The sequence below is a fragment of the Medicago sativa genome, chromosome 8 (assembly GCF_051527215.1).
Source record: "Medicago sativa cultivar Bolivia chromosome 8, Bolivia_mono, whole genome shotgun sequence".
Classification (NCBI taxonomy): Eukaryota; Viridiplantae; Streptophyta; class Magnoliopsida; order Fabales; family Fabaceae; genus Medicago; species Medicago sativa.
In genome coordinates this window covers 54107476-54179564 of record NC_140756.1, presented here as the reverse complement: position 1 = coordinate 54179564, position 72089 = coordinate 54107476, and the positions used below count along the sequence as shown (strand labels likewise).

The 72089-nt window shown below is 36.7% G+C and overlaps 1 protein-coding gene, 1 non-coding gene and 1 pseudogene across 2 annotated transcripts; all 3 read left to right on the top strand.

Moving 5' to 3' along the window:
* Window positions 1-32341: 32341 nt before the first annotated feature.
* Window positions 32342-32448, top strand: LOC146899561 (small nucleolar RNA R71). The gene has a single exon (XR_015024318.1). It is a non-coding gene; the product is annotated as a small nucleolar RNA R71 (small nucleolar RNA).
* A 22968-nt stretch (window positions 32449-55416) lies between these two features.
* LOC146899560 (homeobox-leucine zipper protein ATHB-13-like) lies at window positions 55417-57763 on the top strand. Its single transcript, XM_085731743.1, has 3 exons — window positions 55417-55814; window positions 56041-56420; window positions 57064-57763. The coding sequence occupies exons 1-3, from the start codon at window positions 55700-55702 to the stop codon at window positions 57415-57417; spliced, it is 849 nt and encodes a 282-aa protein (XP_085587869.1). The 5' UTR covers window positions 55417-55699; the 3' UTR covers window positions 57418-57763.
* An 11341-nt stretch (window positions 57764-69104) lies between these two features.
* LOC146899559 (small nucleolar RNA R71) lies at window positions 69105-69205 on the top strand (annotated as a pseudogene).
* The last annotated feature ends 2884 nt before the right edge of the window (window positions 69206-72089 follow it).

Here is a 72089-nt window from a genome sequence, read left to right as displayed (position 1 = left end):
AAGACTGAAAGAAATTTTGACATAGGAAATGACTAAAATGCCCCTAGGGGCTAAACTGACTAAAAAATGACTCAACTGATATTTTTGAAATGAATTTTGACATGAGATTGAAACAAGGACCTATACAAACCAATTTAAAAGACTCAAACAATTTTCAAGGATTAAAATGAGTTGAATGCAGGAAATGACTAAAATACCCTTCTATATGAATTTTGCAAATAACATTGAAATAAAATGCAGAGAAAGATGCAATTGATCAGAGACATACCAAATGGCATAAAATGCAAGATAAGATGAATTGAGTTAGTATTTTTAGGTCCAAAATTAGGGTATAACAGCTGCCCCTATTTAAGTTTCTTTGTCCGGAGAGTCAAGAGACAAAGTCTTAGAGTTGACGGGACGAAGATACTTAAATATTAACATTTGCACTGTTTTTGGACATAAAAATATGCTTTCAGATTTTCAAAAAAATGTGAATGCCATGCAATACTTTGATTATGAATGCAAGACAAACAACTGGAGTCTATGGAACCTATCATGTCACTGGGGATTCAGGTGGACATTGACAGGGTAGACAAACCAGGGAGTAGAAAATAGGGTACAAGTTGTTCTTTAGGTCGAACTAGCCACTTGACCAAGGAATACAAAACAAAAGACAGGTGCAAGCTGTTCTTGGGATTGAACTTGGCACTTGACCGGAAACATAGACACATAGGCAGATACGAGCTGTTCTTTGGATCGAACTTGACACTTAGCTGAAGATACAAACAGATAGGCAGACACAAACTGTTCTTTTGGATCGAACTGGCCGTTTGGCTGGAGACATAGACAAAAGGGTTGATACAAGCTGTTCTTTGGATCGAACCTGCTTGTTGGATTATCACCACGTCATGTAGAAGGGTACAAACTGTTCTCCAAATCGAACTTGCCGTTTGACCGATAACAAAGCATAAGCTGGGTACAAACTGTTCTCCAAATCGAACTTGCTGTTTGACCGAAAGCATAGGCATATAGGCAGGTACAAGTGGTTCTTTTTTGGATCGAACCTGGCACTTGACCAGTAACAAGATACAAATTGAAAGTCTGGCTTAACAAGATACCCATTGAGGGTAAATTGTTATCGACTTGATTTGAAAATAGGCATGACCATTTTTGTTGGTCCAAGAGTAAGTTGAGAGTGGATTGACATTGATTTGAATTGAAAGTTGACATTGAAATAGAGATTGAAAGTTGAGATTGAGCAGAGATATAGTCATAGACATTGGATTGAGAGTTGAAATTGGAAGAGACATTGGAAATTGGAATTGAATTTAGACATAGACATTGACATTGAATTGGAGAGTTGCAATTGACATTGACATTGACATTGGATATTGATATTGACATTTGACATTGAAAGTTGACATTGACATTGAAATTGACATTGACATTGACATTGGATATTGACATTGACATTGAAATTGGAGATTGGAAATTGCTTTGAATTTGACAGTTTGAAATTGAAATTGAGATTGGAAATTGCTTCGAATTTGACAGTTTGACATGATTTGAAATTGAGATTGGAGAGTTGAGATTGCATCGAATTTGACAGTTGAAATGATTTGAAATTGAGATTGGAAAGTTGAGATTGCATCGAATTTGACAGTTGAAATTGAATTGAATTTGACAGTTGGAATTGAAATTGACAGTTGACATTGAATTTGACAGTTGAAAGTTGGATATGCACCATGTATGTATGGTGTAGCAAGATTATTGGATGTATGAGCACATAAAATGCATGATTATGCATGTATGAATGCTTGAAATGCATGATTGGTTTGTAATTTGACAAGGAAGTTTCACAAAGGCAGACGAAACATTGGAAGTTTGGGCACGTAGTGGCTCGTGCTGCAACGTATTCACAGGGGGAGAACCTCTTTGGAGAGACCGTCGTTGAGAGACGTATCAAAACCATGGCTGAGGGCAATAAAACTTGTAAAGGGAATAGCCTTGGAAAGTTCTTGGATACAGGTCGCCGTTGCTAGGCGTGTCAGTGCTGGATAAACGTTGGATGTTCGCATCTGTGGTCAATGCTTTTCAATATTTCATTCTTTCATTTTTCATTTTCAAAACCCCATTTTTGCCTGAACCGCCCTTTCGGGTTTTCGATTCACCGGGGAATAAGATTCTTTTCATTGCCCCATTTTTGCCTGAATTGCCTTCATAGGTTGTCAATCAGCGGGGTGCTCATTTTTGCCTAAGTTGCCCTTTCGGGTTTTCAACTTAGCGAGCTTTTCATTTTCATTTCTTTCAATTTTTCATTTCCATTCTGTTTTTTTCCATTCTTGCCATTGACCACAGATCATCCTAGGGAGTAACCTGATTGTAACATGTATTGAAATAGACATTGACACTCATTTATTCATGCATGTTTCATTGAAATGTACCCCATTGCTCAGGTTTGCTTTCAAAATAGACAGGAAAAGAGGTTTCAATTTTCAAAAATATTTGTTTCAGGCATTTGACATTATCAAATAGAAAGAAAGTATTTTGTATATATCATTGAAAGTAGAAAGAAAAATAGAGTTTCAAACAGTAGAAAGGCTCAAATTGATGTAGAAGAGTGAAAGTCAGCCAAGGGCATGACTTCACGGATTTACAAAGCTTGGAAAATGGTAATTTTATTGGTTGGTGATACATTGAACACGATGACCGCTACATTTCATAGAAATTTTGAATTCACAAGTACAGAAGCCTCTGATGAAGACGATCATTGACAGTTGCAGATGCCCCAAGGGGTGATGGTGGTTTGCCGGATATAGTTACTTGTCTTTTATTGTCAACCTCATTTTTGCATGAACCGTCCTTTAGGGTTTTCGGCTCATCGAGGCGCTCATTCTTGCCTGAGTTGCGTACAATCTCAGTGAGCTCTTTCATATTCATTTTCTTGTCCCTAACTTTTGCCTGGATCACCCTTTCGGGTTTTCGATCCACCGGGAAGCGCATTTTTGCATAGGCCGCCCTTTCGGGTTTTCGACCTACCACGCTGTTCTTTTCTTTCTAGACAAAGTATTTCTTGACTATATCGGCATTAACAGGATTTGGAAGCTCAACACCATCCATGTGTGTAAGAATCAAAGCACCACCAGAGAAAGCCTTCTTGACAACATAAGGACCTTCATAGTTAGGTGTCCACTTGCCCCTTGGGTCGGGTTGCTGGCTTATTCTTCTTTTCAATACAAGTTCGCCTTCCTTGAATTCTCGAGGTCGGACTTTCTTGTCAAAAACATTCTTCATTCGCACTTGATACAACTGTCCATGAGTCATAGCATCCATACGTTTCTCTTCAATCAGATTCAATTGATCGTACCGACTTTGACACCATTCAGCCTCAGTTAATTTTGCTTCCATGATCACTCGAAGAGATGGAATCTCCACTTCCAGAGGGAGAACTGCTTCCATGCCATATACCAGAGAGAAAGGAGTTGCCCCGGTTGAACTGCGCACTGTAGTACGGTAACCATGCAGGGCAAAAGGTAGCATTTCATGCCAGTCTTTGTAGGTCGTGACCATCTTCTGAACAATCTTCTTGATGTTCTTGTTAGCGGCCTCAACTGCACCATTCATCTGAGGTCTATAAGGAGAAGAGTTGTGATGTTCGATCTTGAATTCTTCACATAAAGCTTGCATCATGCTATTGTTCAGATTGGAACCATTGTCAGTGATGATCTTGTTAGGAACACCATATCGACAGATGATGTTATTCTTGATAAACTTGACAACCACTTGCTTGGTCACATTTGCATAGGAGGCAGCCTCAACCCACTTGGTGAAATAATCAATTGCCACTAGAATGAAACGATGTCCATTGGAAGCTTTTGGTTCAATTCTTCCGATCATGTCAATGCCCCACATAGAGAAAGGCCATGGGGAAGATATAACATTGAGGGCATGTGGAGGCACATGAATCTTGTCAGCATAAATTTGACACTTGTGGCATCTTTTAGCATGTTTGTGGCAATCACGCTCCATAGTTATCCAGTAATAGCCGGCTCTTAACAGTTTTCTTGACATGGTGTGACCCGAAGCATGGGTCCCAAAGGTACCGTCATGTACATCATGCATCAATTTCTCCGCTTCTTGTTTGTCAACACACCTCAATAAGACCATGTCATAGTTCCTTTTGTATAGGATTTCTCCGTCCAGAAGGAATCTACTAGCCCATCTTCTCAGAGTCTTTTTATCCCTGTTGGAAGCACCAGGTGGATATTCATGATTCTGCAAGAATTGTTTGATGTTGTAATACCAAGGCTTTTTATCATTCACATCTTCATCAGTTTGATCTGGCATATTTTCAATAGTAAACACATGAGCGGGTCTATCAAGACGTTGTACTTTGATTACGGGCACGTCATTCCAGTGATTGACACGAAACATGGAAGACAGAGTAGCAAGAGCGTCAGCCATCTGATTTTCATCCCGAGGGATGTGGTGCAGCTCAACCTTGGTGAAGTACGTCAACAGACGTCTTGCATAGTCACGGTAAGGGATCAGCTTCTCATGATGAGTCTCCCATTCACCCTTTATCTGATTAATAACAAGTGCAGAATCTCCATAGATATCAAGGTGCTTAATTCTCAGGTCAAGGGCTTCTTCGATGCCCAAGATGCATGCTTAATGTTCAACTATGTTGTTTGTGCATTCAAAAGTTATTCGAGCGGTGAAAGGAATGTGGTGCCCCTGTGGAGTTACAATGATGGCCCCAATTCCTTTACCATAAGCATTAACAGCACCATCGAACACCAATCCCCATTTGCTATTGGGATCCGGCCCTTCATTGATCAGTGGCTCTTCACAGTCTTTTGCTTTCAGATACATAATCTCTTCATCGGGGAAATCAAACTTAATTGGCTGGTAATCATCAAGAGGTTGACAAGCAAGATGCTCAGCAAGGACGCTTCCTTTGATTGCTTTCTGAGCTTTGTACACAATATCATATTCAGACAACAACATTTGCCAACGTGCAATCTTTCCCGTAACAGCAGGCTTCTCAAAGATGTACTTGATTGGATCCATTCGAGATATCAACCAAGTTGTATGATTCACCATATAATGACGCAGGCGTTTGGCAGCCCAAGCTAAAGCACAACATGTCTTTTCAAGCATTGTATACCGAGTCTCACAGTCGGTGAACTTCTTGCTCAGATAGTAGATAGCATGCTCTTTCTTACCAGTCTCGTCTTGTTGACCGAGGACACAACCCACTGAATCATCTAGCACTGACAAATACATAATCAAAGGCCTTCCTTCCACTGGCGGGACAAGGATGGGTGGCTCTAACAGGTATTCTTTAATGCTATCAAAAGCTTCCTGACATTCATCATTCCATACAACAGGCTGATTCTTTCTGAGCAATTTGAAAATTGGACCACAGGTAGTAGTCATGTGAGATATGAATCTTGAGATATAATTCAAGCGTCCGAGGAAACCTCTGACTTGCTTTTCAGTTTGAGGGGCCGGCATCTCTCTGATGGCTCGGACTTTGTCAGGATCAACTTCAATGCCTCTCTGACTGACAATGAAGCCTAGCAACTTTCCAGATCGTACACCAAATGTGCACTTGTTAGGATTCAACCGCAGCTTGTACTTTCTTAATCTTTCAAACATCTTTTTCAAATACACAACATGCTGCTCTTCATCACTTGACTTCACAATCATATCATCAACATATACTTCAATCTCTTTGTGAATCATATCATGAAATAGAGTTGTCATACCCCTTTGATAGGTAGCACCAGCATTTATCAAGCCAAACGGCATCACTTTATAACAGAACGTTCCCCACGGAGTGATGAAGGACGTCTTTCCTCTATCTTCAGGAGACATTCGTATCTGATTATAGCCAGAGAAACCATCCATGAAGGAGAAGACTTTGGATTGAGCAGTACTGTCAACAAGCACATCAATATGAGGCAACGGGAAGTTATCTTTTGGACTGACTTTATTCAAATCTCTGTAATCAACACACATTCGCACTTTCCCATCTTTCTTTGGTACTGGTACGATGTTGGCAATGCACTCAGGATATTCAGCTGTCATGAGGAAACCCGCATCAATCTGCTTTTGCACCTCAGCCTTGATCTTAAGAGCCATGTCTGGACGAGACCTTCTCAATTTCTGTTTGACAGGAGGACATTCAGGTCTTGTCGGTATCCGATGTTCCACAATCTTGGGATCTAGACCCGGCATATCTTCATAGGACCATGCAAAAACATCTGGATAATCATGGAGGAGCTGAATGATCTTCTTTTTCACCTCTGGCTCAAGTGCTGCACCGATCTTGATCTCTCGCTTGTTCTCTTCAGTACCCAGGTTGATAAGCTCAATCTCTTCCTGGTGAGGCTGAATGGCTCTTCTTTCTTGCTCGAGCAGTCGAGTGATCTCATACGGTATCTCTTCATCATCATCATCCTCATCTTCAGCTTCATATACAGGGAATTCAAAATTTGGAGGAACCATAGGGTCACTGTGTTCAACGGGTTTATTATGGTTCAATCTGCATAATATGATTGGGATGATTTTAGAAAAATGTTTTCTATGCAGATTTTTGAAATTAATAAGAAAATAACAAATGTTTTGGTTTTTTTTTCTGGCATTACCATTATTTCCAAGAAAAAGGCACTAAAAAGTAAAAAAACAAAGAGTCGTGAGAAAAACGACAACTTTTATTGATAACGGCAATGCCGAAACAAACACGCCCTTACAATGATATCACTTTCGCCTTGGGCAGAGCGAAAGGATTGTTATTTTGAAAACAAAGAAAACATGAGCAACACGACACATTACATGGAAGCATGCATGACTAAAGGAACATCAATGGCCTCCCAATTTCTCACAGTGCCTCCTGGTACAACAAATGTAGGCACATAACTACTCTCAGCAGTATCTTCAGCAATAGCATTGATGAACCCAGCACTGTAGAAAGTTCCTGTTGAAACACCCGAGGTTGGGGAGAATCCAAGGCCCTCTTTGCGCTTGTTTTCCAAGATTTGAATCACTTTGCCCCAGCCAGCAGCTTGCCCTGCTTGAACAGCCTTCTGGGCGTCCTTTAACGAAGCCATAGCAGTACCAGCCCTCCGGGGTTCTGCACCCTCAACGGTCAAGCCTTGAAATGACGTCCCTTCAGCAGACTCTGCTTCAACACAAGAGAAAGATGATACTTGGCTAACCAGGAATGCTTCTTCACCATGCACAGTGACGATCTTACCGTTCCTCATGAACTTGAGCTTCTGATGCAACGTAGAAGTTACCGCTCCAGCGTCGTGGATCCACGGTCTTCCGAGGAGACAACTGTAAGAAGCATTGATGTCCATGACTTGGAAAGTAATTTGGAATGTCTCAGGACCAATGGTAATTGGCAAGTCTACTTCCCCAAGAACATCTTTGCGGGATCCATCGAAAGCCTTAACCAGATAGCTGCTACCCCTCAGGGAAATTCCATGATGACTTAATTGCCTTAGTGTGAACTCAGGCATTACATTCAACGATGATCCAGTGTCCACCAAAACGTTGGATATCATATCAGACCCACAGTGCACCGAGATATGTAGAGCCAAGTTGTGATGTTTCCCTGCTTCGGGGAGTTCATCGTCACCAAATCCCAAGTTGTTGCAGGCAGTAATATTACTCACTATCCCATCAAACTGATCCACAGAGACTTCGTGGTCAACATAAGCTTGCTCCAGTATCTTCATTAACACCTTCCTGTGAGCTTCTGAGCTCATGAGCAGAGACAAGATGGATATCTTTGATGGGGTTTGTAGCAGCTGGTCAACAATCTTATAGTCACTTTTCTTGATAAGCCTCAGGATTTCGTCCAGATTGGACTCTTCAATAGATTGGCCTGCTGGGCCGGTGTTCTTGTCAACAGGAGGAACAACTGGTGGAGTTATTGCGGCAATAGGTGTAACCACCTTCTTTTGAAACAAGGGTGGACGGACTTTTCCGCTTCTCAGAGTTGTAATTTCACTGGCAACATTGTCAACTGTAGCTGGGGATACCAGAGGCACCTCCACTCCGTTCTCAATCATGGTTGCATTGTATTTGTAAGGAATTGCTCTTGTAGAGGTATAAGATACCGGACCAGGTAGCCTGATCACCAAAGGCTCAACATTCTTTGCCTGAGATACACTTTCAACAGGAGAGTCATGGAACACTGGTACAATCACACATACATCACTGGTAATCAAGTGCTTGTTATCCATCAGACTCTGGATATCATTCTGCACCACATAACAGCCCATAGGATTCTGAAGGCATTCTGAACAAGAAGCATGATTGTGTTTGAACAAAGCAGCCTGGCAGAGCTTGACATGTAACGGTACCAAGGGAGTAACAACATCGCGGACATCCAACATGGGATCCTCTTGAGGAACGAGGACTCTTTCAAAAGCCTCAATCATGTTAACTGCAGCATGGTTTGGAAGCGGATTGTCTAGAACATGAGGAACACTATTCTCAAAAGTCAACCGTCCCTTTTCTATCAGGTCTTTCACAATATATTTCAGAGCAAAGCAACCTTCAACATCATGGCCTTGAGCACCCTGATGGAATTCACATGTTAGGTCCTGACGGAACCTGGGAGGCAATGGATTAGGCGGAGGCTTGCCTGGTCTGGTGACACAGTGTCCCTTAGCCAGTAGAGTTGGGAGCAGCTCGCCATACCGCATTGGTATTGGTGGAAAAGAAGGTTTGGGTCGGGGACCCTGTTGTTGCTGCCGTTGCTGTTGAGCAGGAGGCTGTTGTTGTACTTGCTGTGCAATAGCATTGACGGGCAGTGGTGGTTGACCCAGTGGCAGAGGATACTGTTGATAGAATGGCGGGAAGAAGGGATGTTGAGAGTATTGCATGTAGTGATAGGGCAGAGGTAATTGTGTAGCAGCTGCAGATGGGTTACCAGACACCATTCCTACGTCAGATTCTTTCCTCTTGTGATGACCGTTACCGTACTTCTTTGGCGCACTGGTTGAAGGTTCACCTTTCTCAAGGACAATAATACCATCTCGGACAGCCTCCTCTAGACGAGTTCCCATTGTAACCATATCAGAGAAGTTGTTTGGAGCAGAGACTATCATTCTCTCCTTATATTCCTTCTTCAGAGTCTTCAGGAATGTCTGTGTTAACTCTTCCTCATCAAGTCGAGGGGACACACGGGCAGCTGCTCCTCTCCATCTCTGAGCGTACTCACGGAAGGTTTCATCTGATTTCTGAGATAGGGCTTTAAGAGAGTCCCTATTTGGCTTCAGATGGGTATTGAATTCGTATTGACCTTCAAAAGCAGCAGCGAGTTCCTCAAAAGTATGGATGTTATCTTTGCTCAAACTAGTGTACCAATCTGCTGCATCATCTGTCAAGCTACTCTGAAAGCAGTGGATCATCAGTGCATCATTATCTGCGTAGTTTGCCATCTTTCGGACATACCGGATAACATGGTTATGTGGGCAAGAAGTCCCATTGTACTTGTCAAATTCTGGCTCTTTGAATTTCTTAGGAACCTCAAATCGGGATACCAAGCATAGATCACGAGCTTTAGCGGGAGCACCATTGTTTCCCCGGCTAGCCTTGACCTCACGGAGTTCTCCAGCCAACTCCCTTAACTGTCTCTTCATAGCTTCCATTGCAGGATCTTGTCCACGCGGAGCGTCAACATCAATCACCTGTTGCACAGTGTGTACAATAGGGTCGGTAACAACAGTAGTCACCTGAGGCATAGCAGTAGACACAGGAATCTGTCCTTGACCAGCAAAACCAGAGACACCAGCAGCAGTATTAGGAGAATAGAAAGGTGGGAGTCCATAAGGACGGCCGTTGGGCATAACAAACCGAGCATCAGTAGCCACAGTAGACAGTGGGATAGAGGGAATCACCTCAGCAGTAACTGGAACAGAAGTGGCTGGTTGTTCCTGTGCCGCCATCATAGTGGACATAGCGTCATGAGCCTTGGCCAAGTCTTCTTTCATAGCAGCCAATTCGGCACGGAGCTGAGCATTTTCTTCTTCAAAATTAGCCATCATCCTTCTCTTGTGAAATCTTGTCTGATGAATTCTATCTGGTTGGTAGACTTTGCGAACACGAGCCACTTTTCAGACTGCGGCGGACAAAACCAGGAGGCAATGAGCACGAGAGAAGCTTTTTGTGACCAATGAATGCATATGATGCATGAAATGTGTTAATGCATATGCAAAAAAAGACTCATTTTATGTTATCGAAGGGTTTTAGACAAACTAGAAACTTGTAAACATTACTAAACAACCATTAACATGAACGGGAAATAAACAAACAACATATAGTTTTACAAGACAATTTCAACATAAACAAATGGAAATAGCAACAGGAAAATGAAATCCTCAATCATAGGAAGTGGAAGCATCATCCTCAGACTCAGACTCATAGCTGCAGTATCGTGCATAGAAGTCACGGGCCCCTCTAGCCCTCTTTGAGTCTTTCATAAGCAATCTATCTTTCTCCTCAATCTCTCTCTTAGCCTTAGCTAGCTCTTTCTTCAGTGTCAAGACCTCATGAGTCTGCTGCTCATCCTTTCCGTCCAAAGTCATGATCAAGTTCTCAGCCTCATAGTATCTAGCCCTCCACTGATGCTTCTCCCGACTCTCCATAGCTAGATGCTCCTGATACATCTCCTGGGTAGGTGGGAGTAGAGGCAAAGGCATGGTAGGGACAGATGCAGACACATATCTCATAGAAGGGTAAGGCATACCAATCTCCTCAGCTTGGTTTATCACCCACTGTGTATAGGCCTCATGAGCAATACCGGACCTTACACCCATATGTTTCACCTCTTTCTTCCGAAGCTTAGACCAAGCTTCCATGAAATCCTCTTTTATACCGGTGGGAGCATTGGAATAGTGAAAGAAGTAAGGAGCTGTAGCAAGATTGATGGGTTTATCTTTCATCGGGAAACCAAATTGTCGCAAAGCAAGCTCCGGGTTATAGTTGATTCCACCCCGGGTACCAAGAAGAGGTACATTAAGAAACTTTCCACCACCAAAGATAATTTCCTTAACTCTAGAAGCGGGAGTGAGCCAAACTACTTCATTAGGAGTGAGAGCCATAATCCTTTGTGAAATGGACCAATTCTCCGGATTGTTGTGGAAAGACTCCGGAAGGTGCGAAATAAACCACCTATAGAGGAGAGGCACACAACAAAGAATATATCCACGACCTTTGTCGGAACGATCGTGAATAGCATGGTATGTGTCAGCTAGCAAAGTAGGGACCGGATTCTTGGAGTGGAAGATCATAATAGCATTCATGTCCACGAAGCCATCAAGATTCGGAAAAAGAATAAGCCCATAGATGAGAAGTGCAAGAATAGCCTCAAGAGTGTCCTGACAAGTGGTATTGAGGTTGGCTTTCCCAAGAAGATACTCTGAAGTGAACCCTCGGATGCGTGCCTTAGTGATAAGATTCTTGGAGACATCGGTGGTCTTGAGATAGAGATCCTTAGCAATAACCAATGGAGTAGGAGGATTTTCAGGTCCTGAGAAAGGTATCCCCTTAGCAATAGATAAACCCATCAAGGAAGAATAAACCTCTAGAGTAGGCACCAACTGAAAGTCTGGGAAAGTGAAGCACCGATACCCCCGATCATAGAATTGCACTAGAGTGTGCACAAGCTTCTCATCCACATTAGTATGGAGAATAGGAAGTAAGGCCCCGTAACGACGTCGGAAACCAGTCGGATCCTCAATCTTGAGTGCCAAATCTCTCAAACTAGCCAAATCCACTTCCTTGAACTTGTAGGACTTAGTCATCTTCATCCCTGTAATGTTTACAAATTCAACTTGTCTAAGCCCTTCGATAACAATGCATGGAAAAAGTTTATGCATGTATGCATGTATGCATGAATGCATGATTATGTTCAAGTTCGGAGAAAACATGGTGGGTTGAAGTTCAAAGTCGAGGAGTCATGGGTGGACACGGCGTCCGGTGAAACTAGGGCTTTAGGATATAGTAACCGGGTTCTAAAAAGGTTCCCAAGTTGCAACCTCTCCGACGTATATCACGGTGTCACGAGACAACACTCGCTCCATGATTATACGTGGAAGGTCTAACTTGAGTGTAGTATCGCGTGACAACTAAAACTCGAGACAACACTCGGTTTAGCCTCCGCACTACATCCTAGAAAATGGCCATGGATGGGTTTGGTTATCTACGGTTCATAGCGTCATAGAACAATTAGAAGTAAAGTGCCTAAACGCGACAACACGCGCCGACAACATCACCCCCAAAATGCCTCAGCTATGTGGGATTGATCGCATAATCCAAAACACGAGGCAACCCCCGGAATGAATTGTCGATTATATCCCTCCTAAATCCTAAGTTCACTCAGCCCGGGTGCAGGACTTTTGATATTCTCACCCCACACGTTCGCAAGAAATTAAACATTTATTCACATAGGAAAGCAAGTAAAAGAAACAAGTAAAAATACAAGCGCAAGCGTGGAAATAAAGACTAGGCGTAACTCTCGAAACTCCCCAGTGAAGTCGCCAGCTGTTTTATCTTGGTTTTCGGGTGTCATACATTGATTACGTTTGAACCTTTTAAACCGGTGGTATCTTATTTTTTCTTGGGAAGGGAAAAAGTAAGCAAAACCCTTGAGAATCGAGGTCCGGGAGTTGTTTTCGCTACGGGAAGGTGTTAGGCACCCATAACGACTATAGTAACCTATAGGAACCGTCTTTAATTTCTACGCGCGCGCTTTATTTTTAAATGCTATTCGAAAGTGTTTATTAAACCTAAAATTTGCTAAGTGAAGAATTTGGAGGGAGAAGAATGTGTTTGAATTTTTATTTTAGTTGAATTGAAGGAATTTTGTTCCTTGCCTACGTACCCGTTTAGGGGATCAAATCCACCGTAGTTCTCTTCCAAAAATGTTTTTGTTTTTGTTGGTTGATTTTAAGTTTGAAAATGGAATTTGAAGAATAAGAGAGAGGCCTTAAAGGCATGAGAATTTATGAAAAGAGTGAGGTTTGATTAGTCATTTTGCAAAAGAAGTCAAAGTTTGATTATTTTTCATTGAAGTTTGATTAAGAAAATAAAAGGAAAATTCAATGGGGTTTTGACCCCAAGGTTTATTGTGAAAAACGTTTGAGTGAAGTTTGTTCAAGTTTTTTGGGAAAATGATTTTTCTAAGTATAAGGCCTAAACATACATCTAAACATACAATCCTAAACATACATCTAAACATGCATATTCTAGCTATATAGTGATGCGTGTGCATGTGTCGGTGCTTGTGTCGGTGTACATCATTAGAGTCCATTGTCCTTTACATCATGCCCTAGTTTACATTCTATGGTCTTTCAAGAATTTAAAATTGCATGAAAGTAAAGTACAAGAATCCCTAGGTATTACATCCTAGTTCTTGGCAAAAATTAAATTGCAAGAAATAAAAGTGCAAGAAATAAAAGATGAGAATATGATATGAAATGCTATGGAACAAAACATGAAAGGTTAGTAGCACAATATAGGGAAATACCATGAAGATATCATGAAGATTATAAGCAATTAAAAGGTTCTAAGCAAGCAACTAGAATTGACAAAGAGAAGATACTAAATATACCCAAAAATTTACTACAAAATGATGGCAAATGTAGAGCCTATAATTTCTATATTATAGCCAATTTTATAGAGTATTTTCCCTTCAGCCATAACATGGAAATCAAATGGAAACAATAAGCCAAGAAATCATAGCAAGACTTTAGGTGTATTCACCACTTTATTTCTAACAAAAAAATCAAGTTACTTAAAGCACAAGATACCAAGAACTCACCACACAAATCAAGGTAATTGCATACATTTCAGAGGTAAAAGATTCAACATACTTGATATCAAGAGACATTATCAAAACGAAGAACACATGAGCAATTTTTGGAGGTTTTTCACACAATTTGACCAAAAGAAAAAATATTAAACTAACAAGAATATCAAGACACATCTCCATGTATTTTTCAGTTCAAATTTAACATGTAAAATTCCTCAAGAACAACTAAAACTAACAAGAAAAACATTGATAAATTTTTTAGAGATTTTATCATGAATTTTGAGGCAAACAAGGGGGTGCGGTAAGCATACTGGGGAGTTAATATAGCAAAACTGTAGTGAGGAAAAAAAAACAAGAAAAACATGGGCCTGGAGCGGGTTAGGACCCATGGATCATGGGTTGGCATAAGTGAACAAACAGATCCCTCATTCCCCCCACTTTTCCCACAAACGTATTATTCCCTTCTTCATGCTTCTTTCACGCTACATACAAACCAAAAGAACAACGCCTATACCTTCTTCTTCTCAGGCGAGATGGATGTTTTCCGGCACGGTGGCCGGAGGTGGCACCACCGTGCCGGAGTTTCAAAACTCCGCCAAATCAAAAAGTTTTCACAGTTTTAAGCATCCTTTTCCTTCCTTAATCCGAATCCAACTTCAGATTTTCGAAAACAAATTCGGTTTGTTCGAGATCTAACTTGCAAGTTTCGAAGCATTTAGCAAGAAAAGATGAACAATTATGAAATAAAAACGTCACCTCAGGTTTAAATCGGAGAAAAACGCTTCAAGAAGCTTCAGGACTCGATGCTCCTTACCTATGATTCACGAACTTGCAGCTGTGGCCGGTCCTCTTTCCTGCTCCGATCTGATTCTGTTCGTGATGAATTGTTGCTGGAATTCGTCGGATTTGGTGTTTGTTGTTTGCAGTCCCGAGGTTCCTTTTCTTTTGCTGCAACTCCGCTTCAATTCTTCGCGAAATTCGATTCGAATCCGTTTTGGTGCGTGAGTGCTGCTAATTCCGGTGCTGTTCTTGTGATGGAGAAAATTGAGATGGAAGGTTATACTTGCTGATCCTTTACCAGCACCATTCGAAATTGCTTTCAATCGTTTTCAATTACCTTGTTCCGATCGCTTTCAATTGCTTTGAATCGCTTTCGATCTTTTTGTTTCAAAACACGTTCAAGAATGTACCGTTAGGATCCGAAATCAGCACCGATGCAAGGTAAAAGGGAGTGATTTGAGTTTGTTCTTGAGGTTGAATTTGGATTGGTGAGGAATGTATGAATTCGGCTTTGCAAGATTTGAGTGGCTTGGTGTTGAAGGTGGTGGTTATGGAGGTGGTTATGGAGGTTTGTGGTGGTTGTTAGAGGTTGAAGATGAAGTTAGTTAGAGGAGAGAGAAAGTGGAGAAAAATAATTATGAATATTGTGTAAAAAAAATGATTGGAAAAAATAAAATTGGTGTAAAAAATGATTAGTTGTTAATTTTGACCAAGGCTTTGACTTATTTATAGGTGATGTGGGAATGCTTGGACCAATGAAACAATGCCATGTGGCACTTGGACTCTAACAAACTTTTGTGGACTAATAGCATTTGGACACGTGGCACTTGGACTCTAACAAACTAAAAAAGGGATTAAAATGCAAATAACAAAAGTATAAGGACCAAAATGAAAATTAAAACTAAAATTGATTTGAAAAATTAAATTGAAAATTAACGTAAAGCGAGACGATTAAAACAACGAAGCAGATTAAAATGAATCAGCAATTTTATGTGAAATGACCAAAATGCCCCTAGGGACTAAACTGACCGAAAACGACGCAAATGCAATTTTAAAATGATTTTTTAACAAGGGAATTGAAGCAAGAGCTTATTCAGACAAATTAAAAGACCCAGAGACAATTTCTAGAATTAAACAGAGCTTTAACACATGAAAAGACCAAAATGCCCCTAGGGGCAAAACTGACTCAAAATGACTTCAAATGCAATTTTAAAGTGGACTTTGACATAGAATTGAAATGAGGACTTATTCAAACTATTTGAAAGGACTCAAACAAATTTTTAAAAGACTGAAAGAAATTTTGACATAGGAAATGACTAAAATGCCCCTAGGGGCTAAACTGACTAAAAAATGACTCAACTGATATTTTTGAAATGAATTTTGACATGAGATTGAAACAAGGACCTATACAAACCAATTTAAAAGACTCAAACAATTTTCAAGGATTAAAATGAGTTGAATGCAGGAAATGACTAAAATACCCTTCTATATGAATTTTGCAAATAACATTGAAATAAAATGCAGAGAAAGATGCAATTGATCAGAGACATACCAAATGGCATAAAATGCAAGATAAGATGAATTGAGTTAGTATTTTTAGGTCCAAAATTAGGGTATAACAAAGATGAAGGATGATGAAACTATTAAGGAGATGTACTCAAGGTTTCAAACCCTAGTCTCTGGATTGCAAATACTGAAAAAGAGTTATGTTGCTTCTGATCATGTCAGCAAGATACTGAGAAGCTTGCCTGCTAGATGGAGACCAAAGGTTACTGCTATTAAGGAAGCTAAAGATTTAAACACTTTAAGTGTTGAAGATCTTGTCAGCTCTCTCAAAGTTCATGAGATTAGACTTAATGAACATGAACCTTCCAAGAAGAGTAAATCTATTGCTCTACCATCTAAAGGGAAGTCATCAAAAGCTTTTAAAGTTATTGGATCTGAAGATGAGTCACCAGATAGAGATTCTGATGAAGATCCTACTGAAGAGATGGCTATGCTTTCCAACAAGCTTGAGTATCCAGAAAGGAAGAACAGGAAGTTTCTAACGAAGAAAGATGGTTACAAGAGCTTCAAGAAAGAAGATCAGAAGGGTTGCTTCAACTGTAAGAAGCGTGGACACTTCATTGCCGATTGCCCTGATCTTCAGAAGGAGAAATCAAATGACAGGTCAAAGAAATCAAGCTTCAACACAAGGAAATTTAGAAAGCAGATTAAGAAGAGTTTAATGGCAACCTGGGAAGATTGGATAGTGAATCTGGGTCTGAAAAGGAAGAAGCTGATGAAGGTGCTAAGGTAACTGTTGGGTTAGTAACTACTGAGACTTCAGAAGCAGATCCTGACTCAGACTCTGAAGATGAAAACGAGGTATATTCTAAAATTCCCAGAGAAGAACTTGTTGAGTCACTTAAAGAACTCCTTACACACTTTGAAATGAGAACCAATGAGTTGAAAGATTTAAAAGAAAAATATGTTGATTTAATGAAACAACAAGAATCAACTCTATTGGATCTGAAAGCTTCTGAAGAAGGACTTAGAGGCTTTGACTTCATTTGTAAAACTTATGAAGAGAAGCTCAAGTATCTTTGTCAGAAGCTACAAGAAAAGTGTAATGGAAGGTCTTTTAGCAAACATGAGATTGCTCTTGAAGATTTCATTATATCTAGTATTGACAGAAGCAAAGTGCTTCAATGATTTACAACATTTACGGAAACAATCGTAAAGGGATTGGATTTTCAGGAGGGAAACCTAATGAAATCAGTCTCAAAGCATGTTGTGAAGGCATCAAGGAAGGATTGAAAACCTTCTTTGTATCTGAAGGTGCTAAGTTGGAAACTGTTGTTCAATCAGAACCAGAAGCTTCTAACTCTAAGCCTAAGATTGCTTCAAAGGCAAAGAACTCTAAGCCAAAAGATATGATTTACTCTGACTCTAAGACTTCAAAGATCAGGATTCTAAAGAGATCAAAACCTGTTCCTCAGAGTTTGGTGAAACCTGAATCTGAGGTTATGAAGTCTAAGTTTCAGAAGAAGACAATTATTGCTTCTGAAGTACCAAAACCAAAGGTTGTTAAACCTAAGGTAATGGTTAACCAGAAGCAACCAAACTTACAGCACAAGGTACAAGAAGTGAAGAGTAAATCTTTTAGTACTAACCTGAAAGGACCCATAAAACAATGGGTACCTAAATCTGAAATTGTCAATACTGCAGATATGTCTAAGAGCAAAGGAAAAGCCAAAATCATGGTACCTAGACAGCGGTTGCTCAAGGCATATGACTGGAGAGAAGTGTATGTTCCTCACCCTCACTATGAAAGAAGGAGGAAGTGTGAAGTTTCGAGGCAACTAGTCTGGCAAGATCATTGGTACGAGAACTATTGGTAACTCCTCTATCTCAATTAATAATGTGTGGTTGGTAGAAGGTCTTGAACATAACCTATTGAGCATTAGTCAATTTTGTGACAATGGTTATGATGTTATGTTTGAAAAGACCAAATGCACTGTAATCAACAAAGAAAACAAATCCATAGTATTCAAGGGAAAGAGGATGGAGAATGTCTATAAAATCAATTTCTCTGAACTGGCTGACCAGAAGGTAATTTGCCTTCTGTCAGTGAATGATAAGAAATGGATGTGGCATATAAGGTTGGGGCATGCTAACTGGAGATTAATCTCTAAGCTTAGTAAGTTACAACTTGTCAAAGGCCTACCAGACATTGACTATCACTCAGATGCACTTTGTGGTGCATGCCAGAAGGGAAAAATTGTGAAAACATCTTTTAAAACAAAAGACATTGTTTCAACCTCCAGACCCTTAGAATTACTCCATATTGATTTATTTGGACCAGTTAGCACTGCATCCTTATATGGAAGTAAACATGGGTTAGTTATTGCTGATGATTACAGCAGATGGACTTGGGTAAAATTCCTGAAAAGTAAGGATAATGCTTATGATGTATTCAGTAACTTTTGCACTCAAATACAGTCTGAAAAAGAAATGAAAATTTTGAAAGTCAGAAGTGATCATGGTGGAGAATTTGAAAATGAGCCATTTAAAAATTTTTGTGAAAAACTTGGAATTGTCCATGAATTCTCTTCTCCTAGAACTCCACAACAAAATGGGGTTGTAGAGAGTAAGAATAGAACTTTACAAGAAATGGCTAGAACCATGATTCATGAAAACAATTTGGCTAAACATTTCTGGGCAGAAGCAGTGAATACAACTTGTTATGTCCAAAATAGAATCTATATCAGACCTATCTTGGAGAAAACACCATAAGAACTCTTTAGGGGAAGAAGACCCAATATCTCTTACTTTCATCAATTTGGATGTACATATTGCATTTTAAATAACAAGCTCTACCTAAAGAAATTTGATGCCAAGGCCCAAAGAGGAATCTTTTTAGGTTACTCTGAAAGGTCAAAGGCATACAGAGTGTCTAATTCAGAAACACTATGTGTTGAAGAATCAATGCACGTTAAATTTGATGACAAAGAGTCTGGAAGTAAAACTCCAGAGCAAGATGAAAGTTTTGCAGAGATACAGGTTCCTGAAGATACTCCAGAACCTGATCAGATAGCTGAATCTGAAAACAGTCCAGAAGCTGAACCCACCTCAGAAGCACAAGATGAAGTTGCTTCTGATGAAGATCAAGATGGCTCTCAACAAGTTATTCAATCCAGGAACACATTCAAGCACATGTCTTCACATCCCGAGGATCTAATCATTGGAAACAAAGATAGTTCTAGGAGAACAAGATCATATTTCAGACAAGAAGAGTCTATGATAGGACTACTATCAATGATTGAACCTGCTACAGTTGATGAAGCACTTTCAGATGATGGATGGATACTTTCTATGCAAGAAGAGCTTAATCAATTTGAAAGAAATGATGTGTGGGATCTGGTACCCAAACCTCAGCATAAGAACATCATTGGAACAAAATGGGTATTCAGAAACAAGTTGAATGAACAAGGTGAAGTAACCAGAAACAAAGCAAGACTTGTTGCACAAGGTTACAGTCAACAAGTAGACATTGATTATACTGAAACATTTGCTCCAGTCGCAAGATTGGAAGCAATCAGGTTACTTCTTTCCTATGTAGTTAATCATGGCATAATATTATATCAAATAGATGTCAAGAGTGCAATTCTAAATGGAGTCATTGAAGAAGTGTTTGTCAAGCAACCTCCTGGTTTTGAGGATCTTAAGCATCCTGACCATGTTTACAAACTTAAGAAATCACTATATGGCTTGAAACAAGCTCCCTGAGCTTGGTATGATAGACTAAGTAATTTCTTGATTAAAAATGATTTTAAAAGAGGTCAAGTTGACACAACACTCTTCAGAAGGACTCTTGAGAAAGATATTCTTGTTGTGCAGATATATGTTGATGATATAATATTTGGTTCTACTAATGCATCTCTTTGCAAGGAATTTTCTAAGTTAATGCAGGATGGATTTAAAATGAGCATGATGGGAGAGTTGAAGTTCTTCCTTGGCATTCAAATCAATCAATGTAAAGATGGAGTATATGTTCATCAAACAAAGTATACTAAGGAGCTTCTGAAAAAGTTCAAGCTTGAAGATTGTAAAGTGATGAACACTCCAATGCATCCAACCTGCACTTTAAGCAAAGAAGATACTGGAACAAAAGTAGACCAGAAGATGAACAGAGGTATGATTGGTTCTTTGTTATACCTCACTGCATCTAGGCCATATATTTTATTCAGTGTATGTTTGTGTGCAAGATTCCAATCAGATCCTAGAGAATCTCATTTAACTGCTGTTAAGAGAATCTTCAGATATTTGAAAGGAACAACTAATCTTGGACTCCTCTATAGGAAATCCTCAGATTATAAGCTGGTTGGATTCTATGATGCTGATTATGCTGGTGATAGGATTGAAAGAAAGTCAACCAGTGGCAATTGTCAATTTCTGGGTGATAATCTTATATCCTGGGCTAGCAAAAGACAAGCAACTATTGCTATGTCTACAGCAGAAGCAGAATACATTTCAGCTGCAAGTTGCTGTACACAACTACTTTGGATGAAACATCAGTTGGAAGACTATCAGATTATTGCTAACAGTATTCCCATTTATTGTGATAATATTGCTGCTATTTGTTTGTCTAAAAATCCAATTTTGCATTCAAGAGCTAAGCACATTGAAATCAAACACCATTTTATAAGAGACTATGTTCAAAAAGGAATATTAGATATACAATTCAATGATATTGAGAATCAATGGGCTGATATATTTACTAAGCCTTTAACTGTTGAAAGATTTGATTTTATTACGAAAAATTTGAACATGCACTTTATGTCTGATTAAAAGCTTGCTTGCTCATGAATAGGATTTTAGGTTCTGAAAGTTCAGAAGTTGTGGTCCATCAGAAGCTCTTTATTGAGGTTCTGAGGAAAATGTGCTTCTGATGATGACGTCAGCATCTGAAACCCAGAAGCTGGATTTTGTGCTTCTGAATATCAGAGTTAGTGGAAACGCTGGAAGTTACTTTTTGGTAACTCCTGGCCCACTAACTTGGCAGTTACTCTGAGAACTTCTGACGTGGCTTATTTGTATTGGTGTATAACTTAAGAGGGCAATGATGATTTATAGCTTTAAATGTACTTACACGCGCCCCCTTTGTCATTAATGCTATGTTTGTTTTCTGAATTGCAAATGTTTTACTCAAAACACTTAGACAATTCACACACTACTCACTCCACAACAAACACTTTCCCCTTTCAACCATTCTTGCGAAGTAAGCGCAATCTTCAAACCTAGAACCCTAAATCATCTTCATCAATTTCATCATCAAGCTCGCAACAAGATATTCCAGAATCCATCATGCAAGAAGTACCAGGATCAACTTCTCAAGAAGCACCTGCATATGAAATTGCTGGAAGAACAATGAAGATAGAAGAGTGGGATTTAACCATTCAAACAAAAAATCCTGTGGACTTCGAATCACTGGCATTTCATGGATGCAACATTAAAAGCTTCTACGAAGCACAAGGATTGAAGGATTACTTTACTATGTTGAATGGACCAACATATGAGGCTTTGGTTAGACACTTCTGGGTACGAGCCTCCATCTTTAACAGAGTTGCTTCTGAAGCTGAAGAGAGGCAGAAGGTCCTTCTTGACCCTACCTTGGCTGGGAAAACAAGAGAGGAAATGGGTTTGGAAGCCTACAAAGGTCTGGAGATAAGGTCCAACGTTCTAGGTATCCCAGTATTCATCTCTGAGAATGCTGTGGCTAGGGTACTCAGAAGGGATACTTCTGGTCAGTATGAGGGAATGGACATTCCAAATGCAAGGACAAGTCCCTGGAAGCCTATTTTGAATGAGACAATATATGAAAAGGAGAAGGGAGGAGTATATGCTGACCTCAGTATAGAAAAGAAGATGCTGTTAAAGATTCAGAATGAAAACCTACTTCCAAAAGGTGGAGGTAGTGATCAACCCTCTCTGGCTCATAAAGTGTTTTTACATCACTTTATCAACAAAACCAGAGTGAATGTGCCCAAGTACATCTTCAGGTACATGATGAAGGAACTGAAGGAAAGTCAGGACAATGGAAGAGTATGGGTTCCTTATGGAAGAATTATTTCAGAGATTCTTCATCAAGGAGGAATACTGAAGGCTATCAGCAGTGTGGAAATCTACAATCATACTTATCTAGCGACTGTCACAGGCAAGGTCATCAATGGCAAAACTCTTAGGAATATGTCATTGATTCCTAAACATGGGTTCAAAAAGCTTCCTACAGACATAAAGGAATCAGATGCTGTATCAAATCTGATGGAAGACTTACCACCAATCTGCAAGAAAGAGCCCTTGGATGTTCAGATGTTCTACATTCAAGAGCACTACACTCTAACTGGAAAGAAGATCAGATTGGAAGATGTTCCTGAGAACATGTATGGGGGAGCTTTACCAGTAGCCAAAGGAAGAAAGTCCAAGAGGAAAGCTATGTCTAAGGAAGAATACTTGGAAGTTGAACAACCGACAAAGAAGGCAAAGAAAGGAAAAGCTGCTTCTGAGAAGCTTAAGATTGGTGGTTCTGCAATGCCATCAATTGAGGAAGAAGTTCAGGACCTGGACAGTGATGTGGTCCTGAACAGGAAGACAAGGAGTGGCAAAGCTACTGCTTCTTCAAATGAGATTGCTCCTGATCATCCTCCAGTACCCAAGAAGAAGAGGAAGCATGCGTTAAGGAAGATCAAGGAATCTCCTTATGTTGTTGAGGAAGAAGAAGGTGTTGAAGCCTCAACAGACTTGGTTATAAGAGAGATGAACAAGAAGAAGGCTGAAGATGCTGCTGCTGAAGCTCTTCAGAAGGCCTTGGAGACTGCAAAGCAGATTGAGGTTCTTGCATCTAGTTTTGTAAGAGAAGATGCATCCGTTGTTGCTAAAGAAGCTATTCAAGCTACTGAGGATCTTCAACAACAAGTGACCTCAGAAGCTGGTAATTTAATGATGATAGTGGGTGTTGCTGAAGATATTGGTGCTGAGCCTGAATCAGCTAAACCAGAAGCTGCTTCTACAGAAGCTGTTGTAACAGGAAGTCCTAATTCTCCACACTCACATAATGTTATAAATGTAGGATCAAGTTCACCTTCATCCTCCCAATCGTCATCATCATCCACTGATTCTGATGATGATAGACCCTTAGGACAACATTACCCAAAACTCATAAAAATCCATCCAACATCAACCAAAACATACAAAAGGCCTTCTCAGACTATTCCTTTTGAACCTATGATTCCTTCAGTTGATGAAAGGATAGGTGAAATGTCTGAAAAGAGGAATAAAATCTATGAAAAACTAACTCTCTACCATCCATTTCAACCACAAATCATTCCACCTCTCAACATGGTTGTACCTGATAAGGTCAATGTTGAACACACATCATCTCAACCGCCCTCAACCAACCAAAGAGAGGACACAACTGTCCTAGACAATCTGGTAAATCACTATTATGGTGAATTACCAGAGGATAGCCAAACTACAGAGAAAGTTTATGAAGTTGCTTCTGAGGAAGTTGCTTCAGAAAGCCCCCAACAACAAGCACCTAACCTACAAAAGGCCTATTCAACCAGCTCTGACCAAATCCTACCTGAGCAAACCACTCACTTACCTCGAACCTTCATCAAACCAACCTTCATTAAACCAACATGCATTGATAAATCAATTTCTATAGCCACATCTATGGATTCTGACTCTGAAGATGATCACATCAATCCACAACCTAACCCTGATCAACCATCTTCATCAAACTTACCTGAAAACATAACCACATCAGAGGCAACTGATATGGAGATTGATCACTCCTTCTCAACTGAAGTCACTGAGACTGTCTCTGATCAACCCTCAACCAGCAACCCTCAAACTACAAATGGCCAATCATCATCAATTCTAGCATTGTACCAGTAGCTAAACCAAAACCTACAAAGATACCTTCACCTCCAACCATATTTCTTGATTCTACATTATTACAGAATGTTTGTGAGAATATTGGACAGGAATTGGTTCAGCTTATCCAGTCAAGAGAGGATCTGGTGCATACAGAGAGCTATGAGAAGAGATGGAGCAGACTTAAGGAAAGAGTTGACAATGTTTTGTCTGCACTCTAATCAACATGCATAGATTCTCAAGCTCAAGCTCAGCAGAAGCTTCAAGATTGGCTGAAGGGTATTGATAGTAGTCTGCAGGAAGTGAAGGTTCTCAGGTCATGGGTGCAGAGTCCTCCAAGTATCAAGGGTAGAGAAGTTAAAGATTTTATCCCTTCAAGTGTGCATCCAAGAGAACTGGATCTGACATTCCTTAACAAGCTAAATCTGAAGACTGCATCTCCTGATCTAGCTCTGGTTCAAAGGAACATTATCGTGGAAAAGCATGTCAAGAAGCTAGAGAAGGATTTGATAGAGCAGAAGCTACTCATGCTGGAATATAAGACTTCTACAGAAGCCAAGCTAGAAGAAGCATTGAGGGAAGCTAAAATCAGAGAGGACAATCTGATTAAGAGTAATGAAAAGTTCAAGCTTGAAATAAGGAGTCAGCAGGAAGCTATACAAAAGAAACAAGAGGATATGCAGAAGTAGCAAGAGAAGACCAACTTGATGTTACAGAAGATTATGGATATGATGAACAAACAAGCCCAAACTTAGTTGCACACATTTAGCTTGTTTAGTTTAAATATCTTGTTCTTTTTACTCTGAATATATTTATGCTTCTGACTTCATTGTGCTTCTGAACATCTTTGTGCTTCTGACCATATATATGCTTCTGAATTCATATTGCACTGCTTTTTATATATGTTTGCTCTGAAATACCTATATATGTTTATGCTCTGATATAGTTATTTTGTTTATAATTTGTTTGTTTTTCTCACTATTTTTTTTACTTCTTTCTTTTTGTCTTTGGTTTTTCTTTAAAAACTTTTTGTTGATGACAAAATGGGGAGTAGTATGTATAGTATTTATAAGCTCTGAGCCCCATCTTCTTATCTCTTAGTCTATTTCAATGTGAGAATATTTCTGAGAGTTATTACATTTTTAAATGATGAATTTAATTAACTTGGATAGAACTCAGGGGGAGCTTACAAAACTCACCTTAAGGACTATTAGACTTAGGGGGAGCTTGCAAACCTCAAACCCTTAAAGTTAACTTGTTAATTAGATTAACAACAATTGCAAATTTTAAATACTATTGTTTGTCATCATCAAAAAGGGGGAGATTGTTGGAACAAAATGTGTTTAACGATAAACCTTAAGAGTTTTGATGATAACAAGGTATTAAAAATTGTCAATTGGACTAGCTAATATTTGTTCAAGTGTACATGACCATAGTCAAAAATTTACATCATATATGAGTTCTGAAGAACAAAAGAGAGCTTAGAAATCAGCAAAAAGGAAGCTTAAAGCATCTGAAGAGAAGTGCACCTGAAATGCAAAAGTGCTCCTGAAGACAAAGCAATCCTGAAGTGATGACGTCATCAGAAGGTGAAGTTCATCAGAAGCAAGTTCAGAAGCAACCTCATCAGAAGCTGAAAATCACCAGAAGCTGAAGATTCAAGATTTAATACTTCAAAAGCTGTTCAATGGATTCGAAAGCAATGCAGAAGACTGGGAATGCAAAGCAACATTCATTTTTTGAAGATTTGAAGGCATTGAATGCTTATCTTTAAAAAGCGTTGACAAAGTACAATTGTACGAAGTGTACAACCACTATCCCCACTACTCTGCAGTGTCCACGCTCAAGACAAGAAAACTGCTCCAGAATACAGCTCTGCCTGCAACAATGTTCCTTCACAATGGGAATGGATTTCAAATTGGTTCTTCATAGGACAACAACCATATCAGGCAAAAGATCATTGGTGATTGATCAAAGCTTCAAACGACTCTTTTTTGATGTGATGGCAATTTCACAACGTCTCTTTCACACCTCTATATAAAGGAGTGAAAACTTAGAGATTGGACATGCTGAACACAAGACTCAACTACAATTTACAAGTGCCAAAACTCTGCTGAAATTGTTCTGCATTCAAAGTTCACTTAGAATTTTTGTTTTTAAGTGCATATCTTAGAAATTCTAGAGTCTTATCTGATTTGTATTGTGAGCACCTCTGATTGTATATCAAGTCTTCAACCTCAAACATTTTTCTTTGTAATCTTGTTTGATTAGAAGTCTCTTGCTTATGTGCCTGAGCATTAGAAGTCTCTTGATTGTGTTCAGGAGCATAGAAAGTCTCTTGCTTGTGTGCTTGAGAAATTTGAAGTAAAATAGAGTATCGTTCTGCTAGTGCGTTGTTCAATCTAATTAACTTTAAAAGAATGATTAGAGGAGAAGAAAGTTTATAAAATGAGGTTTAGTTGGCTGAAGGTAAATAACAATAATATAAAAGAGCCTTGGGATCATTGGTTTGTCATAACAATGAATCCTTCACAATCAAGCCTTAAACTTATAATTCTACATTATTCTTAATTCTAAAGACAAGTTTCTCTTTAGCGTATCAAAGCTTATCTCCAAGTCAGTGAGTGTATCCCTCCAACAACCACACTTATTCTCATGGGTGATTGCCTTTGGGACCCTTGAAGATCGAAACTTTATATGTCTCAAGGTTTGCTAGACTATTCTCATGTTTCGCAAACCTTGTCTAAATTCACTTGTTCGAATATCAAAGCTCCGCGTTCGCTTTATGAATTGATATTTGAGATGATGAATTAACTATTATCAAACCCTCCACGTTCGCTTCCACAGTTTGATAATAGTTAATTCATGTTAAAGCGGTGAATTTAGATTAGGAATTAAGGTAACATATAACTAGGGTTTAAGGCTTGGATTGATTCAGATTACGTTATTAGACTTATCTAACAATCCCAAGAGAAAGAAGTCTACTCACTCATGTTCATTGTAGACATGGGGGAAGAAGAGAGAAAACAATAAAATAAATTGCGAGAAAGTAAAGAAAAGAAAAGAATCTTTATTAAAATAATTGTACTCAAATATTCTAAAAAGAGGTGAATGTTTATGATGGAGTGCTCCTCTATTTATAGCTTTACAATTGACTTCATATCTAAGCAACTATAAGGGCTAATCAGTAAAACTACAACAGAGTAACTTGGGCTCAAAGAAAAGCAGCAAAAGAGCATCCTGGAGCGTGGCACGGCCGTGCCACATGTTGGCACGGGCCGTGCCAAGCTTCTGACTTGGTGGAGACATATTTTTGTCTCGTATCTTCGTATTTTTGCACTGTATTTGCTCCAGTCCTCTTTCTTTTGCTCCCTTCCACCATATATTGATTCCTGAAATAAAATAAAATGCAATTTAAAGTAAAAGATTCAAAAAGGAAATAAATTTGCAATAAAATAAAATCAAATCTAAATAAAGCTAAACTTAATAATGCATTAAAATAGACTAAATTATGACTCATCAAACTCCCCCACACTTGAATCCTTGCTTGTCCTCAAGCAAAAGGCAATGGACATAGCAGCAATAAAAGGATTAATCATGGCAATGCAATTGAAAACAACATGTCTCTTTGAAGGTTTTGTTTCAAGTACATTAATCACAATTTAAAACATTCCTCGTGAACCTATTCAACCCAACATCAAGTCTCAAGTGAGTGTGTGTGTGCAGTCCAACCTTTTTCTTGCTCCTGTATAAGACATATATTATGAGGAACAGGTTCTATCCTTAATGCTAAAGTAACCGAGAAAAGTCCTTTCTTCATTTCGTATAAGAGTGATGGGAATTTGGTTAAAATTAGATAAGATTAACAATTTAAGCACAAGGGGCTGCAGATGCTTAGGGGCTATCTATCCACATACGAAGTCTTTTTGGATGTAATTGTCCTTTCCCCCTAGATTCAAAATCACCCTAAGCAGTGCTGCAAAATTTTTATTTCATCTCCGCGTAGGAAGTCTTTTTGGATGTAATTGTCCTTTCCCCCTAGCACTGATGAATTTATTTTCCTCATTTGAGGGATTTGGAACTTAAGTTCAATTAGGGAGTCACCACCACAATTAGGAAGTTAGGGATTTGTCCTTTCTCCCACATGTTGGTGCCATTCTCCCGCCCCATTTAACTTTAACAATTAAGAGAATATAAGAATAAAGCACAATTGATTATTTTCCCACACAAACTTATACTACTTTTACTCTAAAGACTTTTAAGGGTCTAAGTTAACACTAAAGATAGAACGTGCTCCTTGAAATCCCTACTCATACATTTACTCAAAGATTGCAACCGGGTGCTTTTCTCATTGGAGTTTTTTCACAATAAAACAAGATGTGGGTATAGCAAGAACACAAAAAACACAAGAAACCACTTTTATGTACAAGAATCAACCTTTAAAGAAGAGACAAAACAAAAAAAAATTATGCCATATTTTACATTAAAAACAAGCTACTTATCATGCCTTTCGCTATAAAAACAAACAAAAGAATAAAGTTCAAGGGAGTTTGGAACACTACGACTCTAGACACTTTATTAGCCCCCCCCCCCCCCCCCCAACACACACACTTAGGGGAAGCATTGTCCTCAATGATTCAAAAGAAAAAAAGAAGAAGAAGAAGAAGAAGGAGTAGAAGAAGAGTAGGAGAAAGAGAGAAGAGAGAAGGGAAGAGAGGAAGAGGAAAGCTCACAATGTCTATTGAGGTCCATAAGGAGGACCTTGGAGTTGTAGGTGTTGCATCATCCGACGGAGCATCTCATTGTTTTCTTGTGTTAAGTGGTTGCCCCTTTGGACATCATTCCTTAGTCCGGAGATTTCAACACCTTGCCTTTGTTGCTCAGTGCTTATCCTTTCAACTTCATTGTGAATCCATGCCCATCTTTGATCTTCATTAAGCTCACTGGCTTCATGGCCACGATGTTCCTCTTGGTGAAAGTTAGCACCCTCTCCTTCATCAACCTCTTGCTCTTCAAGAACCTGCACATTATCATCATACAACAAATTCTCTTCCACCTCGATGGTAGTCCGAGATGGGTTAGGAAGTAAAAACATTATTGGCACATTTAGCTTAAGTTGGTAATGGAGTGGTGGACGATGTTTAATGAAATTCATAGCAATGAGGGTTTCCTGGTTAAGCCTATTATTTCCCTCAATTGGTTTGATCCCTTCATCCTCACTCACACCAAAACACCTAGCTATGTATGTAATGATGCCACCCACCACTATGTCTCCCTTACCGGCCGGTCTAGTACCTACAAAGTCTAGGTAATCAATCAAGTAGAAACAAGTGTTGACGGGGTGGTTGTAGAGCATTGCCCATAACATGAACAACTCATCGGTTCTAGTGTTTCCTAGCTCGGTTCTACCCCAAATAGTGCAAGCCATTACCCTCTGAAGGTACCTAAGTACGGGGTTGTGAATGTTGCTAGCTTTGTTTGCCCTAGGGACGTATGCGTCAAGGCCGGTGATACGTTTCCAAAAGGCAGCTGGTTCATAAGCAACCAGTTTTAGGCTAGGGTCCCAATGATCATGGATATATCCCTCATTTGCAATACCTAATGCATCGTAAAAGTGCTGAAGAGACATATTATAATCAATGTTCAATATTCGGAAGGTGATTCGATGGTTAGGGTTTTCAAAATTCAACTTATCTTTGGTAAAAACAATTGAGCTCAAAAATTCATAAGTGAAGTTCTCATAACCCCGCATAGGTTCTAACATATCAGTCCAACTTAGCCTTCCTATCAGCCTATAAACATCATCTCTAAGCCCTAGTACACTCAAATCATAAGAATCATGATATCTAGAAGGATGTAAGGGTTTAGAAATAAGAATTTTATACCTGTCCCTTTGTGAGTTGTCCTTAAACTTGATCCCATGATTCTTGACTTGTGCTTGCTTCTCTGAGGGAGGACCGGAAGAGCTTGCTGGTTCCTTACCACTTCTTCTTGAAGCCATTGACCTTGGGTGTGGATTGGTTTGAAGGTTTAGGGTTTGGGAAGATTTTTGGTGGAAAAGATTGGTTTAGGGTTGGGGTTTATGTTTGAGTAAGGTTTAGGAGTTTAGTTGTGAAGTTTGGTGATGAATTTGTGGGTTTTAGGTTAGGGTTAATGGAATGAGGGTTTTGGTGAATTATGGGTTAAGTGGATGAAAGTTGTTTTTGATGGGTGGTTTGTGTTTAGAATGAAATTTGTGATTGATTTGTGGAAAGAATTGTGTGAATTGGTGAAGTTTTGAGGGAGATATGAAGGTTTGAAGATGGGTGGTTATGGAGATTTTAAAGAGAAGTTTGAAGGATGAAAGAGGGTTTTGTTTGAGAATGAGGAAGAAGGAAAGAAAATTTTGGTGTTATAGGCTGCAGACATCGGGCACGGCCGTGCCACCTATTGGCACGGGTCGTGCCAAGTTTCTGGACTTTGGCCACCTTTTGTGTTGTAACATCTGGCACGACCGTGCCAACCTTAGCACGGGCCGTGCCAACCTTCTGGTCCTGGGGGCTTCAAAATTTTCAGTGTTTCTCGAATCACACTTGGACAATTACCTACAAAACACTTTAAAACAACGGAAAACAAACAAAACAAAAGCAATTAAATGCGTGGGTTGCCTCCCACGAAGCACTCTTTTAATGTCATTAGCTTGACAGTTAGAAAGAGTCCTTAAAATGGATCAAAGAGATCATGTTGTGTAGATGACGCTATAAAACATTCTTTCACATCATGATCTTTAATCATGCAACAAGAGTAAAGAGCGGGACCTTTCATAACATTTTCCAACTCAAAGCCTACCATTTTGTCACTCACTTGAAAGACTATCCTACCAAGTTTAACATCAATAAGAGCTCCCGCAGTCACGAGGAAAGGTCTACCTAGGATTATAGGGCGTCATCGTCCTCTTCAATGTCAACGACTATAAAATCAGTTGGGATGTATATCCCTTCTATCTTAACATTTATGTCCTCAACAAATCCTACTAGTTTCATGGTAGAACGATCAGCTAGTTTCAATTCTATCTCGGTAGGTTTCAACTCTCCTATCCCCATCCTTTTAAAGAGAGACAAAGGAAGCAAACTAACACTAGCACCTAAGTCACACAAGGCTTTGTTTATGGTTTCATTCCCAATTTCACAAGGTGTGACAAAGCTACCTGGATCCCTAAGCTTAGTGGGTGTCTTCTGAATGATTGCACTAGTGTCCTTAGCCAAAGCTATTGTCTCACTATGCTCTATAGCCTTTTTCTTTGAAAAAATTTCCTTTAAAAACTTGGCATATAGAGGCATCCTAGACAAAGCTTCTGCAAAAGGAAGTTTAATGCAAACCTTCCTAAGTATGTTAACAAATTTTTCAAACTTACCCTCCAATTTAAGCTTAGCAATATCTAATGGGGATGGAGTTTGGGTCTTATCAAGTGGTTTCTCAATTTCTACCACGGTTTTCTCACCTAAAAGCTTGACATTTTCTTTCTCAATGTTTTGAACCTTAGCAATAGTATCTCCTAACTTTCTACCCCCAAAAGATAAGACATTAACATGAGCTTTAGGGTTGGCTTCGGTTTGACCAGGAAAGACTCTCGGTGCTTGAGAAAGAGTGGACACTTATTGGGCTATTTGGGAGATTTGTGTTTCAAGCATTTTAGAGTGAGTAGAGATAGAATCAACCTTGGTATTGAGTTTGGAAAGAGAATCGTTCAGAAATCCGGTTTGGTTTTTAAGTTCTTGAAGTTGTTTATTTTGGTTGGCAATAGAATTTTCCAACAAAACTTCCAAATTGGATTTCTAAGCGAATCTTTGGTTGGTTGCATAGCCAGGTGGTGCTACTTGTCCATAGGGATTTTGATTTTTGTAAAATTTTTGATTTTGTCTCATCCCTTGGTTGTATTGAGCATAGTTCATTTGCTCAACACCATTAATAGCACTACCTAATTGACAATCAACACCAACATGACCAGTTATACCACAGATTTCACAAGAAGAAGGAGTAGAAGCAGAATTGATGGCACTAACATTGAATTTTTCAAATTTCTCCGTTAATGCATCAATTTTAGAAGCAAGGTGATCATAGTTAGAGACTTCATACATACCTGCCTCCTTTTTGGAGGATGAAGAACTAGTTATGGCTCTCTCGTCGGTCCATTTGTAATGATTTTGAGCCATGTCTTCAATCAAGGTGTATGCCTCCGTGTAGTTCTTGTTCATTAGAGCTCCACCTGCAGCTACATCAACAGACATCTTAGTGGTATAAGATAAGCCATTATAAAAGGTGTGGACTATGAGCCAACTCTCTAGACCATGGTGGGGACAAAGTCTAAGCATCTCTTTGAAACGCTCCCACGCATCATAGAGAGACTCCCCATCTTTTTGATTGAACCGAGTAATTTGGTCCTTAAGTTTAGCAGTTTTGGATGGGGGAAAGAATCGGGCAAGGAATGCTTGCCTCATTTGATCCCATGAAGTAATGGAACCGACTTCGAGGGAATGGAACCAAGCGCTAGCTCTATCCCTTAAGGAAAATGGAAAAAGATGAAGTCTTACGGCCTCTTGGTTCTCCTTCATGGTTCCACTAATTCGTAGGAAAACGGAGATGTGAAGATTGGGATCCTCGGTGGGGGATCCAGAAAATTGGTTTTGCTGCACCAGGTTAAGTAGAGCAGGCTTGATTTCAAAGTTGTCGTCCTCAACCGTTGGGTACACAATAATAGCTTGTGGCTCAGCCGTAGACGGAGTTGCATACTCTTTGAGAGTGCGATTAGCCATGATGTTATTATTTCGTGCGTCTCTCTTTCGTTTATGCAAATACCTTTAGATCTCGGGGATTAGTACAGCTCGATTTCTGGTTTTTCGCATAAAAAATTGAGAACCCAAGAAGTTAGTGATAACAGAAAAATAAGAAAATAAAATAAAAAGAAAAAGAAAAAGAAGAAGAGAGAAATCTAATCACTAAAGAAAAGTTAATTAAATTATTTAACTCCCCGGCAACGGTGCCAAAAACTTGATAGGCCAAACCGCAAGTGCACGGTCTATCGAAGTAATAGTAGTAAAATAGAGTATCGTTCCGCTAGGGAGTTGTTCAATCTAATTAACTTTAAAAGAATGATTAGAGGAGAAGAAAGTTTATAAAAGGAGGTTTAGTTGGCTGAAGGTAAATAAAAATAATATAAAAGAGCCTTGGGATCATTGGTTTGTCATAACACAATTCAACCCCCCTTCGTGTGTTTTTCTCACCTTCAAAAACCTCATTTTGACAACGTTTGTCTATTTTGTTAGAAACACATATTTTCAATCTTATAAACAAAAATCGAGGTTCCAAACTTTTATGCATCAACAAATCATGCTCACATATCAAATATTATCACAGTAGCATAAACATACCCTCATCATAACTCAATCCCGGTTAATTCCAAAAATTTACAAAGTTAATCTCTTTTTCCTTATTTTCTCAAAACAATTCATTTTCAAGGTAAGACCAAGTTATAAGATTACATACATCTTACATAATCTTTCTAAGTTCATTACTACAGAAACCAAGTCATATCCTCTAGGGTAGAGCAACGGGCGGGTTCGAACGGGTTCGGGTCCGGAAAAGTCATCCTACATGAAATCGACCTTAACTTTTTGAGACCCAATTCCGCCCATACAGATATTCGGTTTAGTCGGGTGCGGGTTGTGTCGGATGGTGGTTTAACAGTCGGATAAATACAGGTAGCATAAAGAGAAGAGGAGAGAGTAGCACAGAGAGAGTAGAAGATGGGAAAGGAGAGAGTCTTCGCTACTATTTTCGGCACCGACGCATGATGACATTTCGTCATTACGTAATTTTTATGTAATTTTGATCACATTTTGGAGTTCACAAGGCAACTTATGTTCTATGAAAAGCAGAAAAACTGAAGAAAATGCCAAGAGACAAAACGTGTCACGATTCAGATAAAACGTGACACGATTCTACAAGGCCAAAACATACATTCGACATTTAGCAATTCGTGTCACGATGTTCAAAACGTGGTACGTTTGAGGAAACCCTAATTTCCGTGGGTTGTTACACAAGGCATAAAGGTGTCACGATTTACTTAAAACGTGACACGATTAGGCGAAATTCAGAGCCTATTTATTCTAAAGTTTATTCCAAAATCAAGGGTTACGATTTGGAGAGAGCAAAATGCGATTTTGAGACTACAAGAAGGCTAGGAGGGTGATTTCTTCACTCTTTTACCAGTTCATGTATGTATTGATTCCTCTAATGATTATGTTATTTGTAAACACCATTATGAGTAGCTAAATCCATTAGAGGTTAGGTCTGAGATGATTCTTTGTAACCCTAATTGAAACATATTGTTGTGAAACTCTATTTATTGTGAATGACAATCTAGTTTTATTCAATTCAATTGTTCTTAATGCTTTTTATATCCTGATCAAATATAAACATGATTTAGTGAGAAAGAATGACTAGTGACCCTAACTTTCGACTTAGACCTAATTGAATTGTTCTAATAAACATGGTTAGTCTAGAAATGGATAATCCTTTATTAGTGATGTTAGGTTAACGTGCTTAAACCTTCAAAGATTATTAGACCACCTAAGGGATTAGGGGCTGTGATCCTAGAAGAGGGTCCTAACTCAAGGGATTGATTAGGGCTATTTTGTTAACTATAGTGGAACTAGAGAATTATTCATAAGAATAGGTGCAGTATACCAATTAGGGGAACATCGATGATTCGAAAGACCTAAACTCATCTCTCTCTCTTATTCTCAAAAACCAACTTTATTTTCTGTCGTTACTTTTCTGCAATCAAACCAATCAACTGCCTCGTGGCAAAACAAAAGAACTTTTATACATCTTATTTTGCAATGTAATTGAATTATTGAGATTAAAACTAGTCCTTGTGGGACAATATTTTTTTTACTACTTCGATAGTATTTGGTACACTTGCCAAACATCTATCAAGTTTTTGGCGCCGTTACCGGGGACTGTTGACTTATTTCAACAAGGCAATTGCGTTATAATTTAGGATTTATGCAATTTAATTTTCTGTTTTAAAAACTTTTTTTTCTTTGTTTCAGTATTCATTAATTACTTTGTATCGTGCAGTACTACTAAGGTATATTGTTTTTTATGTGACGTAGACGGAGTGCAGACGACCTAGAGTACGACTCCGAGATCGAAAGGACTACAAGAGCAAATTGGAGAGCTGTCCGGTTGTTAAGGTTGTCTCAGTCAGTTCCACCAAGTGCACACCAATAGATACCGAGTCCGACACTTACTGAATCTGAAACAATCTCATCTCCTAAATCAATCACTATGGAATATGCCGATCCACCACCGAGGCCTAAGTTGGGAGACTATGGTTTAGCTACTAACTGTGGTCGCCTAACTCATGTGTTCAGACCTGCTAATCCTGTTGCTTTCGACATCAAGGCATCAGTTCAGAACAGATTGAAGGAGAGACAGTTTGATGGGACAGAGACCGTTAGCCCTCATGAACACTTAAGCCATTTTGCTGAAACATGTGAGTTTTGTGTGCCTCCAGCAAATGTTACTGAAGACCAAAAAAAACTTAGGCTATTTCCTTTCACTTTAACCGGTAAAGCTAAGGATTGATTGTTGACCTTACCTAATGGGACCATTCAAACATGGGAGGAGCTAGAGCTTAAGTTTTTGGAGAAATTTTTCCCTATGTCTAAGTACTTGGATAAGAACAAGAAATAGCAAACTTCAGGCAAGGGGAGAATGAGTCACTTTATGATGCTTGGGAAAGATTTAACTTACTCCTGAAAAGATTCCCTGGCCATGAGTTCTTTGACAAACAATATCTCCAAGTCTTCACTGAAGGGTTAACACATCACAACAAAATGTTTCTCGATGCTTCAGCTAGGGGTAGTCTAAAGGTGAAAACTGATCATGAAGTCCAAACCCTTATAGAAAACATTGCCAACAATGAATACCGTGCTGATGCAGAGAAAAATAAAAGGGGCGTGTTTGGGGTGAGTGACACTACTTCAATCCAAGCCAATCAAGCAGCTATGAACAAGCAAATTGAGACACTAACTAAGGAGCTTCACGGTTTCACTATGGCCAACAAACAACAGCAAGTAGCTGCAGTCAGATGTGATTTGTGTGGAGAAGGACATGCAAATGGTGAGTGTGTACCTGAAGGATTTAGTGAGGAAGCAAACTATGTGAACTATCAAAAGCAAAACCCTTACTACAATCCAGGCTTCAATAAGCATCCCAACTTGAGCTACTCAAATAACAACACCTTGAATCCTCTGATGCCAAATCCTCAACAACAACAACAAAGAAAGCCTTCAGCTCTTGAGGAAACTATGATCAATTTCATGAAGATGACTCAAGGAAACTTTGAAGAGATGAAAAGGAGTCAAGAAGCTGGAAGAAAGAACAATGAAGCCTCAAGAAAAATGCTTGAAACTCAACTGAGGCAATTAGCTAAGCAATTGGCTGAACAAAACAAAGGGGGATTCTCAGGTAACACTAAAGAAAACACTAAGAATGAGTCTTGCAATGCTATTGAATTGAGGAGCAAAAAGGTTTTAACACATTTAGTTCCAAGAGCTCCAAAGAAAGTTGATGAAGTAGTGGAGGAGGAAGAAAAAGATGGTGAAGTTGAAAAGAATGTTGAGGATGTAGTTGAAAAAGAAATTGAACATGGTGTAGTTGAAAATTAGAGTGATCAAGGAGTAGTTGAAAATGAAAAGAAGACAAAATAGAGGGAGAAAAAAGTGAGAAATTGATAGATGAGGACTCAATTTTGAGGAAGTCTAAGAGCCAAATATTAAAGGATGGAGATAAACTATAAGTTATTCCATCTTGCGTGAAGCTTCCTTATCCTCATTTAGCCAAGAAGAAGAAGAAGGAGGAAGGAAAATTTAAAAAGTTCATGGAACTTTTCTCTCAACTTCAGGTTAACTTTCCTTTTGGTGAAGCTCTAAATCAAATGCCACTGTATGCTAAATTCATGAAGGAGCTTTTAACAGGAAGAAAAAGACCTAAAGATGATGAGAACATTGCTCTTTCCGAAAATTGTAGTGCTATTCTCCAAAAGGAACTCCCACCGAAGCTAAAAGATCCAGGTGCTTTTACTATCACTTGTTCCATTGGACCGATAGTCATTGGTAGAGCTCTACGTGACTTAGGGGCAAGTATTAATTTGATGCCCCTTTCAATGATGAAGAAGCTAGGGTGTGGTGAGCCAAAACCATCAAGAATCACCCTCACTCTAGCTGATCGGTCAATCTCTTATCCTTTTGGTGTGCTTGAGGATGTGTTAGTTAAAGTTAATGAGCTAGTGTTTCCCGCTGATTTTGTGATCTTAGACATGGCTGAAGATGAAGACATGCCACTCATTCTAGGAAGACCTTTCCTTGCAACAGGACGTGCTTTGATTGATGTTGAAATGGGCTAGCTTATGTTGAGATTCCATAATGAGCAAGTGGTGTTCAATACCTTTGAAGCTATGAAGCATCGAGCTGAAAATCCTAAGTGTTACCGGATTGATGTTGTGGATGAAATAGTTGAAGGCAACTCCCGTGAGCCTCAACCAACACAACTTATGGAAAAAACAATTGGTAACTCTATAGAGAGTTGTGACTATGATGAAGATCTTGAGGTTAAGGAATGTATCAAACAACTAGAGGCAAGCAAACAAGAGATGGAACCGGTAAAAATTGAAGAGATACTTGGTGAAAACTCAATGGGGGCGCAAACTTTGAGTGTTGAAGGAGAGAAAAATCTATTAAACAAGTGACTTCAAACACACAAAAGGGGGGTGAATTGTGATCTTTAAGAAGTTTTATAAAATAAGAACTAAAAAATATTCCTCTAGGACTGTTAAACAGGTAGGCCTTTGACAAGTTGTAACTTACTAAGCTTAGAAATTAATCTCCAGTTATCATGTCCCAACCTTCTGTGCCACATTCATTTTTTATCACTCACTGACAGAAGACAAATAACCTTCTGATCAACCAGTTCAGTGAAGTTAATTTTATAGACATTCTCTATTCTCTTTCCCTTGAATATTATGGACTTGTTATCTTTGTTGATTACTATGCAGTTGGTCTTTTCAAACATCACATCATAATCATTGTCACAAAACTGACTGATACTCAAGAGGTTATGTTCAACACCATCTACCAACCACACATTATTAATTGAGATAAAGGAGTTACCAATAGTTCCTGTACCAATGATCTTGCCAGACTGATTGCCTCCAAACTTCACATTTCCTCCTTCTTTCATTGTGAGGGTGAGGAACATAGACTTCTCTCCTGTCATATGCCATGAGCAACCGCTGTCTAGCTACTATGATTTATGCTTTTCCTTTGCTCTTAGACATATATGTAGCATTGACAATTTCAGATTTAGGTACCCATTGTTTTGTGGGTCCTTTGAGGTTAGTACTAGAAGCTTTACTCTTCACTTCTTGTACCTTGTGCTGTAAGTTTGGTAACTTCTGATTAATCATTACCTTAGGTTTAACACCTTTTGGTTTTGATTCCCCAGGAGCAACAACTGTTTTGTTCTTTCAGGACCTCACATTCAGGTTTCAACAGACTCTGAGGAACAGGTTCTGATCTCTTCAGAATCTTGAATCTTTGAAGTCTTAGAATCAGAGTTTATCATTGCCTTTGGATTAGAGTTCTTTGGCTTTGATGTAATCTTAGCCTTAGAGTTGGAAGCTTCAGGTTCTGACTGAACTTCAGTTTCAAAATTAGCACCTTCAGGTACAAAGAAGGTTTTCAATCCTTCCATGATGCATTCACAACATGCTTTAAGTCTGATTTCATTAGGTTTCCCTCCTGAAAATCCAATCCTTTTACCATTGTTTCTGTAAATGTTGTAAATCATTGAAGCAACTTTGCTTCTGTCAATACCAGATATAATGAAATCTTCAAGAGCAATTTCATGTTTACTTAAAGATTTTCCATTACACTTTTCTTGTAGCTTCTGACAAAGAAACTTGAGCTTCTCTTCATAAGTTTTACAAATGAAGTTAAAGCCTCTAAGTCCTTCTTCAGAAGCTTTCAGATCCAATAGAGTTGATTTTTGTTGTTTCATTAAATCAACATATTTTTCTTTTAAATCTTTCAACTCATTGGTTCTCAGTTCAAAATGTGTAAGGAGTTCTTTAAGAGACTCAATAAGTTCTTGTTTGGGAATTTTAGAATATACTTCATTTTCATCTTCAAAGTCTGAGTCAGGATCTGCTTTTGAAGTCACAGTAGCCACTAATCCCATAGCTACATTTGCTTCATCTCCAGCTGCTTCCTTTTCAGACCCAGATTCACTATCTAAATCTTCCCAGGTTGCCATTAAACTCTTCTTAATCTGCTTTTTGAATTTCCTTGTGTTGAAACTTGATTTCTTTGACTTATCCTTTGATTACTCCTTCTGAAGATCAGGGCAATCAGCAATGAAGTGTCCAGGCTTCTTACAGTTGAAGCATCCCTTTTGATCTTCTTTCTTGGAGCTCTTGTATCCACCTCTCTTACTCAGAAACTTCATGTTCTTCCTTTCCAGATACTCAAGCTTGTTGGAAAGCATAGCCATATTCTCAGTAGGATCTTCATCAGAGTCTCCATCAGGTGACTCATCTTCAGATTCAATAACTTTAAGAGCTTTTGATGACTTCTCTTTTGCTGGTAGAGCAATAAATTTATTCTTCTTAGTAGGCTCATGTTCATTAAGACTTATCTCATGAACTTTGAGAGAGCTTACAAGATCTCAACACTTAAAGTGTTTAAATCTTTAGCTTCCTCAATAGCAGTAACCTTTGGTCTCCATCTAGCAGGCAAGCTTCTGAGTATCTTGCTAACATGATCAGAAGCAACATAGCTCTTCTTTAGTATTTGTAGTCCAGAGACTAGGGTTTGAAACCTTGAGTACATCTCCTCAATAGTTTCATCATCCTTGATCTTGAACAACTCATACTGATGAACAAACATAAGAGTTGTTACTTCTTTGACCTTCTTGCTGCCTTCATAGTTAGAGCAGAAAGAAGCAAACATCGCTTTAGCAGTGGATTTGTCACTCATATTCATATACTCTGATTTAGGTATAGCAGTGACAAGTGCTCCTCTGATAATATGATGCTTCTTGTAAAGTTTCTTCAAAGCAGGAGTATGTTTCTTTCTGTCAACAGCTGCTCCTTCTTCATCAAGGACCAAGTCAGCAACACCATCTTCAAGTATGTCCCATAGTTCTTCATCTAAATCCATGACATAGCTGTAGAAGTTGGTTTTCCACCAAGAAAATTCTTCAGGATCTCCATTAAACTTAGGAACTTTTCCAGAGTTAGATTTCTTGTTGTCATCATAATCATATGGAACAGCATGACTGTGCGTAGGTCCAGAACTGGGGTATCACCAGACATGTTTTTCTCAGATCTTTTTCTATTACACTGTTAAGTGTTAAGACAACAGACCAATGCTCTAGATACCAATTGAAGGTGAGAAAAACACAAGAAGGGGGTTGAATTGTGTTAGCTTTTTCTTCGTTTTCTTCTAAGCTGAAAACACTTGGTCAGAAGCAGATAGAGTACTGCTTCAGAAGTGATGTTCAGAACTAACTTGCAACGGATAAAAACATAGAGAGAGAGAGAGAGAGAGAGAGAAGAAAGACACAAAACAATTATACAGGTTCCTTCCATAAACCGGAAGTAGTCCTGTCCCCCTTGCACTTCCAAGTAGAGTTCAGTATAATGTAATATATGATTACAACTGCTCATTGCTACAACTAGCAAGAGACTTCAAATGCTCAAGCACAACTGCAAGAGACTTCCTATGCTCTTGAACACAATCAATAAACTTCTATTGCTCAAGCACAACTGCAAGAGACTTCTAATCAAATAGAATTACAAAGAAAAATGTTTGAGGTTGAACACTTGATATACAATCAATGGTGTTCACAATACAAATCAGATACAAACTCTTAAAACTCTAGAATTTCTAAGATATGAACTTTTGAAACAGAAATTGTAAGTGAACTTTGAATGCGGAACAATTTCAGCAGAGTTTTGGCACTTGTAAATTGTTGTTGAGTCTGATACGAATCTCTAAGTCTTCACTCCTTTATATAGTGGAGGTAGTGGTTGTAGACTTCGTTCAATTGTACTTTGTCAACGCTTTTTGAAGATAAGCATCCAATGCCTTCAAATCCTCTCAAATTGACCGTTGCTTTACATTTCCAGTCTTCTGCAATGCTTAGACGAGTTTAAAACCATTGAACAACCCTTGAAGCTTTAAATCTTGTATCTCCTGATGAACTTCAGCTTCTGGTGATCTTCAGCTTCTGATGAGATGCTTCTGATGACGTCATCACTTCAGGAGCATTTTTGTCTTCAGGAGCACTTTTGACTTCAGGAGCACTTCTCTTCAGACGTTTTAAGCTTCCTTTTTGTTAATTCCTTAGCTCTCTTTTGTTCATCCAGAACCTATTTAAGATGTCAAATTTTGTCTATGGTCCTGTACAATTGAACAAATATTAGCTAGTCCAATTGTCAAATTTTAATACCTTGTTATCATCAAAACTCTCAAAGGTTTATTGTTAAACACATTTTGTTCCAACAGGGTAGACGTAGGAAACAAAATCGCTCGGGATGGAAAGTTGGGGGCAAACTGGGAAGGTCCATACAGAGTGAGTGCCAACACTGGAATAGGCGCCTACATCCTTGAGATTTTGGACGACCTTCCGATCCCCACAACATGGAATGTGGACAAGCTTAAACACTATTATAGATAAGTACTGATAGTTTTTGTTTCAATTATGTGATGTACTTCAAATAATTCATAGGATCCATTGTAAATCTATTTTGCGAACATTAATAAACGGGCGTTTTTCTCAAAAAGAAACACGTTTGTTGGAAGTTATTATTGATTGACAGGACCTAAAGTGTAAAATGAGGAAGAGAATCTTCAAAGGAGGGTGGATGTCAAGGCTTCTTCTTTTATGTGTAACGAAAGTCTAGCATCCATCGTGGGAGCCTCCTAAAAGGCTAGCCACCCAAGGGTAGAGTGTCTCGCCCTTAAACGCCCAGAAGAAGGAACTAAGCCTTGGTCGGACGTGCTCCCTCGAGCGACCAAAGAAAGCTCAAAGCGAAGAACGAGTATGATGCAGAATAAAAAGAAATGAAAATGCAACGCCACTCAAATACGCAACACGGCATGAAACAAGATGCATAAACGCCAGGATAAAGAATAGAGGTGCCATATAACCCTCCCGAACGTGGAATGAAATAAATATGAATAAACATGAAACGTGGCATGAAATAAAAATGCATAAACACGAAACGTGGCATGAAATAAAAATGCATAAACACGAAGAGGGAGAGGGAGGGCATAGGCAAAGCAGAATCTACATCAACTAAATAAAAGAGCTTCTTAAGCTTCTTTTCATTAAAACATTCAAATCAATAACAAGAGGAGCCGCCACAACGGAAATTACATGAAATTACAAAGGCACAAAAGGCTCTTAAGCTTCTTTTCATTAAAATAATCAAGGCGATTAAAAAGGGGGCCGTCACAACGGGATATACACAAACAAATAACACAGAGAGCACAACTAACCGCCCGGGGCGAGAACTATGTTTGGCCATGGACATGCATAATGGTTAACATTGAGCTTGAGCCAGACAAAGCCAGACACACACCCCCATCGAGGAGAAGATTCAAGTCCTTTAATATAAGGAAAGAATCCGCTGGACAACACAAACTCGCTAGGAAATAGCCTGACGCCAGCAAGCCGGACGATACTAGATAATGGGAAGAAGCACAATGAGTCCTTCATCTTAGCTACAACACCCATGATTTCAGCTACAATTTCTCGGAGCAGAACAACAGCCTTGCTCGAAATGATCCATCCTGATGTGACTTTGGCAAATTTTCGACCAACTTAGTTCTCTCTTTTTTGATGCATGTCGCCATAAACAAGTGCATGAAACCAATCACCATACGAAGACAAATGAAACGTCAAGACCCCATAACCTACAAAGGAAGCAACCATATCTCATTTGACCTAAGTAATGAATGAAAGAAGAAACTCAAAAGAGAGAAAGAAAATGTTCTCCCATAACACGTCGAGAAGAAACAATAAGCACAAGAAAAATAAGGAGAAATCCGCCTTTAAATAGCCCCTAAAGCTATTCATACTAACAGACCAAATGAAGAGTAAATGAGGATCCGCGATCTAAACGGCTGAAAAATGGCATTTGAAAAATACGAAACGCAGTCAAAGCGACGCGTGCATGGATCACCTTTCCGGGGACGCACATGCCATGAAACCGACACGTGGAAAGCAAGCTGAATGACCATCACATCATGAAAGTTTCAGTTCGAAGCATTAAATACCAACTGCATCCACCAACTCGCACGAACGCCACCTCCTTGAGCACAAAATCAACTTCCGATAAATGAAAAAACTTTAAAGGTGCCGACATTCGTAGGCACCCGATCGTACGCCTCTCTTTACAGATAAAGCCATTGCGCCTTAAAGGCATCAATGGCTTGGAGGGTAACTATTCTGGACCATTCAGAAGACCAATGACATGTCAACACGTGGCCTAACTTACACCTCCTTAAGGCTCCACGCCTAAGGGAACACGCCAACATTTGGTACACATGCAAGGATCAGGCTACACGTGTCCTCTAACCGTCCCTAATCACACGCACCAAAACCAGGAGGTAGTTATTCCCAATGTGCGCCTATATAAGTGTGGCATTGCTTCACCCTCAAGGTACGATTCAGTTTTCACAACATTTTCTACACACTTTTTCTCAAATCCACTACTACCTTGAGTGTTGGAGTGCTAACGTGCCTGCAGGCCCCTTTGTTCCACCGCGAAGACTCGTCACCGTCGTACCGGAAATCGCACTGTCACATTGGAGCACTTTCTGCCACCGTTGCCACTCAGAATTATTGTTTTTTTACACCACCCTAACACCTCCATTGATCATCCAAAGGATTAGAGTTGGTTTGTTTTAATTGAGTTGTAATTCATCTTTTTATACTGTGTTTATGTCGATCACTATGGTGAGTGATTGAGAGAAAAGTGAGAAGGGTTCTCATATTTAGGGGGAGACCTAAATAGAAAGTCACAGGTAGTATTAAGTGAAAGTCTTTGGACAAAGTTTGTCCATATAAGATTAGACGACTAATACTACTGAGAGTGGATTTCCTTTCTTGTGTGAAAGTTCTCCAAAGTCAGTGACTTTGCACCGAACTGGGTTACCAATTCTATGTGTTCTCCTTTACTGCTTTACATTTATTTATTATTATCTGTTGATTTATTACTTATACGTTATACACGTTGTCTTGGACATTGTTGTGAAGAAGATTTCCTTCTTAGACTTGGCAGGGTTTTGATGATAACAAACTCACATCACAAAAGAAGAAAAATTATGGAGGCACAAGATGAAGAATAAGAATGAAGATTAGTGCCTAGGCTTCTTGGTTATACTCTTTGTAAGTATGGCGCTTATCTTTTACTTATCATTATTAACTAATGGAATAACTTAGAATGCTCAGAAAATAATTACAAACACTTTTCTAAGTTCCCATATGAAGCAATGCCTAAAGTTCTCATGAAAATAAATCACACACTCACAATGATTTTCATTTAAATGTGATTTTGCATTAAAATAATTTTGCATGGAAAGTCATAATTATTTTTAGAAAATTGCATAATTATTTTTACCTTAAAAAGGTTTTTAGCATGCATTGTGAAATAACTTTAGTCCATCTCATTCATAATTGATTATGGATATGAAATCATTGGTTATGCCAAATAATATATGCTTCAGCGTATTTGTTTCTTATGGCTGAATGTTTCAAAAGTTAATGGCATATTTGATTTAATAGCATAATGGATTATGAGGCCAAATGATGATGCATATCATTTTTCTAAATGCTTTATCACATAATATAAGGTGCAACGTTTGGTTAATTAATTTGAGCAGCAACGGCTACCTTTTTAATTTAATTAGCAACGGCTATTTTTCATTAAATTGACAACGTTCTTTTTTTATTTAATTTGGCAGCAACTATTTTCTTTTTTCAAAAGTAGCATTGCTTCATAAACATCTTTTTAGCCTCTATAAATTCAATTGAGAATCAAAACAATTAATACACAACAACTTTCATTATCTCAATTGACATTTTCAATATCACTTGCTTTCAAACTTTCATTCAAATTGTTTGGAAAACTTTGCCTACACTTTAACATTTATTAAAAAGTTTTCTGAGCACTAAGTCCATTTGTTAATAGTGATATTGATAAAGATATACAGCCATACATTTGTTATTCTTCAATTACTTTGTTGTAAAGTTTCTTGCCATTGTTGGTGAGAATTATTGTTAAGATAGTGGGGTGCTATATTGTGATTGTTGTAAAAGGTTCTTTGATCCGGGACGATTCAAAGTCCACCAAAAGTGTTTGGTGTTTGTGGTGTATTCAAGAGAGAGAGAGTTTTTTTCTTGTGTTTATGTTAGAAAGATTGTTAGGGGGTTTTGGGGTGAGATTGCTTGTAACAAAGATTCTAACATAGTGAATTCCTTCGCGGGGTGTGAAGGGAGTGGACTGACCCTAAAGTTGAGAGGGAAACCACTATAAACTCTCTTGTGTCTTTTCTTCTTCCCTTGCTCTTTTATTTTTCTACATTTATACCTTCATCATTATTTACCGGAAAACTTATCAAGAACGCTAAACTCTGAAAAATTAACCAATATTCCTAGAAACCTAATTCACCCCTCCTCTTAGGTTACAATCTGAACTTGCAATTGGCATCAGAGCAAGAGTTAAGGTAACTTGCTCCTTTTGATCCAGGAATATGGCTTCCGCAAAACTATTTTTAGGAGAAGGTTCCGATGTCAACCGGCCACCATGTTTCACCGAAGATCATTATGATTTCTGGAAAATTAGGATGATAACGTATCTAGAAGCCCAAGGTGAAGAAATTTGGGATGCTGTCAAGAATGGTCCTTATGTTCCCACTACAATTGTGAATGGTGTGACTAGTGTCAAACCACAAACATCATGGGATGATGATGACCGCAAAAAAGTGTTATTTGATAAAAAGGTGAAGAACATTCTTCAATCCTCTCTTGGGATGGATGAGTTTTTTAGAATTTATAAATGTAAAACGGCCAAAGAAATATGGGACACTTTGGAAACAACACATGAAGAAAATGAAGAATGTGCAAACTTGACACTAATGGCGTCTCATCATTCTGATGATGAAGAAAATGAGGTTAGTGATTCTGAATTAAATTATAAATATTCTTATGAAGAATTACAAAATGCATTTAATGAATTGTATGACGAATGCATTAATCTCGCTAAAACTTGTGCATAGCAAAAGAAACAAATTGTATCTCTTGAAAGAAAAGCTTTTGATGCACAAGTAGAATTAGAAAATGTTAAAAGTTCTTCATGTAATAAATGTAAAGAAAATGAAACAAAAATTGTTGAATTAAATCAAGTGATCAAAATTTTTGAAAAAGGTCACAATGATTTAGAAGAAGTGCTTAGTAAACAAAGATATTCAAATAACAAAACTGGGCTTGGTTTTTCAAATTTTAACAAACCAAGGACAAATAAAACGGTCTTTGTTAAAGCAAGCACAATTTCCAACAATATAGAAACAAAGAAAATGCATGTGGTAAATTCTTCCAAAAGTATGAATAATAGAAATAATTCTAAAGGAAGAAATTATACTAGCAATTTTTATAAGAAAAATAATTCTAATGTTAGAAATAATTCTTCCAATGGAAATAATTCTAATTCATATCATCATGTTCATAAATTAACATGTTTCTATTGCAACATAAAAGGTCACACTCCAAATACTTGTTACATAAGAAACTTTGGTGTTCCTTATGGTGAATTTATTTGGGTAAAGAAAGGTATTAACCCACAAGGACCCAAATCACAATGGGTACCTAGAAAGTACTATTAATTGTTTTGTAGGTACTTGAAGACCATGTGCTAAAATTGTCATATTTAGATTGGGTTCTTCAAGATACAAGATCATATGATATGGTTCAAATTATGATTTTATTTGTGATTAATTAATGGCTACAACTTTGGAAGGGATGAGCACTCATATGCATATTTATTTATGACCATGATGTTGCATTTTCCATCATGACAAATTTCTTTAGGCCTGTGGTTGATTTGAACTATCAGAACCCTTTCATGAATCCTTATGAGGAATTCCGGGTAAAGTTTTTTCTTGTGGGTAAGTTTAAGGTGCATTACTGAAATTTTATGTTGTCAATTATATGCTACTTAATCTTCATGATTTTAAATGTATATAAAAAAAAAACGAAATATTTATATAACCTAACAAGCTATTTCAACATTTCTTTTAAAGTGAATATACCGTCTTTGTATGGCATCATGTGACTGAGTAAAACTGATGATCTTGTATCATATGTGTAAAATAATGTGAAGGATTGTATATTCATTATGAAGAAGATCAATTATTTTTAAATAAAATTTATTATTTCCCTTATATTACAACCTTTTGGATTTTACTCTTTTTCTTCTTTTTGATGATGTCAAAAGGGGGAGAAAGTGTATGTCTGTGTTTTGTGCTTAAATTGTTTCAGGTATCCAATTGCAAAACAAAGGGGGAGATATACAAGATAGGGGGAGTTCCATTGAGCAAACATTGTCAAAAGGATATGTTTTGTCATCATCAAAAAGGGGGAGATTGTGAAGAAGATTTCCTTCTTAGACTTGGCTGAGTTTTGATGATAACAAACTCACATCACAAAAGATGAAAAATTATGGAGGCACAAGATGAAGAATAAGAATGAAGATTAGTGTCTAGGCTTCTTGGTTATACTCTTTGTAAGTATGGCGCTTATCTTTTACTTATCATTATTAACTAATGGAATAACTTAGAATGCTCAGAAAATAATTACAAACACTTTTCTAAGTTCCCATATGAATTGCAATGCCTAAAGTTCTCATGAAAATAAATCACACACTCACAATGATTTTCATTTAAATGTGATTTTGCATTAAAATAATTTTGCATGGAAAGTCATAATTATTTTTAGAAAATTGCATAATTATTTTTACCTTAAAAAGGTTTTTAGCATGCATTGTGAAATAACTTTAGTCCATCTCATTCATAATTGATTATGGATATGAAATCATTGGTTATGCCAAATAATATATTTTTCAGCGTATTTGTTTCTTATGGCTGAATGTTTCAAAAGTTAGTGGCATATTTGATTTAAGGGTTAAATATGTTTTTAGTCTCTATAAATATGTCAACTTTTCGTTTTAGTCCCTCTAAAATTTTTCTTCAACTTTTAGTCCCTATAAAATTTTCAATCTTCACTTTTGGTTCCTCTTTTAAAGTAAACTCATATGTAAAATTCATATTATTTAATAAATTTTTTCAGAAAAATTCAAAATATTATAAGAATCACTCCAAAAAAAATTCAGAATTTTTTAACAAAACATGAATTTAATATGAATTTTTATATTTTTTACGGTTAAAAATTCATATTTAATTTGTGTTTTGTTAAAAAATTCTAATTTTTTTTAGGAAATCTTTTTAGAATATTTTACACATTTCTGCACAATTTCATTAAAAAAATACAAAAATTAAATTAAAAATAGGGACCAAAAGTAGTGATTGAAAATTTTATAGGGACTAAAAGTTGAAGGAAAAATTTAGAGGGACTAAAACGAAAAATTGACAAATTTATAAGGACCAAAAACATATTTAACCCTTGATTTAATAGCATAATGGATTATGAGGCCAAATGATGATGCATATCATTTTTCTAAATGCTTTATCACATAATATAAGGTGCAACGTCTGGTTAATTAATTTGAGCAGCAACGGCTACCGTTTTAATTTAATTAGCAACAGCTATTTTTCTTTAAATTGACAACGTTCTTTTTTTATTTAATTTGGCAGCAACTATTTTCTTTTTTCAAAAGTAGCATTGCTTCATAAACATCTTTTTAGCCTCTATAAATTCAATTGAGAATCAAAATAATTAATACACAACAACTTTCATTATCTTAATTGACATTTTCAATATCACTTGCTTTCAAACTTTCATTCAAATTGTTTGGAAAACTTTGCCTACACTTTAACATTTATTAAAAAGTTTTCTGAGCACTAAGTCCATTTGTTATTCTTCAATTACTTTGTTGTAAAGTTTCTTGCCATTGTTGGTGAGAATTATTATTAAGATAGTGGGGTACTATATTGTGATTGTTGTAAAAAGTTCTTTGATTCGGGACGATTCAAAGTCCACCAAAAGTGTTTGGTGTTTGTGGTGTATTCAAGAGAGAGGGTTTCTTTCTTGTGTTTATGTTAGAAAGATTGTTAGGGGGTCTTGGGGTGACATTGCTTGTAACAAAGATTCTAACATAGTGAATTCCTTCGCGGGGTGTGAAGGGAGTGGACTGACCCTAAAGTTTAGAGGGGAACCACTATAAACTCTCTTGTGTCTTTTCTTCTTCCCTTGCTCTTTTATTTTTCTGCATTTATTATACCTTCATCATTATTTACGGAAAACTTATCAAGAACGCTAAACTCTGAAAAATTAACCAATATTCCTAGAAACCTAATTCACCCCTCCTCTTAAGTTACAATCTGAACTTACAATTGTGTCTAACATCTGTCCTGCGCGAACGCGAATTTCAATTTCAAATCTGACATTTTTATTCCAACCTAAAGCATCATCACAAGAGAGAGTTCATTAATTCAAGTCACCGGCATATGATTCCAATTTTATCTTCTTTCTTTGTATTTTTTTTCTTGTTCTCGAAATTCCAAAATGTTTGCCAATATTTGTTCAATCTACTTTCATATGTTGAATTCTTCATGAACTCTTGCTTACATATTGTTTTAATTCTCAGGTGACTTCATCATAGTGTAATTAATTTTTGACAAAAACTTGATTCATTCTGTTACCTTGATATTTGTTTACTTGTCCATTTGGCTTTGGCTACTTTCTTTGTTAATTTATGAAATGGAAGGTGCTTAAGTTGCTTGCACCATGGATCTATTTATCATTTTAATAATTGGATTATCATAATTATTTTATTATACGTAGCGTAAGTGCATATTCTTAGTGATGTGATGTAAGTCTGTGCTTTTATTTAAATTGATAATGTCAAAAGGGGAGAAGATTCCACCTAGTTTTTGTCTGTATAAAGTTTTTATACAAAAACTTTAGAGGGGAACTTATACAGGAACTTATATGGTTTTTGAAAAGTGCATATTCAGGCACACATTGAGAGGGAACTTATACAAATTCGTCACAAATTCAACCTAGTTTGGTTCTAAGTTTTTCCATCATAAAAAAGGGGGATTGTATGAGTGCATTTGAACTTTTGTTTTATTTCTTGTAATTATGGTTTTGATTAGATGTCAAAACCTTTGGATAAAATTTGTGTGGCTAGGTAGCTCCTATGATTCTAACTTCACAATCATATCTAGGTGGCATATTTGGAAACATTGCATTCATTCTGTGAAGTGAACCTCATATAGTGAATCTCTTCACTCGTTTCACACTGTCAAGGAAAAAGCGTCAATCGTTGTTTCACACTGTCAAGGAAAAAGCGTCAATCGTTTCACTTCATATAGTGAATCTCTTCACTCGTTTTGTAGAAATTTTTTTTGCTGATTTTTTTAAGTGAACCGTTTAACATGCATATATAAATCGTTTCATACATACATGAAGTTTTTGTGAATTGTTTCACTCTATTTGACAACACATTTTTATAACTTAATTTTTCCCTACTTTTCAAAAACCATATAAGTAATATAACATTATTGTTGTCCCGGTTGGTATAACTTGGTTTGTAGGGACATTGCGATATACAAGGGCGGGGTTCGAACATCAAATTCTCCACTTATTAACCTTAAAGGTTAATTTCTAGCCACTGAACTACAACAACCAAGCCTTATAAAACTAAGTGGGATCAGCTACATGAATTAAACAATGCCTTAATGTTCTATTAAAAATCATGTATTTCTTCAACTCATTAATCTATAGTACCTTCGTAATAGTTTTTCTTATAGTTTTTTTTAGGTATTTCCCTACCTCTAGTAACTTGACTGTCATTCATCTGATTTACTCTCCTTACTACATAATCCACATGTCATCTCTATACATGTCTAAATCATCTAAGTCTAGTCTCTACCATCTTTTATATTATAGGTGCTACCCTAACTCTCTCTCTCTCTCTCTCTCTCTCTCTCTCTCTCTCTCTCTCTCTCTCTCTCTCTAATGTTTTCATTTCTAATTCTATATCGTCTAGTCTTAGCACACATTGAATATAGGATCATCATCTGTACTACACTTAACTTATGTTCGTATTCATTCTTTACCGTCCAACACTTTGTATTGTACAACATCGCTGGTCTTCTTGACCATGTTCTTTACGCATAAATTATCTATCAAATAGGCTACTTAAACACACACAAAAACTTAACATTGTTTTTCTAAACATGATTTTTTTTCATAACCTATTCCTTCAAATACTCATCTTCTTGCTTTTAATCTTTGAAAACTCTTAGATATTGATCATAAAGTTGAGAACCTTTCAAGTTACTTAAATAGGATTTATTTGTTCACTAGATTGTGATATTTTATGGTTTTGCAATTTGAGGCATTTGAAACCTAAAAGAACGATTGTGGTCTTTCACCTCTTCTTGTGAATTGGGGGGTTTTCTTCATCCAATATCTCAAGATCAATTGACAACTTGTCAACAATCAATAGATAATAAAAGTTCGAGTGCTTTAGATCAAAGGAGACCCAAGGGTTTATGTGGCTCATGAAAGATTGGAGAGGCTCTCAGATTGATCGGCTCATCACATTGGTTGATTCTTATGAGGCAATATTCAAGGGATACATCTAGAATTGTTGAAGTCTTGTGGTTCTTGGTTGAAATCTCAAGTTTGAAGGAACAATATGTAAATATTTTCACTAACAATTGATATTCAATATTCAACGTAACTCCATTGATTTATGTCTATATGAGAGGATTAGCCCACTAGCGATGACAGTGTGAGGGAACTACTATAAATCATCGTTTTATTTCTCTATATCCCTTAACGCTTTAAATTTTTTTTTTTAAGTTGATTCAATGTGGGATTGAAAATTGTTTAGTTAAAAATCTAATTTATGAATGATTTGAAAGAAACCCAATTGAGTGTTGAATCTTAGCAAAGTTTAAACAACATCAAAAAAGGGTTTTCAGAATCCATTTGATAGATATTTAGCAAGTGTACTAATTCTATCGAAGTAATAAAAAATAAGTTCGTTTCCACGAGGACTGTGTTAATATCAATTTAACAATAAAGTTAATATCTAGGATGTATAAATTATTTTAGTGCCCGTGAGCTTAGCTCAGTTGGTAGGGATGTTGCATATTATATGCAGGGGCCGGGGTTCGAACCCCGGACACCCCACTTCTCCACATATGTGTGAGTTCTAGCCACTAGACTACTTGACCAAAAAAAAAAAAATCAAATTCTGATTTTATCATTTGCTTATTAACAATTCAATTTATCTCATAATAAGTTTTAATAAGTTAAGTGCTTACCCAGATACATGATTATCAAATTTGCTTATTAACAATTCAATTTATCTCATAATAAGTTTTAATAAGTTAAGTGCTTACCCAGATACATGATTATCAAATTTTAGCTTATCGTACAGTAACTTCAAATCAAGTGATTACCTCAATCATTTAATTTGACTAATTCATTTGGTTTTCATTAATTTCGTAATTTGTATTTTGTTTTAATTTTCGTTAACAGTTAACTTCTCATTTGCATATTTGAACAAGCATAATTCAAAATATCCACTTTTCCGCTGCACAAACTTTTAAAAACTCGAAATAATTTTTTTGCATCAATTCACACCCTCCCCCTAGATAGTTTTGAGTCATTTCCTAATGATCCAACATAAGGAAGATGTGTGGATTTGTGAGATCAACGACCAAGGTATTTTTACAGAGTTAATGCAATCTATGTTTATCTTTTGAAGTCAATCTCCTCCACTTCTACATTAGAACCTGGAAAACAAATTTTATTGGGAAATGCGAATGACGCGGTGACAACACTACCTCATGCGCAAGAGGTGCATGGCCTGTGCGCAGGATTCGCATGAGGCAGCCCCTGTGTGCGAATTTTTGCGTTTTCATCCCGTTTTCGATCTTTCTTCCGTCTGGAAATTACTCCTAGGAACTTGAAATGATTTTTTTTTCCTTCACTTTGTATTGTATTCAAAACCCTTCTAAGAATCATTAGTCTTCAATCTTCATATCCTTGATCCTTTGGTTTTTTTGCCAAGAATGAGAAAGCGGTGAAAGGGTGGTTGTTGATTTGACTTTGGGGAATATGGTCAATATGGACCATGAGGAATGAAGTTATCTTTTATTCTCTTTTTATTTGTTGTACAAGTTATCTTTTATTCTAAATAGTCCAAAGTGGAAGAGGTGGTGGATAGAATTAAGCAGATATCTTGGGAATGGTTTATGCGGAAAAAAAATGATATTCATGTTTATTTTATGAATGGTTTGTGAACCCTTTATAATGCATTGAGATGTAACTTTGCAAGAATTTTATTTTTGATTCTTGTTGAAGAAGCTTTATAAGTAAAATTAATATTTGAAATTTACACAAAAATATGAATTATTTATTAGATTTGTGTATGTCACAAGATGTACTCCAACTCCGGGCCAATTTGTAGGAAGTTGGCAATGACAGTACTAGCTCTAGTGGGAGGAACAGTGGAAATGTGGGATGTAAATGGACATATTATATGGTAGGGAAAAGGACAAATGAGAACAGCTCTGGTAGGGTAAGGTACGTATTAACAAAGCACAACACACAAGCTAAGTTTAACTTGAGGATTTCAATTTCATGCATATCATCAAAAAGACATGAAATAGGGGACTAAGAGGCTGAAACTGATGGAATGAGATAATGGTTTTGATGCGAAAGAGCTTCGTCCTAATGCATGATACTTGTTGGTGGGTTTGGTAACAAACCCTGGCCCTCTCCATTGGACCCATCCTCTAGATATATTCCTCTCTCTTCTTCTCTCTTCTCTTCCTTACCCCCTAACAATATAACACAATTTTTTTTTTTCATAACTAATTTGGACTGTAAATCTAGATGTAAGAGTGTTACTGAGTTGAATTCTAGATTCTTACAAAATCGATTTGTAATGTAGACAACGTTATTTTTTATAAATTTGTTGTAGGTTTTATCTTTATTCGATTTGAGATTTGAAATTTTTCCTACTACACTCTCCGTGCCTTGCACTATTGAGTGCGTTGCTTCTGATGTTATATTAGACTTTTATATTAAACTTAATTCATATTAAACTTAATTCCTCCTTACAAAATCTGCTCATAAAGTATGATGTCATTCTTTATAAACTTATTTCCGACATTATTTTTAACAAATGCAAGACATGAGTTTTTTTCAATATAAAAAGACAAGAGAATCGATGATGCGATCTCTCTTAGCATATTAACATTTGTCATTTAGAAAATGAAAAATTGGATTGTAAGTCATAGCAACCCATTTGTCTTTAGATTTAATAGATGTACTACATCACAAATCAGCCATAAGAGCACCGTAAATATTTGATTTTATTATGGAACCAGTAGCAATTCAATTTGTCACCACACCATGTAATAAGTTTCGTCTTTTCCCAGCAGTAAGAACACCTGCCCCATCTACTTCCATTTGTTTAATTATGATTTTTATGATTAAAAAATTATAAGTAACATTTTTTTATTTTTTCAATTTCAAAATGAACCCACTCTAGATTAAATAACCATGCGTTATATGAATCTGCATTTCCTAGCCTTTGATAATGGAATCAAGGACATGCAATTCTATTTCTATAATTAAAGACAACTTTATTAGTAAAGGAAACCCCCACTTCTTGTCTCCTAAGTGAGAACCTTATTTATAATTAAGAAAATAATTGCATGTAATGAGCTTACCTAAGCACTCACTCCAATGGAATATTAGACATGTTAATACAGAGAAGCTAGCATTTTTTTATTGTTTCCTATTATTTATTTTTTAATTTCATTTTCCAAATGCTAAATGCCATTTTGACATCTAATAACTAACATGTATATTCCATCTAGAAAAACTCATCTAGCTGTTTCTCCTTTTCATGTACATAGAAGATAAAACAAATTAGTTTCTTTTTTTCTTTAATTATTTTTCTCTCTCCCTCTCTCTCTCTCTCTCTTTCAATTTAACAGTTGCAACTTTACATATAATAAGGAAAAAAAAAATTAGTGATATATATTGAACTTGATGTATAGAAATATAGACTCAAACATTTCTTCTCATTTCTCTCACTCTCTTTCTCTCTCAACGTTTTCTTCCAATTTCCATTTCCTTTTGAAATATTCATATAAAATATTTCATCACAATTTTTGCTTACTCTTCAATTTAGCATAAGATGTTTTGCATTGGACTTCAAATTTTGTCATAGTTGCTTCAACAACAACAACATAGTTCTTACCTTTCCAAACTTGCACCAAGAGATCAATCTTCTCTTGTTATTCAACATGTGGATTTGAGTAAAGAACTATTGGATTTTTTGCTTGCAATGATATGGCGTTCTTTCCAGCGAATTTCATGCTACAAACTTCTCATCAAGATGAACATCATCAACCTCCACCTTCAATCAACTCAATTATAACCTCATGTGCACCTCAAGATTACCATGGTACTTTCTTTCTCTAGAACACTCACATAAATATTGTAGAAAATTGTCGTTAAATGCAGCCGATGTAGCCTCAGTTGCAGTTGCGTTGTCATTACTACAACATTAAAACCTATTATGTCATGGCCCAGATCGCGGTCGCAGACCTTTATTTAAATCTAGCAAATGTAATATCATTTTTTATGGGATGAAACTTGAAAGTAATAACATGTTTTAAATGTTGTTGCAGGAGGAGGAGTATCCTTTTTAGGAAAGAGATCTATGTCATTTTCAGGGATAGAACTTGGAGAAGAAGCTAATGTCGAGGAAGAATTATCCGATGATGGATCGCAGTTAGGGGAGAAGAAGAGAAGGCTTAACATGGAACAAGTGAAGACACTTGAGAAGAGTTTTGAGTTAGGAAACAAGCTTGAACCTGAGAGGAAAATGCAGCTAGCAAGGGCTCTTGGATTGCAACCAAGACAGATTGCTATATGGTTTCAAAACAGAAGGGCTAGGTGGAAGACAAAACAGTTGGAGAAAGACTATGATGTTCTCAAAAGACAATATGATACTATTAAGGCTGATAATGATGCACTTCAAGCTCAGAATCAAAAACTTCAGACTGAGGTTTGTATTGTAACTTTTTATTCTTACTCGTGATCCAAATTTTTTTTAACGAATCTAAGCGACAAGAGCTGAATTTCAGTGGATACTGATGATCCAATCTAATGTTGTTCTAAAAGATTTGTTTTTTGTTATGTAAAATTTTCTAAAATTTTGATGTCAAAAAAGTAGAGAGAGATAGATAGAAACATAAACAAAGTGTCACTTGAGATGTCTATATTTTGATTTTCAAATAACACAAGAGATGTTCAAGTATTTTGGGTCAACAAGAGATGTTATAAATTTGTGTTATGTGAGATGAGATTGTTTTGATCTTGTAGAAAATAAAGCTTGAGATCATGATGAGTAGTATTTTGCCTTTTGAATATAAAAAGAAATTTCATGATTTTAAGATAACCTTTATTTCCTTTCATCAATTTCACCAACTAATGATAACTTTTATAAAAAGCTGCTTTTTTCCTATCATTACACAGTTACTTTCCACTCAATGACATGTTTTCTTTTGCATGGTTTCCTCATTTTGGTAAAAAAATTAATAATTTAATTCATCATAACATGAGAACTTTATAGTCCAAGCAAAAAAAAGCTTTTTACTTATGGTATTTTGTGATTTCCAAATGTTACTAATTTTCAATGCTTGTTGCAGATATTGGCACTGAAAAATAGAGAACCAACTGAATCAATCAACCTTAATAAAGAAACAGAAGGATCAAGCAGCAACAGAAGTGAAAACAGTTCAGATATCAAGTTGGATATTTCAACAAGGACACAAGCTATTGATAGTCCTTTATCTACTCAACAGACAAGCATAAACCTATTTCCATCTTCTTCAAGACCAGCAGGAGTTCCTCATCAGCTCTTTCAAACCAATTCAAGACAAGACATTCAGTGTCAAAAAATTGATCACATGGTTAAGGAAGAGAGCTTGAGTAACATGTTTTGTGCCATGGATGATCAATCTGGACTATGGCCATGGTTGGAGCAACAGCACTTCAATTAATTGATCAAATAAAGGGAAGAAGAAATAGTTTTCAGATTGGAGTTTTCTTTTCTAGATGAAATCAAAAGTGCATGTTTGGATAAACGCGAATTTAATAGAATTACTGTGTCACAGTAATTTTTACTAAAAAAAAAAAAAAACATTTTGAAATTTCAACAAAATGACGATGTTACTGTGATTTCATCAAACTCAGCGTGATTCCGAACATTCACTGTCAAATGCTAAAGTTGAAAAACCTTGTTTTGGTAAACTTTGATGTATAGAATAGGATTTATATCAAGCATAATTTTTATGGTTGAGGTTGAAAATTTTTCTATAAAATAATAAAAGGGTTCTTTCTTTTTTTTTTTTTTTTTTCATTTGGTTGATTATAATATGACATGTTATGTTTAAGTTTCGATAGTAATAGATCATGGAGAAAATTTTCAATTAAATATTTGATAGTACTAGTTGGTGTCTGATTGCATGCAATTATTTAATGGCCCACAGAAATAAAGGAAGAGATTCTTGTTACATTTTTTTATCATTTTCTAAATCCAATAATTTTTGCTTCTTTTTGAATCAATATATATGTACTAGCTAGTGGATTTTTTTTTTGCCTGACTCTAATGAAGCTAATTAGTTAAAGAACATGTAAAGAATATTTTATGGTGATATCAACATCATAAATTTGTTCTAAGGGTGAACAAAATCCGGTGGAAATTGCCAAAAGTGTAGATAAAAAAGGGAAAAGGGAATCAAGCACACATTCCAAGAGAGAAAAAAGACAAAGAGATGAAAATGGTTGGAATGAAACAAAGAGAGTTGGAAATGGTCATATTCTCGTGAATGAGACATTGTCGATTTTCTTTGTTTCATGACAAACCAAGGAGTGGGAAGTCTTGATTCACTGTTTTCATGTGAAGTCACTTGTCAACTACTTTCAATTCATGTATTTTTAGCATCTCTCATTGTTTTCCTTTGTGTGGATAATATACAAATTGGGTCACCGGTATATTTATACATACAATTGGATCTACTTAACTGATTGATTGATCAAGGTTTTTGAGGACATCTGTTTGAAATTTTTTTTTAGGAGTTTGAGTCATAAGGGGGGCAAACATCTAACATTACATTTTCCTAACATTTTGTGTGTTTGGAATGGCTTTGCCTTTTTTAATATTGGGGCAAGAAATCATGTTACCGTAAAAGTTAGGAATCCAACCTTTTCTCTTTTCACGATTTTACGTTGGACTGACCTTCAATATCAAACGCACGAATTATCCATTAGCCGTCAGACCAAACATCGCGACCAACACATACTTGGTCGGAAAAAAAATCTTAAGATTATACGGCCAAACTCTTATTTTTGAACTTATACTTGATAAAATACTTTGTATTTTTTTTTTTGTATTAAAAATACTTTGTATTTCAAATTAAGATTTAATAAAGAAGAAAGTTGATCAATCTTATCTTAATTTGAAGTTTTTCATTTGAGGTAGAAATAACATCGTAAAAATAATGAAATCACAATAGTCACATATTAACGTTAATTTATATGTTTTTCATGAACTTGAGTAAAATAAATTTAATGAAATTTTTTTTACTGTCTTTTTATTTATAATATTTAAACACGTAACTTGAGAGAAGGAAAGAAAATTGGCATGTACACAAAAATCCATTAGTTTACATGAATTCTTATTACAACAGAACTATTCATTGACTTTTCAAATAACTTTTCAGGTCATGACAACACTATTTTAGAGTGTCAAATTGATTAGTGTACTGCATATGATTGTTACATGTTTTATGCTAATCTAGTTAGGATAAGTTATGTATATTGTGTTTGCTCAAAAAGTTATGTATATTGTGATGCATTCACACCAAGATGTGAAAGGCTTATTGACATTGACGCAGTCGAAAGCGTAGACTAGCAAATGCTTAACCTAGATTTAAAAGAAACAAGTTTGCAAGCGATAAATTTGTGAAAGTAGGGTTCCGGAATCCACCAGAAATTGAGAAAACTCTCTAAAATGTTATTGAATGAATAAAAGTTATACTCTTATGCTACAACTGTTAAGTTTAAATAGGGAAATAACAAAACCTTAATGGACCGAAAATAACAAACTGAAAACAAAACAAACAAATAATAAAATTATAATGAAATATAAAATTACTAAAGAAACCCTCCTACATCAGAGCATATGCATATCGTAAATTGAATGACAAATATTCATCTTTAACACCAACATCAACTCAACTTTTCTTTTTTGACCCAAAAAAATAAAAATAAAAATAAAAAACTCAATCTTTCTTTCAATTATATTATCTTTTTGCTCCCTTTTGCTTTTTTAATCTAATTTGGTGAGCGTTGTTGCATGGGTAGCATGGGCACCAAAACCCATATGCATATATAATCACATTAGTTATTAGTGGGTGTCACAAAAGAATCTCTAGTCTATGTGGTCCATGGTTTTGTTTCCTTTACAAGCATATCCTTTTACATAGAAGAACTCGTGGTCAAATTTGTATCCACGCACACTCATACTTCAACTAACGTGAACTTGAGCATACGAACTTTGTTTTTCAAAGTTGTAGTGAGTGGGTTTTTCAAACATTTCTTTTGCTAAGATGGAAAAAATTTGTGCTCCTCTTCTCTTCTGTGATCCTTTAGAAATGTGAGTTCGAAGTCAACTTTTTTTTTTTTTTTTTAAGATCTTCTGTAAAATAAATTTGCATCGACGAATAATTTGAATGGAATGCACAAATTAATTAATTTAGAAGGTTGGTTACCTCAACTGGTTAGACTTAAGAAATTAAAAAGTTGATAAGTTACTAATAGATGTAAAAAAATTGTATTACTTATATTTCACTTAACTTCAAAAAATTAATTCCAAGTAATTGTATCTTTCGTTACTAGTGAATTTTTTTTAGTAAAAAATACATTCATTCTAATTGGTAAATTCCAAATAACACAAATTAATCGTACCTCAAATTAAAAAGAATGATTCTGCAAACAAAATCAAATTAATAATATAAAATGACAAAATATCTAAAATTTAATAAAGTTAAATTGACCTGAATATTCATGTCTTGGTTGTCTGCCCAAGTCATTATTAGTGAAAGTTATTGGTTAATAATCCATTCCATACTATATGTAAAAGATATTTAGGTTAATGAAAGTTGATCTATCCGATTCAAATTTTGAATTAGATACATCAATTTTTATTGACTCAAATGTTTTTATAAATAAGACTACATGGAGTATGAACTATATGTAATATGAATAATTACTTCAAAATAACATAAATTGAACCTACCTAAAATTTAAAAGAAAGAATCTGCAAATAAATTCACATTAATCAAATGAATGTTATAAAACTCTAAAAAAACACCTACAAATTTAATAAAGCTAAATTCACCAGAATATTGATGCCTTGTTTGTCTCCCCTAAGTCATTATTAGTGAAAGTTATTATTGGTTAATATGTATACTACATGTAATATGAATAATTACTTATGTAAGCTAGAAATCTCACAAATATATATTTAGTTGAAAGTTTTTAAGCCACGAGTTTAACTGCCAAGAAGCTATCAACATGGAAATCCTGATGAGAACATTACATTACCCCCTAACCTTATCCACGAATTACATTGATAAACCCAAGATTAAGAATCCATTTTTGTATGAAACAACGCATGTGATAACACCTGCTTATACTTCAAACATACCCATTTATAAATTAAACTAATGTGCTGTTATGCTTATGGGATCATGTGAGAAGGGTTTAAAATATTTATTTGCAATTGGCTGAAGATTTTGGCATTTTGATGACAGATTCTCAGCAGCCAACTATGATAATTTTGAGTAAAGTTTTTGTCAGTGGGCATAATAATAAAAATGATTATCTAATGGTGGAATCAGAAATAGATCTAGTGGCCACGTGATTGGAGGTTCCTAGTTGGACATATAGGTATGAATATAGGGTTGTTAAGTTTATTCTCATAGTATAGATTAAGGAGAAACACTTGCGTGGATCAGGACCAAGAATTTTTGGTTTGGTCACACACACAAGTTTTTTCCTTCTCTCTCTTCTCTTCTCTCTTCTCCATTTTCTCTCTCTTCTTTCTTCTCTTTCTTCTCTTTTTTCTCTTTGTGTGACCAAAGACCACTTGTGTGGACCAGGACCACACAAGATTTTCTCTAGATTAAGAGCTGCAGAATAATGTCATTTCCAACATATTTGGGAATATCAGTGTCCACATAGAACATGTGACTCCTGAAATGTCAATGTGCAATGATTTATTTAAGACTTTTTTTTTTAAGTACTAGTAATTCATGTTGTATGACATTTCTTAATTTACAATGCATTGACCGTTAATTGTTTTAACATTGATTCATAAAATATATATTTATGGGGAGATCTACCAAATGCAGTAATGAAAACTCTGTTGGATATGTAAAATAAATATTTGTTGATTTTGTACCAACGAGAGTAGGTAGATCTGATGAAGTGTATAATTAAACCACTTGATAATGGAATACATAGAAAATTATAAAAGAAATTATTAAGATATATCTAAATATTAATGAGTTGGATAAAAGTATAATATATGATTAAAAGATTATATCGTCGTTTCATTCATATAATCAATCATGTTTAAAGGGATGATGTTTGATTGTTGTTGTAGTATATGGTGAGATGTGATTGAATACCTATTTACTTATGTAAACAAAAAAAACATTTATATTAATAGTGCATGAAAACTAAATTAATTTTTTATTATTGGGTTGATTATTACTACAGTTCACACAATCAAACATGAAAGTTGATTAGGGATATGCAATTTAGTCACAATTTATGGAAAACATTTCGTAGGTATACCAGTTTACAATTGTTGGAATTCAGAAAACTTTTACCTACAAGAAATATTTTGGGCAGGTGAAAACAAATAACAAAGCAGCTAAAATTTGAATTTTTTATTCTTTGTAGGGGTGAAAGCATAAATGTAGGAGTATATGATAAAACTTCCTTCCAAACATAGTGAAGTGCAACAATAGATTATGGGCTAAATATGAAGAGACTCCAATTCCACCATAAATGAACATTTCTTTTTATGCCCCCAAAAATCTCCCAAGGCCCTCTAAAAGACCAATTTTGCCCTTACTACATCTGGTAGATGTATACCGGATAGGTTAGGTAGATGACTACCGGACACCTTGTTACCTTAGATACAAGCTCAGGTAGATATATATGCGATGGGTTAGGGAAATATCTACATAACGCCTTGTTACAGTAGTTATATGCCCGAAAGATCATTATATAGGATAGAACACAAATTTGGTACTTTTATTTCCTCTTTTGCACTCCACTTAAATTTTCTTCTAAACCATGCAATTTTAATTTGTCAAAAAAAAGGTTGAACTTTTATTATTTCCGACAGGGATTATTGGTTCGTCATGGTGACAAATCCTTCACAAACCAAACCCTAAATCTAGAACTTTATGTTCGATCTATTTTCTAAAGACAAGTTTCTCTTTAGCCTAACACATCTCCTTTCGGTCTCAGTGAGTTTGTTTCTCTAGCAACCACGCCTATTCTCATGGTTGATTGCTATTGAAATCCTTGAAGTACGAAACTTTATTGTCTCAAGATTTGCTAGACTTTTCTCATGCTTCACAATCCTTGTCTAAATTCACTTGTTCCAATATCAAAACTTCTTCTTTCGATCCTTCGCTTTGATATGTATGATTAATCAATAACAACTATTAAACTTCATCTTTCGATCCTTCGATTAATACTTGTTATTGATTATAAAAACGGTGAATTTAAATTAGAAAATAGATTTACATAAAATTAGGGTTCGAGCCTTGGTTTGATTGGGATTAGGTCATTAGACTCATCCAATAATCCCAAGACAAAGAAGTCCACTCACACATGTTCATTGCAGACATAGAGGAGGGGGAGGAGGAGGGGGAGGAGGAGGAGGAGGAGGAGGAGGAGGAGGAGAAGAAGAAGAAGAAGAAGAAGAAGAAGAAGAAGAAGAAGAAGAAGAAGAAGAAGAAGAAGAAGAAGAAGAAGAAGAAGAAGAAGAAGAAGAAGAAGAAGAAGAACATAAAAAGGAAATAAAATAACTTGCAATTGAAGTAAAATAGTTCTAAAAAGGAAATAAAAACATAAAATCTAAATAAAATAGACTCAAATAATCTATTAAAACCATTAATTATTGTCTCATCAAACTCCCCCATACTTGAATCTTTGTTTGTCCTCAAGCAAAAGGCATAAACATTAGCAGCATAAACAAGATTTAACATATGACAGCACAATTAAAACTCATGTCTCCTCCAAGGCTTTGTTTCAAGTGTACACTAATCACATCTTCAAGCATTTCTCATGAACCTATTCAACCCAAAAACAAGTCTTAAGAGTGTGTGTGCGTGTGTGTGTAGTCCAACTTTTTCATGTTCCTGTGTAAGAGATATTATGAGGAAACATGTTCTAACCTTAACACCAAACCAACCGAGAAACGTTCTTTCTTCATTTCATATAAAGCAGGTGGGAATTCTTTGGTCATTTGACATTTATTTATTCGGGGAGGGGGGCAGACGCTAGTAAAGAGGTTACCCTCGATACACCATTGCCTCTGTTCTACGGGTTGGTTATAAGGTGACCATCCATGTTTTTGGAGTTTTGAGCAATTATTTGCTTTATTCATTTACTTTATTTATTTATGTCTTATTTTGACCTTTTTATTCCCCACACTAACTTATATTACTTTTAATCTGAAAACTTTTAAGGGTTAATTTACCATTAAAGTTAGAACGTGCTCCTTAAAATACCTACCTACACACTTACTCAAAGACTGCAACTTTGTGCTTTTCTCAAAGAGAATTTTCACAATAAAACATGATGTGGGTATAGCAAGAACAGTTAAAACACAAGAAATCACTTTCATGTACAAGAAACAACCATTTCGGAAGAGACTTAACAAAAAAAATTATGTCATAATTCACAATAAAAACAAGCTGCTTCACATGCCTTTTGCAACAAAACAAAACAAAAAAAATTAAAATTCAAGGGAGTTTGGAAACACTACGACACTTGACATTTTATTGACTCCCCTCATACTTGGGTAAAACATTGTCCTCAATGATTTAAAAAGAAAGAAATAAAAGAAAAAGGAAAAGGAAAGCTCACAATTATTTGTTGAATGAGGAAGAAAAAAGTGAAAAAAATTGATGTTTGGGGCCAAGTTTGCGCGCACGGCTGTGCCTTTACAGACACGGGCCGTGCCTCCATCTCAACCTTTTTCTGGTTTTGTAGTGTTGGACTCAGGCACGACCGTGCTACCACAGGCACGAGACGTGCCAATCTTTCTGGTCAACGGACTTCAATTTTTTCCGCTTTTTCACATCATATTTGAACAAATACCTACGAAACAAATTAAAATAACACAAAACAAACAAAATATAGGCAATAAAACTTGTGGGTTGCCTCCCACGAAGCGCTCATTTATCGTCACTAACTTGACGAAAAGAAGTTATTCGTTCCTCAAGGGGGATCGTTAAGAGCCAAGATGGCTCCTTCTTCAATGGCTTTACCTACATTGTAAACCTTTAGCCTTTGGCCATTAACTTTGAATGGTCCAGTTTTTTCAAAAAAAATCTCAATTTCCCCTAAGGGTAAACCTTGCGGACTTGAAACGGACCGGACCACCTTGACCTTAGCTTACTTGGAAAAAGCTTCAACCTAAAGTTGAAGAGTAGCACAAGATCACCGCTCTTGAATTCCTTTTTGAGGATATGCTTGTCATGCCATTTTTTAGTTCATTCTTTGTAGATGCGGGCATTCTCATAAGCATCCATCCTAAGTTCTTCTAACTCACTTAATTGAAGTTTTCTTTTTTCACCAGCCAATTTTGGGTCCAAGTTGAGGTTCCTAATTGCCCAATAAGCCTTGTGCTCTAGCTCAACCGGAAGGTGGCAAGACTTCCCATAAATTAGTATAAAAGGAGTCATTCCAGTGGGAGTCTTGTATGCCGTCCGTTAAGCCCAAAAAGCATCATTAAGCTTAATTGACCAATCTTTTCTAGAAGTTGAAACAATTTTCTCAAGAATAGGTTTAATTTGCCTATTTGAAACCTCAACTTGGCCACTTGTTTGGGGGTGATAGGGTGTTGCAATTTTGTGTCTCACTCCAAACCTTTGTAAAAGTTTTCCAAAATGTTTAGAGATGAAGTTAGACCCCCCGTCGCTTATCACAACCCTTGGCACTCCAAACCTTGGAAAAATTATTTTCTTAAACAGCTTTATGACTACTTGTGCATCATTAGTGGGATAGGCGATGGCCTCAATCCATTTGGACACATAGTCAACTGCCACCAATATGTAATGATTCCCAAAAGTAGAAGGAAATGGCCCTATGAAATCAATACCCCATACATCAAAAATTTCTACTTCAAGGATATTATTAAAAGGCATCTCATTCCTTTTAGTAATAGTACCGGTGCATTGACATTGGTCACACTTAGAAACAAATAGATGCACATCTTTAAAAAGTGATGGCCACCAGAAACCAGATTGGAGAATTTTAAAAGAAGTCTTTTGAGTACTAGTGTAGCCACCATAAGAAGAAGAGTGACAATGGTTTAGAATGTCACTTACCTCGTTTTCAGGAATGCATCTTCTGAAGATTCTATTTGTGCCCCTTTTGAAGAGGTAGGGCACATCCCAATAGTAGTGCTTGAGATCATTGAAGAACTTCTTCTTTTGCTGGTAATTCAAATCAGGGGGTAGTACCCTTGCTGCTAGAAAATTAACAAAATCTGCATACCAAGGTGCGTTAGTTTGTGCCAATGAGAAGAGTTGATCATCCGGGAAGGAATCATCTAAAGGAAACTCAGCCCCATCGGGTTCCCTAAGGCGAGACAAGTGATCAGCCACAACATTTTCAGTACCTTTTTTATCTTCTATTTCAAAGTCAAATTCTTGGAGGAGCAAAATCCATCGGATCAATCTCGGTTTGGCATCCTTTTTGTTTAACAAATATTTTATTGTCGAGTGATCTGTGTATACAATGATTTTATTATCCTATCAAGTATTGCCTAAATTTTTCAATGGCATAAACTACTGCTAACAATTATTTCTCTGTTGTGGCATAGTTCACTTATGCCTCATCTAGGGTTTTGCTTGCGTAATAAATTGCATGTATCTTCTTATCTTTTCTTTGACCTAACACCGCCCCAACCTCATAGTCACTTACATCACACAATATTTCAAAAGGAAAGTTCCAATCTGGTGGTTGTATGATTGGGGCAGTGATCAAAGCTCCCTTCAACCTGCAAAATGCCTTAAAGCACAAATCATAAAAAACAAAGGCTGCATCCTTAAGGAGCAGATTCGTTAGTGTCTTAGTAATCAATAAAGAATTTTTAATAAAGCGGTGGTAAAACCCTGCATGACCTAGGAAACTTCCTACTTCTTTGAACGAGGTAGGAGGTAGCATTTTTTCAATAATTTCAAATTTTGCTTTATCCACCTCTATACCTCGTTTAGAGACCAAGTGCCCTAGGACAATTCCTTCTTTTACCATAAAGTGACACTTTTCCCAATTTAAGACTAAGTTCACTTTTATCATTTTTAATAACTGTGAGGCCACCCTTTTTAGGTACTACTTGAACCGGAGTAACCCATTTAGAATCAAAAATTGGATAAATAACACCTGCATCTAGGAGTTTTAAAACTTCTTTCATATTAGGATTTAACCTTCTTTGATGTTCAATGCAGGGTTTATAGTCCTCTTCAAGTAGTATCCTATGCATGCATAATGAGGGGTTTATTCCTTTAATATCTTCAATAGTATACCCTATAGCTTTAGGATATTTCTTGAGGATATTAAGTAATTTTTCAGTTTCACCCTCATTTAGGCTTGCATTCACAATAACAGGGTAGGTAGAGTTAGGGCTTAAAAATTCATACCTCAAATTTGGTGGGAGCGGTTTAAGCTCCACTTTTGGTGCCTCTTTTGGAAGAGGGGCAACTTTCCCCTCAATCAATTCTTTTATACCCAAGCCTTTGATGGGAGGATTTTCATCCAATAGCTCTTCATATGCTTGGGCATCTCCCTCTAGCTTTGTACCTGCATTGTTTACCAAACACATTTCCAAACCATAGTGTGTAGGTGATGTTAATGGAAGGACCCTTCATTAGATTAGCAAATTCAAATTCAACAGTTTCTTTACCAACATTAAATGCCAGTTTACCATGCTTCACATCAATTATGGCCCCTGCGGTAGCAAGGAAGGGTCTTCCCAAAAGAATTGGTACTTGGATGTCTTCCTCCATTTCCATCATAACAAAATCAGCCGGGATGTAAATCCCTTCTACTTTGACCGGGACATCCTCTATAATTCCAACTGGGTACTTAACGGAAGGGTCTGCTAATTGTAGAGTCATTCTTGTTGGCTTAAGTTCCCCTATACCCATCCTCTTATAAAGGGATAATGACATCAAACTGACACTTGCTCCCAAGTCACACATGACTTTCTTAATTGTTTCGGATCCTATGACACAAGGTATGGAAAAACTCCCCGGATCTTTAAGCTTAGGTGGCAATTTATTTTGGATGATTGCACTACATTCTTCTGTAAGGCTAACTGTCTCACCCTCCTCAATTTTTCTTTTATTGGAAATAATTTCTTTTAAAAACTTAGCATAGGAAGGCATTTCAGTCGGGACTTCAGTGAAAGGAACATTAATGTAGAGTTATTTATCATTTCAATAAATTTCCTAAATTGCTCATCTAGCTTAGACTTAGCAAACCTTCGTGGGAAAGGAATTTTTGGCTTATAAGGGGGTGGTGTAATCAGCTTTTCACTCTCTACCTTGGGTTCCTCACCTTGTGGCTCATTATTCTCCCTTTCTACATCACTTGTCTTGGTTTTCCCTATGGGGTCCTCTAGTTGCCTACCATTTCTAAGTGTAATAGCATTCATTTGGTTAGTTCTAGGCTGGCTAACTTTTTGGGCTACTTGCGAGATTTGAGTTTCTGAGATTTTGTTGTGATTTGAAATGGAATCCACCTTTGATGTAAGCTTGGCAAGAGAGTTGTTCAAAAGTCCAGTTTGATTCTTAAGCTCTTGGAGCTGCTCGGATTGATTTATAAAATAGTTTTCCATCAAAAGTTCCAAGCTGGTTTTTTGAGAGACTCTTTCGTTATTTGCATAACTGGGTGGTGTTGTTTGTCAAAAGGGATTTTGAGGAGTTTTATAAAAGTTTTGGTTTTGCCACATCCCTGGTTGTATTGAACAAAATTCATTTGCTCAACACTTTCAATAGCACTACCTAGTTGACATTCAACGCTAGTATGGCCAAATATACCACATACTTTACTTGGGGTTGAAACAGAAGTAGGTGTGACAACACTAACATTCATTTTATCAAATTTTTGGGAGAGTGCGTCCACCTTAGAAGATAGATGATCAGGGGAAGAAATTTCGTTCATACCTGCCTCTTTTTTAGAGGGTGCAGAAGCAGTGATGGCTCTCTCATCGGTCCACTGATAGTGGTTTTGGGTCATGTCCTCGATCAAGGCATATGCTGCTGTATAGTTCTTGTTCATTAAAGCTCCACCTGCAGCTGCATCAACAGTCATTTTTGTGGTATATGAAAGACAATTATAAAAAGTGTGGACAATAAGCCACTTCTCTAGACCATGATGGGGACAAAGTCTAAGCATTTCTTTGAAACGCTCCCACACATCGTAAAGAGATTCCCCATCTTTTTGAGTGAATCAGTAAAGCATGGCTCTCAATTGAGCGACTTTAGAGGGGGAAAGAATCGGGCAAGGAATGCTCGCCTTATTTGGTCCCATGAAGTGATAGAATCAACTTCCAATGAATGAAACCAAGCACTAGCTCTATCCCTTAAGGAAAAAGGAAAGAGGTACAGTCTTACGACCTCTTGGTTTGCCTTCAAGATTCCACTGAGTCTTAAAAAAGTTGAAATATGCATATTCGGATCCTCAGTGGGTGATCCGGAAAATTGGTTTTGCTGCACTAAGTTAAGGAGTGCAAGCTTAATTTCAAAATTGTTACCCTTAACCGTTGGGTACACAATAATAGCATGTGGCTCTTATGTAGAAGGGGTTGCATACTCTTTAAGAGTGTGTTCCTCAGCCATATCGTTATTATTTTGTGCTTCCCAAGAAGTTAACGGTAAAAAAAAAAAGAAATAGAAAAAGAAAGAAAGACAGAAGGAAAAAGAAAAAGTCTAACGACTACTAAAAATTTAATCAAATTGCCTAACTCCCCGGCAACGACGCCAAAAACTTGATGTAGTAAATCCACAAGTGCACGGTTTACCGATGTAGTAATAAAAGAGTATCGTTCCGATAGGGAGTTATGAAGTTTAATCAACTTTCTATGAATGATTATAAGAGAGTTTAAGTTCTAAAGTTGGGATATTTATTGTTTGAAAGAAAATATAATAATAAAAAGCGCATTGGGATTATTGGTTCGTCATGGTGACAAGTCCTTCACAAACCAAACCCTAAACCTAGAACTTTATGTTGGACCTATTTTCTATAGACAAGTTTCTCTTTAGCCTATCACATCTCCTTTCGGCCTCAGTGAGTCTGTTTCTCTAGCAGCCATGCCTATTCTCATGGTTGATTGCTATTGAAATCCTTGAAGTACGGAACTTTATTTTCTCAAGGTTTGCTAGACTATTCTCATGTTTCGCAATCCTTGTCTAAATTCACTTGTTCCAATATCAAAACTTCTTCTTTCGATCCTTCGCTTTGATATTTATGATTAATCAATAACAATTATTAAACTTCATCTTTCAATCATTCGATTAATACTTGTTATTGATTATAAAAACGGTGAATTTAGATTAGAAAATAGATTTATATAAAATTAGGGTTCGAGGCTTGTTTTGATTATGATTAGGTCATTAGACTCATCCAAAAATCCCAAGACAAAGAAGTCTACTCACACATATTCATTGTAGAAGAACATAAAATAAAATAAAGGTTGAGCTTTTATTAAAGAAAACAATTGTCACTTATTATTTCCAAGAATAAAAGATGAATGAATATGCTTGCTAGTTGCTCTATTTATAGTCTACAACTACTTAAGCCCCAGGAAATACATCAATATAGTGTTCCACAAGAAACTACGAGCTTTAGGTCAGAAATAGACTAAATAGGCAGCTTGTTAGAGAAGCAAAAGCAGTAAAAGGCAGTCTGAAGTGGTGGCACGGCCATGTGGCTAAAGGCACGGGCCGTGCCAACCTCTCTGGTTGGTAGGCTTCATATTTTTGTACCAAATCTTCTTATTTTCAACCTGAATCAGCTCCAAATCTCCGTTCTTTTTCTCCAAGACTCAATCTTTCAAATATTTGTTTCTGAAATTAAATAACTTGCAATTGAAGTAAAATAGTTCTAAAAAGGAAATAAAAACATATAAAATCTAAATAAAATGGATTCAAATAATCTATTAAAAACATTAATTATTGACTCGTTAGTACTAACTAACACAAAATACGTAAAAGTAAAAGACAGGAAAATAAAAGGCATGGGAGAATTGTTAACCCAGTTCGGTGACAAACACACCTACTCTGGGGGCTACCAAGCCAGAAAGGAAATCCGCTTGTGTAGTCCTTATTCTAAGTTCTCAGCAAACTCCTCGTTTACATCTCTAGACCTAGGACCTACCCATCTTGACTTCAACCTAGGAACTACTAGATCTGAGATCCCATCTCACTTCCCTCAATCAATCACAGCCCCTGTGATTATTTGATTATAACTCAATATGGTGAAGTTACCTTCAAAGACAAACAATCTCCGTGCTTCAAAGCTTAGAGTAGCAACAACTTACAACTCAATAAAAGAGTCCTTATGCTTGCATCAAGGTGATACAAGAAAGACTCACAATTAACAGTCACTAAAACTTATTCCTTATCATGTATCAAAGCGATACAAGAAAAGGCTCACAAATAAAAAAGACTCAAAACCCTAAAAACTCTATTCTTTATATGACGGCTTGAATCAGTGAATTAGGTCTTGCAGTCCTCAATATATACTGGAGCAATATGGGCTATAGTCTTGTTGGGCTTCAGAAACAAACACAGCAGATCCTTGAGCTGATCCACTTTAAAAGTATCAAATATAGCAACTCCTAAAATGTCAGAACATCTTTAGGAACTGCCAAACACATCCAATGATTCTCTAATATATTGTTACTCCTTTAGGAAGAAAAAAAACCCAGAAGATTCTGGACAAAAGACGCGTTGCTTGGCCAACAAGAAATAAGGTGTGGATTCCTTAATAAGATAAAGTGCGTGTACAACTAGGCACATAAACAGGGCACAGTGAACCGTGGCAAGATGTTGGAACATCATATCCAACATCATACATGAATATTTGTTTTAGCAATAATGAAGCTAATACACAAATATCCAACAATCTCCCCCTTTGGCAAATTTTTGGCTAAAACAAACTAAGGTCATAAACAAAACAAGGTATAGAGATACCAAACATCCATTTCTTCAATCATCTTGAGCACACATCCATGAAGAAACAGGCAGCATACCAAAAAGAATATCTAAAGAGATACCACAAATACATTTCTTCAAATCATCATAAAGACACAACAATGAAGAAGAGTAGAACATTTTCAAAAACTACTTCC

Excerpts from the sequence above, each read along its gene's own strand:
- LOC146899560 (XM_085731743.1), top strand. The coding sequence starts at position 55,700 with ATGGCGTTCTTTCCAGCGAATTTCATGCTACAAACTTCTCATCAAGAT. Across the intron at positions 55,815-56,040 it reads TGCACCTCAAGATTACCATG|GAGGAGGAGTATCCTTTTTA; the intron begins GTACTTTCTTTC and ends ATGTTGTTGCAG. Across the intron at positions 56,421-57,063 it reads ATCAAAAACTTCAGACTGAG|ATATTGGCACTGAAAAATAG; the intron begins GTTTGTATTGTA and ends TGCTTGTTGCAG.